We start from the raw sequence: 72,089 nt of genomic DNA, 5'->3' as shown, positions 1-72,089 counted from the left end.
TTTTTCTTACTTAATTTTGCATTTTTAGGTACCAAATAAAGTCTGGATGATTTGCGGAGCAGAAAAGTAGTGAAAAGCCGGGAAGAAATTACGCAAGGAAGCCGCAAAGAATGATGCGCACAAGTCCAAAAAGCTAGGAATGGGCTCAAGAAGGAAGAATTGTTCTTAAAGAAGATATGGGCTTGGCATACCCAAAGCCCAAAACCCTTACCCAAACCCATTTTCTATATCCATACCCGCCTCCATCTTCAGCCGTCGGATTGGATCCATCTCATCATCCAATGGTCGCTTCATCGTCGTTCATCGAAATCGGAAGCTCCTGTCTAACACTACAGCACCTAACTCCATCTGGCACCGTTAGTTTCGTTGTATATCTGCATCCAACGGTCGCTGCCAGCCTCTTCACTTTTAGCCGTTAGATCGATCCGTCATCTCCACATCCCACGGCTCATCCTCGCTGTTCATCCAATTTTCTACAACCGACCAACACCCGAGAACCCGATACCTATACCCATACCAAACATCCCCTTCCCCTTCTTCCATCGACATCTCCTCCTCCATACCCTGTGCAGAACCACCACCACCTTCTCCACCTGCTCTGACCTCGCCACCACCACTCCCTACGCCACCAAACCAACCCTAAACCTAAACCCATCATTACCATCACGTCCTATCTCTTTATCAACCACTAATTTCTCCAATTTCTCATCTTTCTTCTCACTGAAACCCTAGGTGAGAAATTGGGGATATAAGTGATGTTAAAGCAACAATTGGAGCATGAGATGAACGAGGAGAAGTAATTGGAGAGTGGGTCGACGAGATGGAGTGAGTATCTCAACACAGTAGGTAAATCAATTTTACCTAATCTTCTGTTTTTGGGGAAAAGGGGTTGGAACCCTAATCTGATATGGGGAGTATAAATTTGTAATGTTTTGTGTGAGGGGGGGTCTGAATAGATGATCTCTGGACTAGCCAGAAAAACATTTTGTTCTGTTTTATTTCACAATTTCAATTTCAGTTATTCATTACAGTTGACAGTTGAATGTGTATGTTGTTTGATTTATCTTGAATGTTGAGAATGTTGTTTCAATTAGCCTATGTGATGAATGTTGATGCTGTTAACATGTTTTTCATGAACTAAGTTACGGCAGCTAAGGCTCAGATGAAGCCTTAGTGCATTGTTGGATGATGAATTGCTAGGTTAGAGCCTTAATGCTTGTTTTTCTTGAGCAATGGGAGAGATTAGTGCTCATCTGTGTGCTTGTGATTGATTGTACTGTCAAAAGACAGTCAATGCTAGGAGCACATTAGTTGAGCAAGCTGATTTTCTTTCCATTCCAATTGTATGCTTAGGGTCTTAATTTCAACCTAGAACTACATTGTTTGGCTAGGACACCAAGGTGGATTCTAAGCCATTAGCTTAGCCACAATTCATTTCTTCAGTCACTTACAATTCCAGCTCTGCTTTTATTCACTGCTCAGTTACTTTCCTTTACTGTTTTGCTTAGTTCTTGCATTTTGAAGCCTATTGTGCACTGAAGTCAGTGCACAAACTCACTCCTGCCCTTGGCTTACAGCCTTGGTTCCCTGCCATTGTTATTTTATATCATCTGCCATCTAATCCTTGCTGTGCTGCCATCTTGTGTTAACTGTTTTAGTTCTTTGTATCTGCCTTCATCCATCACTGCTCACTGCCATATTGTTTGCTTCCTTCATTGACAGCTTAGGTTAAACTTTTAAGCACTCCTACTCCCTGTGGACTGATCCCTTTCTTATCCCTATATTATAAAACTTGACCTTGTATACTTGCAAGAGTTTTTGTGTGTTTTCCATTCCACACCAAGTTTTTGGCGCCGCTGCCGGGGAGTGGTGCTGTGTGTTGAATTTCTTCTCCTTGCTGTCTTTCATCTACCATTGCATCTCTGTCAAGACCATTGCAGAGTTGTCTAAGTTGCTGCAGAGCTGTGTTGCTAGGCCACCTGAGCTGCTGCTGCTGCTGAAACCTGAGCTGCTGCTGCTGCTGCTGCCAAGCCAAAGCCTGCTGGGCTGCTACCTGCTGCTGCTGGGCTCTGCCTTCTGTTGCTGCTGGGTTTCTGAACTTCAACTGAGCTGGGCTCTGTTGCTGCCGGGCTTGTGCACCTTCTGCTGCTGGGCTCTGTTCCAACTGCTGTTGCTGGGCTTGAGCGTGAGCTGCTTAGGACGATCCTAAAGCCCAACTGGGCTGTGCAACTAAAAGGGGACTAAAAGCCTATTTTTGGGCTTCCCTCCAAAAACCAAGTAAGCCTAACCCATGAGTTAACCCACTTGGGCCTCATTTAAATTCAAATTCGGGCTTGTAATAATTAATTTAATTATTTTTTTGGGATTGTAATAATTTTTATTTATTTATTTATTTATTTTTATTTTTTTTTATATTTGGGACTGTAATTATTTTTTTTGTTTTTTATTTTTCTTTTATTTTTCTTTTTCTTTTATGGGCTTGTCTTAATTATTATTATTGTTTTTATTTTCTTTTATGGGTTGTGCTAATTTATGCTAGGTTTAGTTCAAAAACTTTTCCAAAGCCCAATTTTAAACCAAAAACAAAATCCCTTATTAAAACCAAAAACCAAAATCCCTTGTTAGTCCAACACCCATTCAAAACCAAATCTTCGTAACCCTTGTGGGCCAAATTGTTTCCGATTGCTCTGTCTGACCAACATGTTAGTTAAGGTACCTACTAGGACATGATTGTGACCTACAGAGACCAAACAAACAGACTTGTTAGAATTAATCAAGAAGAACCTATCGAAATTCTGAGTTCTGAGGGAGACAGTCCAGATCAACCAGAAACAATGGGAGAACCCCGTACCCTCAAGGATTATATGTACCCAACTAGAGCCAGTCAACCTTCTTGTATTGTGCTACCCGAGGCTAATGGCCATTATGAGCTGAAATCAAGCACAATACAGATGCTTCCTATTTTTAGAGGTGTTGAGAATGAAAACCCGTACCATCACGTGAGAGAATTCGAGGAAATTTGTGGAACTCTGCGTTTCACTCAAATGTCCGACGAAACCCTAAAGTTAAGGCTCTTTCCTTTCTCCCTGAAAGATAAAGCAAAGGCCTGGCTTTATGCTTTACAGCCTCAATCCATCATGACATGGGATGACCTCATAAAGGAGTTTTTCAAAAAGTTTTTTCCGAATCACAAGACTGCGACAATTCGTCAAAGTCTGAATAGCTTTGTGCAATTAGAAGGTAAGACCTTAGCTAGATACCTGTAGAGATTCAATGAATTATTGCTCCAATGTCCCCATCATGGTTTTGAAAAATGGAGACTTGTGCAAATTTTGTATGAAGGTCTAGATGTGTCCACCCGAACAACGGTTGAGTCGATGTGTAATGGTCTATTCGTAGACAAAACTGCTGATGCGTCTTGGGACTTCTTGATTGAAGTAGCTGAAAAGACGCAACAGTGGGAATCCATCCGTGAACCCAGAAAGACTACATCCGAAGCGAAGGCTTTTAGGATTGAAGCGGATTTCGAGGGAAGAGCAAACATGGCATCAATAGTTAGGAGATTAGAAGAGTTAGAACTACATAAAAATTCAAAACCTTCCACCACTACTCTCCGAGAACATGTCGCTTCGGCTGTTTGTGCTGCTTGTAACGATCCCAACCATCAATTCCAAAATTGTCCCGATTTGCTTGCAGTCCAGGAATCTAGGCTTGAACAGGCACATGCCATGTTTCAAAAACAAGAACATAACCCTTATTCACAGACCTACAATCCAGGATGGAGAAACCACCCTAACTTTTCATGGTCCAAAGGACCCACTCAGGGAGGACCATCTCAACCCAATCAGAGCTATCAAAACAATCAGGGATATCAGAACAATCAAGGTTATCAACACCCGAGAAACCCTCAACAACAATCAAACTCTCAACAACAATCATATCCTCAACACAATACCGACAAGAGATTATCCACCCTAGAGGAAATGTTCCAGAGTTTGATGCAAAGTCAGAAAAATCTAGATCAAAAGATGGATCAAATGTGTGAGAGAGAAAAGGGTAAACTTCCGAGCCAACCCCAACAAAATCCAAAGAGGATATTTCAAACAGGCACAACATCCTGCACTGAAACCTCACCCGATCAAGTCCATGCCATTACCACCCTCCGAAGTGGTAAAGTCATCGAGAACAACGTGGGCGAACCTAATGAATCTGATACAAATTCCACGCTGTCTCCACAACCCCAGAAAACCAAAGAATCTGAGCAAGTTGGAAAGCCTGACAATTCTACTGCTGTGAATGTCCCTTTGCCAACTCATTCTCCTGTTGCCCCATTTCCTCAAATATTGATCTATCAACATAAAAGTACCCATTATAATGAGATGTTAGATCTGTTCAAGAGAGTCAACATCAACATTCCTTTTCTTGAAGCAATCAAGCAAATCCCTGCTTATGCCAAATTCCTCAAAGACTTGTGTACTCAAAAGCGCAAGCTCAATGTGCACAAACGTGCTTTCTTAGCTGAGCAGGTGAGTTCCATCATTCTGAACAAAACTCCACCCAAGTTTAGGGATCCAGGATGTCCAACAATTTCTTGCACTATAGGAGAACACACGGTCAATAAAGCGTTATTAGACCTAGGTGCAAGTGTTAACCTACTGCCATATTCTGTTTACGAGCAGTTAGGTCTTGGGGAGTTGAAACCAACATCTATCACTCTACAACTGGCAGACCGATCTGTCAAGATTCCTCGTGGAGTGGTCGAAGACGTTTTGATCAAGGTTGACAAATTCTATTTTCCCGTAGACTTCATTGTCTTAGACACTCAACCTGTACAAAACCCAGACTGTCACATTCCTGTCATCTTAGGACGTCCTTTCTTGGCTACGTCCAACGCGATCATTAATTGTCGTAATGGAGTGTTGAAACTGTCTTTTGGTAACATGACGGTAGAATTGAATGTGTTCGATATTAGTCAACAACCTGTGAATCTTGATGATGATGATGTGCATGAAGTTAATATGATTGAAGGATTAATGCAAGATTCGTTGACTAACATTCTATCCGTCGACCCCTTTCAAGCATGTATGGAGAACTTTAACCCAGATTCCTATGATGATGCATACTGTAGTGACGTCCTATCTCTGCTCGAATCTGTACCTCAAATGGACATCACTGAAAGGAAATATGAAGTGGAACCACCCTTACTCTCTGATTCCAAGCTTATTCCATCCATTGTTGAGCCACCCAAGCTTGAATTGAAAACATTGCCTAGTACGTTGAAGTACGCATTCCTAGGTTCTTCTGATACTTTACCGTCATTATTTCATCATGTTTAGACACGGAACAGGAAAGTAAGCTTTTAGAAGTACTTAAGGAACACAAAGAGGCCTTAGGATGGACCATCTCAGATCTCAAAGGAATTAGTCCCACCATTTGCATGCACCACATTAACCTTGAAGAGAATGCCAAACCATCTAGGGAAATGCAAAGGAGACTTAATCCTAACATGAGAGATGTAGTCAAAGGAGAGATCCTGAAACTACTTGATGCGGGTATCATATACCCAATTCCCGATAGCAAATGGGTTAGTCCCATTCAAGTTGTGCCTAAGAAGTCAGGCATTACTGTAGTTCAGAACGACAAGAATGAATTAGTCCCTACTCGTACAACCACAGGATGGCGAGTATGCATCGACTACAGGAAGTTGAACACAGTAACAAGGAAGGATCACTTCCCGCTCCCTTTCATTGACCAAATGCTAGAACGTGTGTCTGGACACAGTCACTACTGTTTTCTAGATGGCTTTTCCGGTTATAACCAAATTCACATTGCTCCGGAAGATCAGGAAAAAACTACATTCACGTGTCCATTTGGGACGTTTGCTTATAGACGTATGCCCTTCGGGTTGTGTAATGCACCTGCTACTTTTCAGCGTTGCATGATGAGCATTTTTTCTGACATGATAGATAGTTTTCTCGAGATCTTTATGGATGATTTCTCTGTTTTTGGTTCCTCGTTTGACGAATGTTTGAAGCATCTTGCCCTCGTGATATCCATGTAGAGTAAAAAGAACCTTGTTCTAAATTGGGAAAAATGCCATTTTATGGTGAATTCAGGAATAGTTCTAGGACACATCATCTCAGAAAAAGGAATTGAAGTGGATAAAGCTAAAGTTGACCTCATTCAACATCTACCACAACCTGCTCTGTGAAGGAGATCAGATCATTTCTAGGTCATGCTGGTTTTTACCGGCGATTCATCAAAGATTTCAGCAAAATCTCCAGACCTCTGTGCAGTCTTCTCTCCAAAGATGTTGCCTTCAATTTCGATGCTGCTTGTGTGAAGGCATGGGAGGAATTAAAAACCCTTCTCACCACCGCTCCTATAGTCCGACCACCCGATTGGAAGCTTCCGTTCGAACTTATGTGTGATGCCTCTGATTATGCTGTTGGTGCTGTTTTAGGACAGCGAGTTGATAGACTACCATATGTGATATACTATGCTAGCAAAACCCTTAATGATGCCCAACTCAATTATTCAACTACCGAGAAGGAATTGCTTGCCGTCGTTTTCGCATTAGACAAGTTTAGATCTTATCTGATAGGGTCTAAGATCATCATATACACAGACCATGCGGCTTTGAAGTATCTTCTTTCCAAGAAGGATGCTAAAGCTCGCCTTATTCGATGGATACTATTATTACAGGAATTCGATCTCGAAATCCGTGATAAGAAAGGTTGTGAGAATGTGGTTGCTGATCATTTGTCTAGATTAACTTTAGAGTCTATTGATGAATTTGAGCTGATTAGAGAATCATTCCCAGATGAACAGCTGATGTCTATCTCAGACCTTCCTTGGTTTGCTGATATTGTTAACTACCTCGCTACAGGTAGGATGCCCTCACGTTGGTCGAGACAAGACCGCTCTAAATTCCTGGCTGAAGTTAAACATTTCCTTTGGGATGACCCATATTTGTTTAAGTACTGCCCAGACCAAATCATTAGGAGATGTGTCCCCAACACTGAACAGAAAGATGTGATATCTTTCTGTCATGACCAAGCATGTGGAGGCCATTTCAGTGCCAAGAAAACCGCTGCAAAGATCTTGCAGTGTGGATTCTATTGGCCATCATTGTTCAAGGATTGCCATGATTATTGTGTTGCTTGTGAACGCTGTCAAAAGCTAGGAAGCATTTCGAGGAGAAACATGATGCCATTGAACCCCATTTTGATTGTGGAGATTTTTGATGTTTGGGGGATCGACTTCATGGGTCCATTCCCATGTCTGACAGAAGTTGTACATCCTAGTCGCAGTTGATTACGTTTCTAAGTGGGTAGAAGCCATAGCAACCAGAACAAATGACCACAAGGTGGTACTTTCATTTCTAAAGGAAAACATATTTCACGTTTTGGTACCCCTAGAGCTATCATCAGTGACGCGTGGTCACATTTTCGAAAGTACTTGAGTCTTTAGTACGCAAGTATGGCATAACTCACAAGGTTGCTACTCCGTACCACCCTCAGACTAGTGGACAAGTGGAAGTTTCTAATAGGGAAATTAAGCACATTCTGGAGAAGACGGTTAACCCGTCAGGAAAGATTGGTCATTGAGATTGAATGATGCTTTGTGGGCCTATAGAACAGCTTATAAGACACCAATTGGCATGTCCCCCTATCGTCTAGTGTATGGAAAGCCGTGCCATCTACCTGTGGAATTAGAACATCGTGCCTACTGGGCAATCAAGAGCTGAACTTTCTCTGGACGAAGCTGGAATTCAAAGGAAACTTCAACTCAACGAGTTGGAAGAATTGAGAAATGAGGCTTATGATAGTGCCAAGTTATATAAGCAGAAGATGAAGATGTTTCATGATAAGCGTATTCTGCGCAAATCCTTCACTCCTGGTCAGAAAGTCTTGCTGTATGACTCCCGATTACATCTTTTTCCAGGAAAACTGCGTTCCAGATGGAAGGGTCCGTACCTAGTACGCACAGTTTTTCCTCATGGAGCTGTAGAGCTGGAGGATGTTCCAACAAGAACGTTTTCAAAGTCAACGGGCAGAGATTAAAGCCATTCCTTGAGCCATTTCCACCCGACATTGAAACAACCAACCTGGAGGACCCAGTCTATGTGGACTAAACTGGTCCACTCTTTCCCTAAATAACCAAAAAGTTTTCCAAATCTTTCCCTAAAAACCAAAATTTTCGTTTTCCCATCAAAACCAAATGTCTCCCACAAAACCAAATTTTTCCCAAAAAGTCCAATCCCATTAAAAACCAAATTTTCTTGTAGATAATGTGTTAGTTAAATTTCCTTTTGTATATTTTGTGCTCATCCATTGTGACTCCTAATATGATGGATTTTTGCCTTGAATAACGGAGTTTTAATCGAGCTTTCGCCGTACAATCGGGTATTCTCTCTCCTTTTACTCTACTCAGCATGTTCCTCTTCATATATTGTTTTATAATTCTTTCCATATTTTGAAACATTGAGGACAATGTTTAGTTTAGGTTTGGGGGTATAGAGTAGATACCACGATAATATGCTATAATTGAAAACGAACTCCTTCTTCTTTTGAAAAAATTGAAAAAATTCAAAAAAATTAAAAAAAAAATTAAAAAAATCATAAAAATGGAGCTCATTTACCTTGAAATGTTGACTCTTGTGCAAATATGTAATTATTAGGAGTCTTAGTCTAGATATTTAGGCACCCTGATTCTAGCACAATTCACATAGTGATAAGAAATTTGCACGCGCACGATCTACCAATACATGTATGGCCTCGATCTTCAAGGTGTTTGATAGGAAGTTACGATTGCCAATCACTTTAGAATACTGAACGAAACTTGACTAGCTTGTTCTTTGGTTGGTTGGGATAGAAGGTGGAGGTTACATTAAGAAAGACAACCATCGAATTTAACTGGGTGCATCAAAAAGGGCTACCTCTTGCAAAGTGTCATGTAATCTTTTGTTTCTTTTGTATTTGTATCAAAAGTGTTTCTTATTCAAAAAAAAAAAAAAAAAAAAAAAAAAAAAAAAAAAAACGATGTATATATTCAGAAAAAAAAAAAAAAAATATCAGAAAAATACAAAAAAAATCAAGTATTTATCAATTCCATCTCTCTTGTTCCAAAAATAAAAGAGAGTAGTCAATGTAAATAAGAGTCATGTAAATAGTCATTTTGTTGTTTCATTGTAATAAGCAAGGAGGGTGTATGCCATTGATGTACAACGCGAGTAATTGTGAAATACCTCCAACTCATTCACAATTCTCGTAAAGTCCGGACAGCTAGCTAGATTTCGACCTTGGTTCTTAGCCTGAGAAACTATCTCTTGGTGATTAGTAGTCATAACTTCAGATCTTTCTTTACACATGTGTAGATACACTTTACACTCTTATCACATGTCTTTTTTTGTTATCAGTGCTAGGATTGTGCCTTGATAGCTAGATTGACATCTCCATTTTGCTGTGAGCTTAAACTGTCTTGCACATGTCACATTTGATGGAATCTGAGCTTATATTTTGACCTAGAACTTTGTAGGTACGTTCTAAGCAAACCTTCACGAGACTTCAACTCGTCCACTAGGGACACTTAGTGGTTTAAAAGGCTTAGTGCATACGCTAAATGCATTCGAGAGACCAGCGACAGTGGTATAGTTAGGATTTCCTTAGTTTTGTTTTACTTGAGGACAAGTAAAATTCAGGTTTGGGGGTATTTGATGAGTGCCAAATATTGTATATATTTATCCCTTTTTGTTGGCATTTAACTCATCTTTTGTGCATTAATTCTACATTTTATCCCATATTCTGTATTTTCATTGTTTTCAAGAATAAATATTTTTCTTACTTAATTTTGCATTTTTAGGTAAATAAAGTCTGGATGTTGCGGAGCAGAGAAAAGTAGTGAAAAGGGAAGGAAATTACGCAAGGAAGCCGCAAAGAATGAGCGCACAAGTCCAAAAGCTAGGAATGGGCTCAAGAAGGAAGAATTGTTCTTAAAGAAGATATGGGCTTGGCATACCCAAGGCCCAAAACCCTACCCAAACCCATTTCTATATCCATACCCGCCTCCATTTCAGCCGTCGGATTGGATCCATCTCATCATCCAATGGTCGCTTCATCGTCGTTCATCGAAATCGGAAGCTCCTGTCTAACACTACAGCACCTAACTCCATCTGGCACCGTTAGTTTCGTTGTATATCTGCATCCAACGGTCGCTGCCAGCCTCTTCACTTTTAGCCGTTAGATCGATCCATCATCTCCACATCCCACGGCTCATCCTCGCTGTTCATCCAATTTGCTACAACCGCCCAACACCCGAGCACCCGATACCTATACCCATACCAAACATCCCCTTCCCCTTCTTCCATCGACATCTCCTCCTCCATACCCTGTGCAGAACCACCACCACCTTCTCCACCTGCTCTGACCTCGCCACCACCACTCCCTACGCCACCAAACCAACCCTAAACCTAAACCCATCATTACCATCACGTCCTATCTCTTTATCAACCACTAATTTCTCCAATTTCTCATCTTTCTTCTCACTGAAACCCTAGGTGAGAAATTGGGGATATAAGTGATGTTAAAGCAACAATTGGAGCATGAGATGAACGAGGAGAAGTAATTGGAGAGTGGGTCGACGAGATGGAGTGAGTATCTCAACACATTAGGTAAATCAATTTTACCTAATTTTCTGTTTTTGGGGAAAAGGGGTTGGAACCCTAATTCTGATATGGGGAGTATAAATTTGTAATGTTTTGTGTGAGGGGGGGCATAGATATCTCTGGACTAGCCAGAAAAACATTTTGTTCTGTTTATTCACATTCAATTTCAGTTATTCATTACAGTTGACAGTGAATGTGTATGTTGTTGATTATCTTGAATGTTGAGAATGTTGTTTCCAATTAGCCTATGTGATGAATGTGATGCTGTTGTTGTAACATGTTTTTCATGAACTAAGTTACGGCAGCTAAGGCTCAGATGAAGCCTTAGTGCATTGTTGGATGATGAATTGCTAGGTTAGAGCCTTAATGCTTGTTTTTCTTGAGCAATGGAGAGATTAGTGCTCATCTGTGTGCTTGTTGATTGATTGTACTGTCAAAAGACAGTCAATGCTAGGAGCACATTAGTTGAGCAAGCTGATTTCTTTCCATTCCATTGTATGCTTAGGTGATTTAAACCTAGAACTACATTGTTTGGGCTAGGACACCAAGGTGGATTCTAAAGCCATTAGCTTAGCCCACAATTCATTTCTTCAGTCACTTACAATTCCAGCTTGCTTTTATTCACTGCTCAGTTACTTTCCTTTACTGTTTGCTTAGTTCTTGCATTTTGAAGCCTATTGTGCACTGAAGTCAGTGCACACAAACTCACTCCTGCCCTTGGCTTACAGCCTTGGTTCCCTGCCATTGTTATTTTATATCATCTGCCATCTAATCCTTGCCGTGCTGCCATCTTGTGTTAACTGTTTTAGTTCTTTGTATCTGCCTTCATCCATCACTGCTCACTGCCATATTGTTTGCTTCCTTCATTGACAGCTTAGGTTAAACTTTTAAGCACTCCTACTCCCTGTGGACTGATCCCTTTCTTATTCCTATATTATAAAACTTGACCTTGTATACTTGCAAGAGTTTTTGTGTGTTTTCCATTCCACACCAATATGTAGTCTCACAACTGGACAACGACATACCTCATGAATACTGAATACTTTCAGTGATTATTTCTATATAGCATCACGTGATGGACGGCTCCTAGACAGCTTGCTCTGCTAGTATAGAGTGATAACGTCTTCAGGAACAAACAACGAGTTTACCCTGACTATATAAAGGATATGACTTACCGACAAGCTCATATCGGGATAATTAATGCTCCTAGACAGCTTGCTCTGCTAGTATAGAGCCACAAAGTTAATTATTCCTAATTACATTTGCTCTTATTCCATGGTCGAATCCACGACTGTTCCCCTGGAATGGAAATAACAATTGTTCTGATTCTATGATCGAATCCACGACTTGATCTCATAGAATAACAATTACTATATTATCTCATTACTCCGATTTCATGATCGAATCCACAACTGGTCTCATAAATGGTAATAGAGAAATCTTAATTACTCCGATTCTATGGTCGAATCTACGATCCCATGGAATGGTAATGCTCACTTTATTATTCTGAATTCGTAGTTGAATCCTCAGCTGATCCTATGAATTAATAATAAACATTTTATTACTCAGTTTGTGAATTATTCTCCAATAGATTCCACAATTAGTAATAAATAATCAACAACCGGGGGTCTGAGCTACCTCTAAGTAAGCCCCGATTCAAATGGTGAAGGTGTATCCAACGACGATACACTAAAATTCACCGCACGAACGAGTATTTCAAAAATACAACGAAACGATGAACCTATGCAAAATAGAGAAGAAAATAATAAATAATTAAAAATATTGACCAGGGTGCTGGGAGCACGGACACACGACCAACCGACCGTGTCGTGGTCAATCCCACACCAGTTTTATATTTTTAATGCATTTTTATTATTTTTCATGATTTGATGAAAATTCTCTCATTTTATCAAATTTCCTTCGTCTCGAGGAAACTCCTCGGTTTCATGGTACTTCCATAAATCCATAAAAAATAATATAAAATTAAGGAAAGGAGTGTGGGGAGTGACCATTGGCCAACCAGCCATGCCTTGGTCCCAACCGGCCCCACACCCCACGGTTCCTTATTATTTTATTATTATTATTATTTCTCTAATTTCATGAAAAAACTCCTTGATTTCATGGTATTTTTGCACAAATCATCAAATAATAATAAAATAAAATAAATTATGAAAACTTGTGGGACCGGGCCTTGGCCGGCCGGCCATGCCCTAGCCAGTCCCACACGCCCCTTTGTTTTATTATTTTATTATTATTAGTTTTCCTTGAATCCATCAAATTCCTTGATTTCATGGTGTTTCTTTCAAATTAGGAAAAATTCCCTCAAATCATCAAAATACTTAAAAATATTAAAAAATAGGAAACTCGTGGGACCGGGCCCTAGCCGGCCGGCCATGCCTTCCACGGTCCCACACGCCCTTGTTTATAATATTTTAATATTTTTGCTTCCTTGAACTCATGAAAACTCCTTCAATTCATGGAAACTCCCTAAATTCATCAAATTTCTCAAAATTCATGAATTTTTCATAAAATCATCAAAATATTATAAAATTAAGGAAAAGGCACCACGGGACCGTGGTCACGACCGGCCGACCATGCCTTGATCACGACGGTCCCACACCTCCTCATTCCTTATTTTATAATTATTTTTCATCATCTCATAGTGTTTTCCTCAGTTTCGTCGAAACCCTAATTTTGGCATATTTTCTCGAATGGATGCTCAATTGCACGTCAGAAAATATCAAAATTCTCAGGACTGAGACGCGGACGCCTTGGGGACACGAGCACGCTATCTTGACCGACCAAGATTGGCTCTTTGGCTCACGGAAGCCGGTCCCATCAATTTTCACAGTTTTGACCTAATTTGCACAATTGCTCGTATTAGGTCCAAAACTCTCCCAAACACTTTGGATTTTCATGAAGTGATCGTCAGGCGGTCACGGGACAACCCAGGGCCGGTTTCATGACTCCATGGTCGGTCCCTCGCCTCGTCATAATTAATTAGGTTTTCTCACCTAAGGTTCAGACGAGCATTTTTGAATAAATGATTAAGCCAGCATTTAATCATTCTTCCACCAACAAATCGTCAACTCTTCAGGAGTTCTTCGTATTTGCTCACGTGAGCATATGGACACTACATGGTTGATCCACGGTCCCATGTAGTCGCTCCCTCCTTCGTCCCATGGTTGAAATTCTGACGAACCATGAATTGATCATCAATTGATCAAATTAGGGTTTCTGAATCCAAGGATCATCATTCCAGATTCTAACCTTAATAATTTTACGACGACCTCATGGTCATTAATTTTATTAATTATGCTCGGTTCAACGACCAGTATTCTAATTAATATTTTTGGTACGCTGCCAATAATCCATCAGACGAGCAACACATGCTCAGACGATCAAATATTCAACAATTCATCACATGAGCAACACTTGCTCAGATGATAAATATTTGTTCAAACCAAGGAATATTGGTTCAACAATCAATATTAAACGATCCACCGAATGAGCAATACTTGCTCACTTCATCGTAAGAACTATACCTATGTCTCATGACATGTTCAATTCATGAGTTTCAGAACATCATATTCGACACTCAGCAACTACATGGACTCATCGTCCCATCAAACCACGAAGTCATCAATTGACTAACAAACCACGAGACGTCAATCGTGTCACTTTGGGGGGATATCACTAAGGGTTTTGGTCTGGCGGTCTACGACACGTGTGTTCAAACACACGATGGAATGTGAGCAAGTCGTGAAATCAGTTGAAGGAATTCACGAGGTAGTGGGGGGAAAATCGACCAAGTCTCCACACGTTGAGCAACTGGTTTCCAACGCGATCTCCACTTCTCCACTCCTTGATTCCATCAACTGCCACACTTCATGGAATCATGATGTCTACAATTCCAGCAATATAAATAAGTCTTGGAATCATGATTGAATCATCATCAGTGTCATCAATCTCACGTCTCATTGACAACACGAGATCATCAACTCATCAATTGAGCAACTACTCTCAATTGAGCAATTTCAATCACTCAGAGCTTATCTATTCGGACTAGGATAGTAAGTGTAGTTGAGCTCTAGACTCCACAGCATTCATCATATGAAGACGAAGAACTACTCAAGGAACTTGTGGAACTTCATCGACAAAAGTTATGTGGAGACTTGAACTTATCTATCACTCAAAAGTCTATCTATTCTATCTCTTATCTTGAGACAAAAGTCGTATTGCTACATAGACTTCGATTATACACATTTGTTATTTTGAGCGGAGTTTATCTCGCTTATCTATTTCTCGAAATATGTGTTGGTAAGCTTTCGCTTTGGCCAAGTTCATCTTTACTCGTGACGAAAGTCATGTTGAATATTTCAATAACTTGCAAATCGCTTTGATGAAAAATAGTTTGTGAATAACAACTATATAACATCCTCTAAGAAAGTTTCAATGATTGAAATGAGAGTTTAGAACATGTAACCATCTTTGGATATAAACATAGTTTGTTCTCACATTTGTGTAAAAAGCCAAAACCGGGAACCCAAAGTATGCGTACCTGTACGCGTACTGGCGGAAAGTTCACGTCCGTGAATTTCTGCTGGAGTTTGAAAGGGAAAAACAAACTCAATCCGGTTATTTAAGTACGCGTACCCGTTCGCATACTTAGGTAGGTTACTTTCTAAAATCGGTTTGTTCATGAACTAAAACATTCATATATTAAGGAACGCAATCTTTGCAAACCGTGGCTATAGTATTCATGAATCGATTCGAGTGAATCAAACCCGATATTACTTTGATTGTGTCTTGTATAATTCACCAAAAACGGTTGATGTTAGTGCAGTAGTAGAACAATTCTGGGTTGAGTTTTTTCAATTGACGAAGAAAACCCGGAATCGGTTTTCGTCAATGTAGACATAAACCAATTGTAAGAAATGGAGTTCATAAATGTCCACATAAACCGATCATACCATATTTTTAGAAACAAAATATTCATTACATAGTTTAGGAAATTAACGCATTACATATATAGGGCAATTCAGTATGTGAATTCTTGAATCTCGCACATCAATACATCGAGAACGACGGTACAACACCACGTATTCCTTGTAGTCAATGAACTTTTTTCCCCCATTATGAATTATCCATAGGCCGTTGAATCGTTCCAGCTTCAATTAAATGAATTACACATTAATATGCAAACGTTAAACGATGACATGGGTATAAAAATATCGGATTACTCACTTTCTCACTTAGAGGAAATTGTGGATGATGTTCGTACACCATTCTTCTTACTTTAACATACTCTCGCATTGCAATTTTTATGTAAGTGAATCGAAAAGCTAAGTCTCTCCATTTACGATTTTTTGAATTCGTGGTGCGCTCATAATAGAACTCTTTCACCCTCTTCCAAAACATTGAATATAGTTCGTTGGGACGTTCGTAAAAGGCGAGGATGAACGATTTCACGAGCTGCATATCTTCTTCCGGATACCTTTTCATTTTTCAGGCTTAGTGTGTGATGTGGGAGTGACTCAAAGAGGTTGTCTCTATATAGATAAAGTATCAACGACTATTCTTTTCGAAATCAATCCATGCAATCTGTTTTTAGGAATATCTACATAGAACAATTTTGGCATAGAAAAATCATATAAAACTGCCTCGCCACAATCGGTTTTTAATAATGCATATATAATCTGATTCTTGTCAAAAAAAAATATACAAAAAAAGTGACACTTTTCCTTACTAGAATCGGATTAAATGGAATGCCCACATAGACCGATTCTGAAGGTTGTCAAAACTCTGGGTTTTTTGTTTTTTCAGGATTGGTCTTTAAAAATATCCATATAAACTGATTCTTAACACTTATAAAACCAATGAATGAACTTCCCATAATCAGTCTATGTGGTGCACCCCTAAAACCCAATTCTGATATTGTACCCCTGGAGAAATAGCAGAATCAGATTTTGTATAGGTAAACGTAAACCGATTCTAATTAAAAAAACTGTCAGAATCCTGTATTTTTTGCATACACATTGTAGTTGGTTCTTTTTTCGCATCTTAGGAAAACACAAACAATTTTCAAAACAAACCAGATTCAGTCACTCATAAACTAGAGAACATAACCAAACATAATTCGACAATAAGTTTAAGACAAGTTTTGACTCCATGATTATCCATAATTAAACACATAAGTTTGGAAAACAAAGAAACCGTTCATTCATCAACAATACCACCACGACCACGTCCACGTCCAGTACCACGACCACCTCGTCGTCGTTTAGCAGGTCTTTCTTCGCCGACATCATGTTGGGCGTTGCTCGATTCACCTTGAGAGTACATGTTCTGAATAACTTTTCTCTTTTTTTTTTCTTTATGTTCTCCACCACAGCTTCCCCAAAATTTGCACCCGCATCCACATCTTCGTGACTGTTCAATTCATCAATGAATTTTTCATTGGCCTTAAAATCTTCCCCTTCCCTAATACATAGCATTGCTTGGGTTATCAAGTGCCCGATTTGTCTTCTCTGTTTCCATTTTAAACAACAAACATTCAACAAATGATACTAAAACCATAATTGAGAAACAATACGCACCAGGTATTCGAGAATTGTATCTTTGTCCTGTATCCGGGGCCTTTCATTTACTCGTATCACTCGAATATGCGAAACGTTAAGGTACCATAACATGTAACCTGGAATTGCCTCATCATCTTTTTTCAAATGGCCATCCATATCATGTTTGTTGTACCTTCTCTCTTCCCAGTATTCAGATGCTGGTAAAGGACCATGAACAACCTCAATATCATTATCAACATACTCGAATTTGGCCTCATCGATTGTAAACTTCTTGTGTTCCTCTGGGATTTTTTGTAGTATTTGCATTGTCTTGCGACTATCGTCGATTTGTACATTACATATCCTCTTGGGCAAAATAAATGCCCAAAATAACGTTTTTGCTCGGTGCACCCAATCATCTTTCCTTTAGTCAAAACTTCCTTGTAAGGGTAAAAGACAACATCTTTCGTCGCCAAGTTGTCCAACTGGCGTCTCCACTTTAGATATTCCTCATCTTGGGACTTCGGCTTACCGTTGAAGTTGTACTTGTATCCAAAACACTTATCGTCCCATTGCTTGTTCACAAAATCCCTTTTAGCAAATGTTGGGAAGTGCAAATACATCAACGCCTGCACAAGAGCCATATTCCCTCTGGTTTGATTCCTTCGAACCCTAGAATCCTTTCTCAACTCGTTCAACGAGTGTGCAAGGATGGCAGAGCCCCAAGAGTATTCATGAATCTTTTCAAATGGTTGTAATAGCTGAATAAAGTTGGCACTTACACAGGCACCGGAAACATCGGGGAAGATAACAGATCACAGGATCTAGAAAACATATGCATTGGATATATACATTCCTTGGTCACCTCTTTTCCCTCAGCACACAAAGCTTCTTTGTTCCCATGAAGTGGTACCTTAAGCTCGCGAGAGGGAATATCCTCTGATTTTTTGTACCTACTAGCATCTCTAACTTGGTCATCTCCTCATCCCATTGGAACACATTCTTGGTGAACACATAAATCTTGTCCCGCTCAAGCTCTTGCACGTAGTCTTTGTGCTTCACAATTTTTACCTTTTATGATTAGTGAAAAACGGGGGTCTAACAACCTCACCCAATATTTCGCTTAGCAATCTGTATGGACTAACTCCATTGTAATTTCAAGAGAATCAACTAGACAGTCAGACTCAATCTTAAGAAAAATATATCAAAGAGTTATATCTCAATCTCTCAATTCAATCCACAATCAAACAAATAAATTTGCGAGCCCGATTGAATGTAAGAGAGATAACTTAAATGATACCAAAGACCAATGTTCAAGGATCCATAAATTTTCAATCAACAACCGAAGGTTGGATTTACCAATTGATCGATTCAACGCACAACCTGTGATATTTCAATTATATAACAAAATATTATGCGGAAAAGAAATAACATGGATACCAGAAGTTTTGTTAACGAGGAAACCGCAAATGCAGGAAAAATCCCGGGACCTAGTCCAGATTGAACACCACACTGTATTAAGCCACTACAGACACTAGCCTACTACAAGCTAACTTCGGTCTGGACTCTAGTTGAACCCCAATCAATTTCACACTGATTCAAGGTACGGTTGCGTTCCTTACGTCTCTGATCCCAGCAGGATACTACGCACTTGATTCCCTTAGATGATCTCACCCACAACTAAGAGTTGCTACGACCCAAAGTCGAAGATTTGATAAACAAATCTGTCTCACACAGAAAAGTCTATAGGAATAGATAAATATGTCTCCCACAGAAATACCTACGAGTTTTGTTCCGTCTTTTGATAAATCAAGGTGAACAAGAACTAATTGATAACCCGGACTTATATTCCCGAAGAACAGCTTAGTGTTATCAATCACCTCACAATAATCTTAATCAATTAACGAAACAAGATATTGTGGAATCACAAACGATGAGACGAAGGTGTTTGTGACTACTTTTCTATCTTGCCTATCCGTGATATAAATCTCAAGCCAATATTACGATTGTAATCAACATGATAGAAACAACAAGATCAGATCACGCAACTACGGAGAAAATAGTTGGGTCTGGCTTCACAATCCCAATGAAGTCTTCAAGTCGTTAACCTACAGGGTTTAGGAAAAACCCAAGGTTAAAGGAGAATCGACTCTAGCTTATACAACTAGTATCACACAGGAGGTGTGGGGATTAGGTTTTTTCCCAGTTGCTAGAGTTCTCCTTTATATAGTCTTCAAATCAGATTTTGGAATCTAAGTTACCTTGGTAACAAAGCATTCAATATTCACCGTTAGATGAAAACCTGATTAGATTCAATATAATATCTTTCAACCGTTAGATCGAACTTAAATTGTTATACACAAATGAAATGCACCTTCATTTAGGTTTGAGTAACCGTACCTAAATGTGTATAATTAGTCGGTTCAACAATAGTTAACCAATGTTAGCCATATGAGCACTTTCATATCAACCTTGTTCATCTTCACCATAACTAGTTCAAATGACTCAAATGAACTAGTTAGAGAGTTGCTCAATGCTTAGATCTTATAGAAGTATACAAGACACAATCAAAGTAATATCGGGTTTGATTCACTCGAATCGATTCATGAATACTATAGCCACGGTTTGCAAAGATTGCGTTCCTTAATATATGAATGTTTTAGTTCATGAACAAACCGATTTTAGAAAGTAACCTACCTAAGTATGCGAACGGGTACACGTACTTAAATAACCGGATTGAGTTTGTTTTTCCCTTTCAAACTCCAGCAGAAATTCACGGACGTGAACTTTCCGCCAGTACGCGTACAGGTACGCATACTTTGGGTTCCCGGTTTTGGCTTTTTACACAAATGTGAGAACAAACTATGTTTATATCCAAAGATGGTTACATGTTCTAAACTCTCATTTCAATCATTGAAACTTTCTTAGAGGATGTTATATAGTTGTTATTCACAAACTATTTTTCATCAAAGCGATTTGCAAGTTATTGAAATATTCAACATGACTTTCGTCACGAGTAAAGATGAACTTGGCCAAAGCGAAAGCTTACCAACACATATTTCGAGAAATAGATAAGCGAGATAAACTCCGCTCAAAATAACAAATGTGTATAATCGAAGTCTATGTAGCAATACGACTTTTGTCTCAAGATAAGAGATAGAATAGATAGACTTTTGAGTGATAGATAAGTTCAAGTCTCCACATAACTTTTGTCGATGAAGTTCCACAAGTTCCTTGAGTAGTTCTTCGTCTTCATATGATGAATGATGTGGAGTCTAGGTTTAGGTAGTTACTATGGTATGACAGAAGACATCGACCCAACTCTCTTCATACCCCCATACCAACTGTCCTTTGGGTAACCCGTAAACGGGATCAGTAGAGCCACGAGGAAACATCTTATGCGTGTCGGGCATGTGGTCCCCTTTCTTCTTTTTTGGAATATCATCTTTAACATCATTCTTAACTTGTTCCTGAACTTGTTCTTGTTGTTGGTCACTTTCTTCTTTATTAACTTCATTTTCACTTTATTCCTCACCAACTTCCTTATCACTTTCTTCTTCATCAACTTCCTTTCCATCACTTTATTCCTCATCAACTTCTTCGCCACCACTTTCTTCTTCAACACTTTCTTCTTCAGTAGGTGTAGCAGAATCAGATTCTTCTTGTGTTTGCTGCTCCGTTTGAGGTGGTGGGTCATTGATGTGGATCCCTTTGTGTTTACCCGTCGAGCCCCTTCGGTGGAAAGTATCCAAATTTTGACCTTCCTTTCAACGAGGTCCCAAACTCAAAGAAGAAGCAAGGTCAATTTTCTTCTTGTATTTCTTTTCGGCTTGCCTTTGTTGCTTGCCCTTGTTGTCCTAGGAGAATACGGAGATAAACGACAAACAACAATGGAATTCAATGTATATTTTTGAATCCATGGTATACAATCGGTTTAATCAATACACATATAAATACTGATTCCTAACATTACATATCAAAAATCGGTTTATAAAAGTGCTCATGTAATCCGATTCTAACAAAAAAAGATACAAAAAAATTGGGCATTTTTGCCACAAAAAATCGGTTCACACGATACAAATTATAAAGACTGATTCCTAACATTACACAACTATATTTGGTTTATATAAGTGCTTATGTACTCCGGTTATGGACTAAGCAGTTATGAAATTAAAGGCTTAATAATCGGTTTTGTGGACACACTAATAATTTTTTTTTACAGAAAAACTGTTATCCCTATCATAACTGAATCGGGCTATGTGAGCATTAACATTGACCGATTCTGGTTCAAAATTTTCGAACCAGAAAACACATGCAGGACAATCGTCCTTTGTGGGCATGAACATAAACCATTTCCTTATGCAACCGGTTCACAAGTACATTGACGTAAACCGATCTGGTAAAACAAGAAAATTTTGATTTTCAAATTTTCGATTGCATGTTATTCAAACCTAATTTAAGGATTGGGTTGATAGAAAAAAGTAACTGATTCAAGCCATTTCTTCCTCTTGTTGTGCTATCAAAGATGGTTCGTCTTCCTCAACCGTTTTCTTCTTCGGTTTATTTTGAATCGCTTGAAATTTTTTGAGATTAATCTCGTTAGGATAATTCATGTTAGTGGCATGCTTCACTCGTGTTTGTTTCAACATTTTATGGATGAAAAAAAAACGATTAATCGCTTTTGGATCGTCGATAATCGACGATGTTTTCATTTCAAAAAAAAAAAAAAAAGAAGAATTGGTTCAAATGGAGATGGAAATGAATTAGATTTAAGTTTTTTTGTTTTTATTATTAGAATTTAATGGGGGTAAATTGGTAGTAGTTATATTTAATAAAAGACAAATCGGTAGTTTCAGCAAATTTAGACACCCCTTATCTTTGTTTACTAGATAGATGAAATAACATATAGGTCCCAAATAATATGCCTAGGACCCAACCCAGAAAGGCAATAAAGGGCTAGGAAAAGAAAATTATATTTATCCAAATCTAATTTTCTGAATAATTAAGCCTAAGAGTAGAAAATCTTTTGATGCCGTCAATTTTGGCCAAGGGACGTCCTTGCACATTTTCCAGATTCACATACTCTTGGGGCCTCTCACGGTGTTAACGACGGATTTTTTTTTTTTGGTACTAAAAGAATTTCATTGATAGAGGAAAAATCACATAATATCATTTTTCACCAGATTTAGTAAGAAATCTGGAAAATTTTCTAAGTACTGAAAATTTGTATCTTCCAATCTAGCTTTTTTAGCTAACTCATGAGTAACTTTATTTCCTATCCTGTTAACAGACCTACAAAACCAAAATTTATTGTTTTTAAATTTATTCTTAATGACTTGGAGAATGTTCTGGTTAAACCAGTGAACTTGTAGTTCTTCATTAGTCATAGATTCCTTCAATGTTTCACAGTCCATCTCAAATATGACCTTTGTGAATCCCAGTTCCTCCATCCATTCCACTGCTAGTTCCATTGCTTTGCATTCAAAATACTCAGCCTCATATTCCTCTTCCACCTCCTCTGTGAAGCTTTTCCCTTTAGCTCCTATGCAGTCCCCTGCACAATTACGAATGATTAGTCCAATACTTCCTCTCTTATTAGTAAATGTATAGGAACTATCTATATTGACTTTCACAAAGCCATTTTCTAGTGGCATCCAAATCCTGTTCTGCAGAGGGTTATTAACAGAAGTACTATGAATTGCAATTGTTGTTTGCACATTAGGTTTTTTGTTCTGAAAAATGATTAGACATCTATCTTTCCAGATTTTCCAAACTGTACACATATACCTGCATACAAGAGATTCATCAGTTAAGCAAGTAGCATTCAAATTTGTATTTGAGGAATAGAACCAGCTAACAACCCATTGTTCAAAAGCACTATGGTTATAAATAATAGCATCAATATTAATGTTCATAACAAACCAGATAGATCTGGAGAAGCTACATTCCATGAATAAATGATTCATTTTTTCCTGAGACCCCTTACAGAAACAACAATGGGTGTCTATACCAGTTTTGTATCTTGCAATTCTAGTTGTAACTGGAATAATTTGCTTTAGACATTTCCACACAAAAATCTGGACTCTATGTGGAAGTTTTATTTTCCACAAATGCTTCCAAACACTAGAGGGGATAACACTGCTAGCAGTAACAGAGTTCACAACATCAGAACTTATAGTATTATAGACACTTTTAACAGAAAATTTGCCTTTTCTGTCAGGAGACCAAATCAAAGTATCTTCACCTGTAGGAGGAACAAACATACTTAAAATTAAGTTGGCACATTCTTGTGAAAAGAGAGCATTTATTATTTCTGCATTCCAATGCCTAGTACCTGGTATGAACAGGTCACAGACTAAAGTATAATTTTCATAGCTAGAAAGTCCAACAACTGGGACAGGTGGGCTATCAAGGCCTATAACCCAAACATCTAGCCAAATGTTAATCCTAGTACCACTCTTAACTAACCATCTAACATGTTTTTGCACAACTTCAAGGCCTTTATAAATGCTTCTCCATAACCAACAACTATCATCTTTAAGTTTATCAAGGTGAAGAATACTATCATTTTTATAATATTTAGCTTTAAGAATCTTAAAACAGAGGGTGTCCTTCATTACTATCTCTCCAAGCTACCTTAGACAGTAAAGCAATGTTAATATTTTCCAGATTTCTAAAACCTAAACCTCCAAGAGCTTTAGGAATTTGAAGTTTATCCCATCCTATAAAATAAATGCCTGTACTGCTACCATCCTTTCCCCACCAAAATTGTCTTTGAATAGAATCTATTTGAGTGATAGTATTTTTTGGTATTTTAAAAACACCCATCTGTTCTGATAATTAGTGCAAACAGAACCTGTTTTGAAACGTTTCTGGAGATGGATGCTTCAAAAAAATAATTTAAAAAAAAACATTCCTACGTGCATTTGGTCCCTAAAATCAAAATGGTTTCTTCTAATGTTTTAACTGGAAACCAAGTCGTTGCTCACACAAATGTAATGCGGTAAATTAATTGTAAAAGTGTAATGTGTGGTTAATTAACTGTAATGCGGTAGATTTATTAACTAAGCTTCAATCAAAGAAAAAAAAGAATTTTTTTTTGTTTTTGTAACTTATAAATGGGCATCGTCTAACGTTCCGTTCTAAGGTTAGATATAAAGTGTACCTTTGGATAGAGCTACCTCGTGGTAAAATCAATATTGGTCAGTACAATTACATGGCGGAAGTAATGCAGTTATTACTAATCAAGGTTGTTCTTTAATCCAATCTTCTTTGTCAATGAAAGTTATACTCGTCAGCTTGTATACCATCGCCTGGCTTAGTGTTTTTATCCAATCAAACCGTTGCGACTTGTCTGATCCTTGTCCAAAGCATTCATGCTCAGCGTACGTTATTTTACCCCTAAAACATGCACATTTTGTCAAATCATGACAATGAAACCATAAAGAGTAAGAAACACTCTAAACACATAATATGAAACCATAAAGAATAAGAAATACTCTAAACACATAATATGATATCTGTTTCATGCACTAACTGACTTACTCTTGACCAACATAGTTCCAAGAATCCCAACCTTTAGGAATAACAACGTCAGATAACTTAGATTTGTAAAACAACACAATAGAATGACTTATCCATGCTCTTCCAAGATAAACTTTGTCGGTACCGAACACTCTGCACTCTTTAAACACAAATGCACTTGGATCTTCTGGGATGTCTCTTCCCTGTGCAGTTATGAAACCTACCACCACAAATTCTTCAGCATCATCTTTCTTCATAACGCTTAGCCCCTCAGAGATCACTGATATGTCACAATCCTATATACATAAACATATATAATATCAACAAATAGTTACTGAAAACAAAAGTTCTTAACTATCGAATTAGTATGGGTTTGTACATAACCTCATATATAGATTGACCACCCCCAAATATGAAATCAACAGCTCCTTCAATGAAGCAAGATTTGAAGTAATGGAGGCCGCTTACATCCCATAATGTATCTTATAAACCATAGAAACCACATTCATAGAACGAATTCTTATTTCCTCGTATTTGTGCAGCAACCTGCTTCCGAGGATTCTCATTCATAGTGGAGTCCAATGGATGATTGTATGTGTTCTGGCATGCACAACAAACTCATAGATCATCCATGAGCAAATTCCAAATGTTTACATGCAAAACAACAACTAGATATGTGTGTGTAACTGTGTATTTGTTGTTTCTTACTCCCTCCGTCCCAAATTAATTGAGCTATTTGTAGTTTGCACAATTATTAAGGCAATGAGAAAAGGGAAGTGTGTTTAAGTATTTTTTACAATTATATCCTTATGAATAATAAGGAGTAAAACTTTGAAATGATTTATCTCTTAAAAACTATATCACGATTTTTCGTAAACTTTATACCATTGAAAAACATTTTAAAACACCTACTAACGAATATAAACATGGCTATCAAATTATACATATTTCTTATAGTAACAATAATCAATTAAAAGGGTAGTTTTAGAAATATCTCCTTGATTAGTAAGATAACTCATTAATTTGTGGGACAAAATTTAAATCCAATTAGCTCAATTAATTTGGGACGGAGGAAATAATAGTCTTACCAAAAAAAACAAATTTAATAGAGATTAAGAGTTATACTCACATAGAAGCTTACACGCCGAGCAACAAAATTATCAGCATAACAGCTAAAAGTAGGACTTCTATCTAATCGGTCGTGGTCTCCCCATGCAATAATTGTAGTATTCATACTTTCACCTTCCAAAACGATGAACGGTTTTTCTGAAGGAATTTCTATTTGCTCTTTGCACATCATAACTAATTAAGTTAAACAATGCATAATTAATTATCCATCAAGTTTTGAAACAAGAAAAGTAAAAAAATAATCAAGTACCGGTAAACGCCGCTTTTGACTTGAATACGTATCCACTGATTATTGTTTTCTGGTATCGAATCAATAGCGGATTGAATAGTTGAGAAATCAGACTTCCCTGATTTATCAACAATAATGATCTTTGATAATTTTTGTTGGTTAGAATCATTCAGTGTCGTTTCCGAATAAACCGTTGCAAATCCAAAAACCACAGTTAAAAGAACAAAAACATACAAATATTTGGTCGTTAATGATTCCTTGTAAACCCTCATCTTAATCTACTGAATGGATCAATCAATGTACTTAAGTTTAGGGGTGCACATCCCCTATCCATACCCGCCAATCCTACCCTACCCGCCAGTGTTGTAACCTTATCCTATCCTACCCATTATTTGGCGGGTAGGGTGACCGTTAGAGACTTTTTTACCCGCCGTTAAATGGGTAGGATGACGGGTAAAGCACGAAATTAACCTACCCTACCCGCCTACCCGTCTAATACTGAAAAGACAAAGTAACCCTTGTATTGTTTTCTCCTCCTGCCTATTTTTTTGTTATTTTAAAACATATTAGGGGTAAAAGACAAAGTAACCCTTGAATGGATTTTACTTTCTATCGAACCATTTCATCTATGTTTCATTCGAACCATTTCTCTCTTTTCATTCGAACCATTTCATCTCCTCGTCTCTGCAGTAGCGAAGTGAAGTCTGGGTTTCGATCTGAAGCTGAAGATGTAAGTGATTTGTGTGTTCGATTTGTGTATCGTTATTTGTTTGAATCTATTTTTTGCTCATCTCAATCCACTTTCTTATCTCTGCAGAAGAGAATTTAGGGTTTCAGGCTGCAAGTGCAGTTTGAGGTTTTGGGGGTTTCGATCTGAAGATGTAAGTGTTTAAAGCTTTCAATTTGTGTTTTGATTTGGGTTTCGATTTGTTCTTTTGGATTAGGATTTCATTAAGGTGTTGATGTGTTAATTAGATTTTCTATTTTATATTAGTAACTGATTTTGAAATTTTTATGAAAAACCCTATACTACTGAAATAGAACGTGGGAATTAGGATTTCTCTGTATTCTTTTGCTTGAGTTTGTTTGCTTTGTTATATAAAACCCTCTTTGATTCATCTATTTGATTATACTTGGTTTTCCATAATGTAAGTGTTTTGAATTAGATTGATATGTGGCTGCCCTGATTTATTGTGTATTAACTCTTTGCTTCATCTATTTGATTATGCATACAGATATTTCTTAAGAGAAACGATGCTGGTGACCATTTTCCCTCACTTGCAATCTGCTTAGGCTTTGAACTGTTAAGTACCGTTATCAGGTTTGGTTCCCTTCCTTATATACACATTTCTTGATCTGTATCTTTGATAATTTTAGATGAATTTTCGTGTCTTTGCTTCTAGTTGTCCGTTGTTTAACATGTATGATATATGGTCAACTGTTGTTCAAGTAAATCAACTGACTTAAGTGTAGCTTATGGAACCTTTTGTCTTATAAAACAATTCTTAACATAGCTCAATAAATGAATTTAGAGAACAAAAAGTAGGTTTGTTCTATTACAGATTGTTTCAGGGAGCAAAGCTTATACCTTGTTACAAAACCTATACATCCCACATATGATGAGCATGATTAGACCCTCATACCCCTTAAGAGTTCTTATTCTCATCCAGGGAGAGATGAGAGTCAACGAAAGAGATTACTGCTTGTGACATGTCCTTCCACATTGTGGAGAATCTGGTGGTTTTTTGAAAACATATATGTTTTTTAAAGAACCTTTTCCATGTATAGATTTTCTACTTTGTGAATCCAAATTTTTAGAGAAGCAATATGAAGTAGATACCTTTGTATTTCGCAATTAAAGCATTTCGAGCTGCCCATATAGACCAACAAATGGCAGCAGGAATAAGAGGCCACAACTTCTTTCCAATTGGATAACTAACTTGCATTTCCAACTATGCAATTCGGCTTCACAAGTATTAGTAGTTCTTAGAAAGAAATCCCACACTTGTGATGAAAAAGGAGATGAGAATTCTACTCCCCTTTCCGACGACAAAGAAGACAGCCATTCACCAAAAGTTTGCCTCGTTTGTGAACGTGACCAAACGCTAAGATTTAGGGAGATACCTTCATTATTTCGTTGGATAGCCGTATAACATGATTTCACCGAAAGGGAAGTAGGTATTTGGTTAATTAACTTAGCAGCGTACATCAGGAGGTGAAATTTGATCTTCATGTCTGGTAATATTACAGTATGTAAACAGATATTTTCGATCCATTTTTTACCTACTGTAATATTATTTAAATAATCCATGGAGCTGGATTGGGTCCATTGATGCTGTTCTCTATAAATGTGGCTATGGTCGTGGTTATGTTAGTCATTTTGTTGGTCTCATTTTTCTCCCCCAACACTTGATTTTCCACTCCTAGTTTGTTGATACTCATTGCAGCGATCTCATAAAATAATTTAGTTTCTTACAATATAGTATAACCATATGTATATTTCCATCAGTAAGTATACTGAGACCTCTTAATCAACATTTTTTGGTTCTCCTTCGGTGCAAGGATTTCTATTTTATCATGTTGTTGTAATCAAGTGCCATGTAGCTGGAAGTCAGAATTGCTTTACAGTTCGCAGTGCCTAAATCAGATCTTTTGATGACTGTAAAGGATGATTCAAGCATATAAATGCATTGTATTGTATTAGGTGTTGTAGAACTACCTGGCATGTATCTCATTAGGAAACCGTGAAGTTGCAGATATAGCTTTGGTGTCTTTTTATGGATGTAGTGGTGATATATGCAAAGAGATGTGAACTCAGAAAACAAAAAATATGCAAAGGATGAAGGGTACTTGAACATGATTAGAGTTAGGTCTCTGTCATTATTCCTGTGTATGCTTGCACATGGTTTTGTTTGGCCATAATATTTTAAGGTTATAAGATAATGTCCTGCTTATTCAGCACTTGTAGATTTAGGATAACATTATTTCATGTCTGGGTTTCTGCCTTTTCTGAAATATACTGCCTTTTCTGAATACAGTGCTCTGAGTTGCATGTTAGTTCTAAACCTATCAAAGGAGCAGTTTCTTCTTCTTATTTTTCTGTACTTTTTTTGAAGTATAGTTACTATCTCGAACTCATAGAATTTAGCAATTTCCTAGCCTCTTATTTTGTCTTTCAAACATTAACAGATACAGAACTTGTTGTGATATTACTTGATGTTGGTATTATGACTGAACTTTGCATCAAATCATTCACTATTATGACTGAATCTAACAAGAGATAACTTGTATGCAGATTTATTTGGTGATCTTAGTAATTATTCCATCATCGTAGATGATGATTGAAGAAGAAGGTCAATATGAAGAGCTTTTGGTGATGATACTGTTATATGAAGAACAAGGTCACGTGAAGAACATGGAATTGGGTTGGGATTCATCGTCTATTTCAAAAAGAATACAACTCTTTTCTTGAGAATACTTTTGTTTGTACATTTTTTATGGTTATGCTTTTGTTTCAAAATTCATCGTTGGTCTACTAGCACATCATGCACGGTCCCTTTTCTTGTTCAGAGTCTGAAATTCAGACTTCAGAAAGTCATGGAGAAGGGAGAAAAAACGGTTATACCCGCCACCCTACCCTACCCGACCCGCCAGAGAATGGGTTGGGTAGGAGCTTACCCGTTTAATGGCGCGTAAAAATTTTCTTAACCGCCAGTAAACGGGTAGGGTGGCGGGTATAGGCCATATCCTACCCACCCTACCCGTTGTGCAGCCCTACTTAAGTTATGAAAAGAATTCAAGAACTCTTCTGGTCTTAAATAGATAAGTGTAGTAAATTTCGAATAATAATTTCGGAAATATTTAAGTTAAATCGATCTGAAGATGTAAGTGTTTAAAGCTTTCAATTTGTGTTTTGATTTGGGTTTCGATTTGTTCTTTTGGATTAGGCTTTCATTAAGGTGTTGATGTTTTAATTAGATTTTCTATTTTATATTAGTAGCTGATTTTGAAATTTTTATGAAAAACCCTATACTACTGAAATAGAACGTGGGAATTAGGATTTCTCTGTATTCTTTTGCTTGGGTTTGTTTGCTTTGTTATATAAAACCCTCTTTACTTCATCTATTTGATTATACTTGGTTTTCCATAATGTAAGTGTTTTGAATTAGATTGATATGTGGCTTCCCTGATTTATTGTATATTAACTCTTTGCTTCATCTATTTGATTATGCATACAGATATTTCTTAAGAGAAACGATGCTGGTGACCATTTTCCCTCACTTGCAATCTGCTTAGGCTTTGAACTGTTAAGTACCGTTATCAGGTTTGGTTCCCTTCCTTATATACACATTTCTTGATCTGTATCTTTGATAATTTTAGATGAATTTTCGTGTCTTTGCTTCTAGTTGTCCGTTGTTTAACATGTATGATATATGGTCAACTGTTGTTCAAGTAAATCAACTGACTTAAGTGTAGCTTATGGAACCTTTTGTCTTATAAAACAATTCTTAACATAGCTCAATAAATGAATTTAGAGAACAAAAAGTAGGTTTGTTCTATTACAGATTGTTTCAGGGAGCAAAGCTTATACCTTGTTACAAAACCTATACATCCCACATATGATGAGCATGATTAGACCCTCATACCCCTTAAGAGTTCTTATTCTCATCCAGGGAGAGATGAGAGTCAACGAAAGAGATTACTGCTTGTGACATGTCCTTCCACATTGTGGAGAATCTGGTGGTTTTTTGAAAACATATATGTTTTTTAAAGAACCTTTTCCATGTATAGATTTTCTACTTTGTGAATCCAAATTTTTAGAGAAGCAATATGAAGTAGATACCTTTGTATTTCGCAATTAAAGCATTTCGAGCTGCCCATATAGACCAACAAATGGCAGCAGGAATAAGAGGCCACAACTTCTTTCCAATTGGATAACTAACTTGCATTTCCAACTATGCAATTCGGCTTCACAAGTATTAGTAGTTCTTAGAAAGAAATCCCACACTTGTGATGAAAAAGGAGATGAGAATTCTACTCCCCTTTCCGACGACAAAGAAGACAGCCATTCACCAAAAGTTTGCCTCGTTTGTGAACGTGACCAAACGCTAAGATTTAGGGAGATACCTTCATTATTTCGTTGGATAGCCGTATAACATGATTTCACCGAAAGGGAAGTAGGTATTTGGTTAATTAACTTAGCAGCGTACATCAGGAGGTGAAATTTGATCTTCATGTCTGGTAATATTACAGTATGTAAACAGATATTTTCGATCCATTTTTTACCTACTGTAATATTATTTAAATAATCCATGGAGCTGGATTGGGTCCATTGATGCTGTTCTCTATAAATGTGGCTATGGTCGTGGTTATGTTAGTCATTTTGTTGGTCTCATTTTTCTCCCCCAACACTTGATTTTCCACTCCTAGTTTGTTGATACTCATTGCAGCGATCTCATAAAATAATTTAGTTTCTTACAATATAGTATAACCATATGTATATTTCCATCAGTAAGTATACTGAGACCTCTTAATCAACATTTTTTGGTTCTCCTTCGGTGCAAGGATTTCTATTTTATCATGTTGTTGTAATCAAGTGCCATGTAGCTGGAAGTCAGAATTGCTTTACAGTTCGCAGTGCCTAAATCAGATCTTTTGATGACTGTAAAGGATGATTCAAGCATATAAATGCATTGTATTGTATTAGGTGTTGTAGAACTACCTGGCATGTATCTCATTAGGAAACCGTGAAGTTGCAGATATAGCTTTGGTGTCTTTTTATGGATGTAGTGGTGATATATGCAAAGAGATGTGAACTCAGAAAACAAAAAATATGCAAAGGATGACGGGTACTTGAACATGATTAGAGTTAGGTCTCTGTCATTATTCCTGTGTATGCTTGCACATGGTTTTGTTTGGCCATAATATGTTAAGGTTATAAGATAATGTCCTGCTTATTCAGCACTTGTAGATTTAGGATAACATTATTTCATGTCTGGGTTTCTGCCTTTTCTGAAATATACTGCCTTTTCTGAATACAGTGCTCTGAGTTGCATGTTAGTTCTAAACCTATCAAAGGAGCAGTTTCTTCTTCTTATTTTTCTGTACTTTTTTTGAAGTATAGTTACTATCTCGAACTCATAGAATTTAGCAATTTCCTAGCCTCTTATTTTGTCTTTCAAACATTAACAGATACAGAACTTGTTGTGATATTACTTGATGTTGGTATTATGACTGAACTTTGCATCAAATCATTCACTATTATGACTGAATCTAACAAGAGATAACTTGTATGCAGATTTATTTGGTGATCTTAGTAATTATTCCATCATCGTAGATGATGATTGAAGAAGAAGGTCAATATGAAGAGCTTTTGGTGATGATACTGTTATATGAAGAACAAGGTCACGTGAAGAACATGGAATTGGGTTGGGATTCATCGTCTATTTCAAAAAGAATACAACTCTTTTCTTGAGAATACTTTTGTTTGTACATTTTTTATGGTTATGCTTTTGTTTCAAAATTCATCGTTGGTCTACTAGCACATCATGCACGGTCCCTTTTCTTGTTCAGAGTCTGAAATTCAGACTTCAGAAAGTCATGGAGAAGGGAGAAAAAACGGTTATACCCGCCACCCTACCCTACCCGACCCGCCAGAGAATGGGTTGGGTAGGAGCTTACCCGTTTAATGGCGCGTAAAAATTTTCTTAACCGCCAGTAAACGGGTAGGGTGGCGGGTATAGGCCATATCCTACCCACCCTACCCGTTGTGCAGCCCTACTTAAGTTATGAAAAGAATTCAAGAACTCTTCTGGTCTTAAATAGATAAGTGTAGTAAATTTCGAATAATAATTTCGGAAATATTTAAGTTAAATCGATCTGAAGATGTAAGTGTTTAAAGCTTTCAATTTGTGTTTTGATTTGGGTTTCGATTTGTTCTTTTGGATTAGGCTTTCATTAAGGTGTTGATGTTTTAATTAGATTTTCTATTTTATATTAGTAGCTGATTTTGAAATTTTTATGAAAAACCCTATACTACTGAAATAGAACGTGGGAATTAGGATTTCTCTGTATTCTTTTGCTTGGGTTTGTTTGCTTTGTTATATAAAACCCTCTTTACTTCATCTATTTGATTATACTTGGTTTTCCATAATGTAAGTGTTTTGAATTAGATTGATATGTGGCTTCCCTGATTTATTGTATATTAACTCTTTGCTTCATCTATTTGATTATGCATACAGATATTTCTTAAGAGAAACGATGCTGGTGACCATTTTCCCTCACTTGCAATCTGCTTAGGCTTTGAACTGTTAAGTACCGTTATCAGGTTTGGTTCCCTTCCTTATATACACATTTCTTGATCTGTATCTTTGATAATTTTAGATGAATTTTCGTGTCTTTGCTTCTAGTTGTCCGTTGTTTAACATGTATGATATATGGTCAACTGTTGTTCAAGTAAATCAACTGACTTAAGTGTAGCTTATGGAACCTTTTGTCTTATAAAACAATTCTTAACATAGCTCAATAAATGAATTTAGAGAACAAAAAGTAGGTTTGTTCTATTACAGATTGTTTCAGGGAGCAAAGCTTATACCTTGTTACAAAACCTATACATCCCACATATGATGAGCATAATTAGACACTCATACCCCTTAAGAGTTCTTATTCTCATCCAGGGAGAGATGAGAGTCAACGAAAGAGATTACTGCTTGTGACATGTCCTTCCACATTGTGGAGAATCTGGTGGTTTTTTGAAAACATATATGTTTTTTAAAGAACCTTTTCCATGTATAGATTTTCTACTTTGTGAATCCAAATTTTTATAGAAGCAATATGAAGTAGATACCTTTGTATTTCGCAATTAAAGCATTTCGAGCTGCCCATATAGACCAACAAATGGCAGCAGGAATAAGAGGCCACAACTTCTTTCCAATTGGATAACTAACTTGCATTTCCAACTATGCAATTCGGCTTCACAAGTATTAGTAGTTCTTAGAAAGAAATCCCACACTTGTGATGAAAAAGGAGATGAGAATTCTACTCCCCTTTCCGACGACAAAGAAGACAGCCATTCACCAAAAGTTTGCCTCGTTTGTGAACGTGACCAAACGCTAAGATTTAGGGAGATACCTTCATTATTTCGTTGGATAGCCGTATAACATGATTTCACCGAAAGGGAAGTAGGTATTTGGTTAATTAACTTAGCAGCGTACATCAGGAGGTGAAATTTGATCTTCATGTCTGGTAATATTACAGTATGTAAACAGATATTTTCGATCCATTTTTTACCTACTGTAATATTATTTAAATAATCCATGGAGCTGGATTGGGTCCATTGATGCTGTTCTCTATAAATGTGGCTATGGTCGTGGTTATGTTAGTCATTTTGTTGGTCTCATTTTTCTCCCCCAACACTTGATTTTCCACTCCTAGTTTGTTGATACTCATTGCAGCGATCTCATAAAATAATTTAGTTTCTTACAATATAGTATAACCATATGTATATTTCCATCAGTAAGTATACTGAGACCTCTTAATCAACATTTTTTGGTTCTCCTTCGGTGCAAGGATTTCTATTTTATCATGTTGTTGTAATCAAGTGCCATGTAGCTGGAAGTCAGAATTGCTTTACAGTTCGCAGTGCCTAAATCAGATCTTTTGATGACTGTAAAGGATGATTCAAGCATATAAATGCATTGTATTGTATTAGGTGTTGTAGAACTACCTGGCATGTATCTCATTAGGAAACCGTGAAGTTGCAGATATAGCTTTGGTGTCTTTTTATGGATGTAGTGGTGATATATGCAAAGAGATGTGAACTCAGAAAACAAAAAATATGCAAAGGATGACGGGTACTTGAACATGATTAGAGTTAGGTCTCTGTCATTATTCCTGTGTATGCTTGCACATGGTTTTGTTTGGCCATAATATGTTAAGGTTATAAGATAATGTCCTGCTTATTCAGCACTTGTAGATTTAGGATAACATTATTTCATGTCTGGGTTTCTGCCTTTTCTGAAATATACTGCCTTTTCTGAATACAGTGCTCTGAGTTGCATGTTAGTTCTAAACCTATCAAAGGAGCAGTTTCTTCTTCTTATTTTTCTGTACTTTTTTTGAAGTATAGTTACTATCTCGAACTCATAGAATTTAGCAATTTCCTAACCTCTTATTTTGTCTTTCAAACATTAACAGATACAGAACTTGTTGTGATATTACTTGATGTTGGTATTATGACTGAACTTTGCATCAAATCATTCACTATTATGACTGAATCTAACAAGAGATAAATTGTATGCAGATTTATTTGATGATCTTAGTACTTATTCCATCATTGTAGATGATGATTGAAGAAGAAGGTCAATATGAAGAGCTTTTGGTGATGATACTGTTATATGAAGAACAAGGTCACGTGAAGAACATGGAATTGTGCAGGGATTCATCGTCTATTTCAAAAAGAATACAACTCTTTTCTTGAGAATACTTTTGTTTGTACATTTTTTATGGTTATGCTTTTGTTTCTAAATTCATCGTTGGTCTACTAGCACAACATGCACGGTCCCTTTTCTTGTTCAGAGTCTGAAATTCAGACTTCAGAAAGTCATGGAGAAGGGGGAAAAATGGTTATACCCGCCACCCTACCCTACCCGACCCGCCAGAGAATGGGTTGGGTAGGATCTTACCCGTTTAATGGCTGGTAAAAATTTTCTTAACCGCCAGTAAACGGGTAGGGTGGCGGGTATAGGCCATATCCTACCCACCCTACCCGTTGTGCAGCCCTACTTAAGTTATGAAAAGAATTCAAGAACACTTCTTGTCTTAAATAGATAAGTGTAGTAAATTTCGAATAATAATTTCGATCATATTTAAGTTAAATCGAGAAATCACTACATTAATTTTAGTATTTATAACTTTCTTTTTTTTTTATCAAAGTGTCAATGGATATTATACCTTGGGCTGTAGATAATTTCAAGAAAACATCTGTAGTTCGATCCTGCATTGAGCACGCTTAATGAGCATTTTATAATGCTTCAAAAAAAAAAAAAAGAGCATTTTATAGTATTTGTTAGCGGCTTAATGAATTGTTCAAACAAAAAACAACAGAAGTTACTTAATAGAATTGAATTAGTTATATAATTCTATCAAGGGGTTGAACATAACAGGTAACCACAATTATTACAACAAGCATAAAACATTGAGGTTCTTAAGAACCAAATTCATTTCTTTATTGTCTTCTTCCGTTTCTGATTGAGCTCGCTAATAATGAACCAGTCGAGTTTAAGATCTTTTAAATAGCATTAATCACGTTCCTCCTCCGTCAATGTCATCGTATTCATCATCCTGTCACCAATGACCATAGACAATAGTTTCTTCAAGTTGCATGCATAACATATGAAGTTCCTAATGTTATCTTAGACTAACATTAACCTGCACTTAAGATGCATATGGAATTTAGGATTAAGTTAACACCATGTATCAGTTTTCCTTTTATTACCTAATAGACAAGATTTGTGCTTTTCACATTTATGAGGAAGGCGCGAAATTAACATACCTTGGAACATCCTCAATTTTTAACAGTTGTGACCTGCCTCATAAGCATGGACACAACATCTTTAGAAACTTTTGAACTCATATCCTTCAAACTCTTGATCTTTTCAACAGTCTCCTCTTCAAGTCGTTTCACATTCATGCCCGAATTACCACTTGTCTAGGCGCATCAACAAAAAAGTGCATTCAGATGAGCTCACTAACAAAGATGATCAGTACGTAATGCAATCATTTTGGGTTTTGTGTTATTTATACAATACCTCAGACACCGATTTTTGGTACTCAGCCTCCAAATTTGCCCGGTATTGCGCAATTTCTCTGTCTGCTTCTTCTCTCGCTTGCTTTAATCGCGAGTTTTTTACTGCAAGAAGATCAAGGTTAATTCTATAAAAATCAAGAATTCAGACTAGTTACATTTGGAAAAAATATAAAACAAAATCTGAGAAAAATTATTGAATTATTATGAAATGCTTACAGTTTCTGGCACTCGCAACAATCTGTTGGGCCTCTTGTTCTGCACTCAGTAACATCTGTACGCCACCTTGTCCCTTAAAGCCATCCATTGAAATTTACTGGTATAATTTTCCTGAACAACAAAAAGTATATGAATCAGAGGGAACGCAATCGCATACATAAAAACTTCTGAATTAAACCATCAAAATTTCTTTTTTTAATGCATAGATCTGGTGTCTGTAAATCAAAAGGAAAACATACCCTCTATATTATGTGCTTTCAACGATAACAACAACCAAAGAGCTGACAGATGCAACGAAAGAAACAGACACAAAGATCTTCCTAGGTTTTATATATCCGTTTCTGTCAGAAAATTTAATGAATCCAGTTTTGACGTGTTGTTAACTTAGGTGTTTTTGTTGCCCCAGTATGAAATTGCCATGTGCAATCACGGAAGCATTGTACACCTTAAATGAAACAGCTTATGGAGCTCCCACTTTAGCACTCCCGGTTGAATCTCACAACTAAATCCTAAATACATGGTCAAAGTGTGACCAAGTTTTTTTTGAACTATTGATGTTTTTCCGTTCTTAAGAATGTTGTGTGGCGAACTGGGACTCTATGGGAGGGCTGTAATGTTGCACTTGCGCATTTTTGTGTGGTGAACTAGGACTCTATGAGAGGGCACTTGCGCAAATACCCCGACCGATTTGCCTGAGTTTGTTAGTTCCAATTGAAGCACAATGTCTGGTAGCCAGTTCCGATTGATTTGCCTGTGTTTGTTAGAGCACTAGGACTCTATGATAGGGCGTACACTGCAATTGAAGTGGGGGGATGCTTTCAGCTCTGCTCAGTTATCTGGTCCAATAAACTGTAACACAAGATCAAAAAGAAAAGAAGAAGATGATAATTTGGCAAGCATGTAGCTGGTCCTAGCCAGACAAACAGACCTGCAAAATTTGTGGGCTTTATGCCCAGAGGGGAATGCCCCACCCCGACTATGATGCATAACCAAGGAATTGATTGGCCTGTTAAGAATATTTTTCTTCTAGATAAATCGAACTTTGCTTAAATCAGACAGTTGAAGCTACTGTGAACCCTTATAACATAAAAGGAAAAATGAAGACAGACACAGAGAGAGATATGAATGAAGGTTCTAAGCACTATATTAAACAAAACAGACAATTGAATATACTGATTTCACAAAATATCAGGTGATTGAGCCAACAAATTACGTAATACGGTACGGGTTTGAATGAGAGAAAAGACTAAACGCGATATGAGTTCTTTCTTGATAGTTTTTGGTTAAAGCTTAACCTCTACCAGTTTCTTGTGGAGTTTTAGCCACGATTGAAATTGCGTGTAACCCTGATTGAAGTTCGTCGTTCAGCAATTCATAAACCATCCTATGACGCTTCATAAGGCTCTGCCCATCGAATTTGGATGAGACAATCTTCACATTAAAATGGGTTTCTTCTGCATTATCTTTAACAGCAGCATGACCTGCGTGTTGGTATGATACGTCTTCTACTTCTAGAATGCTTGCTTCTAGTGAAGATTGTAACTTCTGCTTGATCCTGTTTGCCCTTGAGAGCAAAACGCTAGCAGCTCCTCGTGAACTCATGGCTAATTTCTAATTTTCCTTTACTTTCAAATTTCCTGAATAACCAACCATTACAACGTTTATTAGAGGAAACAAAAAAGTACATTTAACACTACCTTATAGCACTTCTTAATACATTACATAATGAACTCATAAAGCAATTCAAGAGGTGAATGTGTGGCAAATAATGAGGGTTATGAATCAAAGCAGGAATAGGTCTAATAGCTCGTAATTTTGCAGGTACTCCCAATGGAGCTCGGAGTGAGCCAATTACAGCAGTAAACCCTGAACAAGCAGAAGCCTTAGCTGCGCTAGAAGCAATTTAATGGGGGTGGAGGCAAGGATCCAGAAAATGCACTTAGAGGGCGACAGTAAAAGAGTAGTAGATGCAAAATGGGACCAAATGGGCTGTGAAGTGGACGAATATGAACATTATCCAAGACCGTCTTTTCTTCTTTACAAATTTGAAACTTGCAAAGTTACTTTCGTGCATCGTGATGCAAATAATGTGGCCAACAACTTAGCAAAATATGCATTGTCATCTTCAAATGTTGAAGAGTGGAAAGATTATATTCCAAACTGTATAGGAGCAGCACTAACAGCTGACTCCTTGACAATATAGTTTCCCTTTTCCTTGATGAAAAAAAAAATGAGGGTTACAACAGATGAGAATCATACATAATTAAACGTGAGAATCTTACAAAAAGTTGTATAGCCTATCATAGTTTTGGGAATCAACTGAACCACTGGTAATGTAACTGTTAATTTTGCAGGCTGCAACCAATTGCTAAGCAACTAAGAAGTAAACATTCAGGGTTTTACAATTTATGAATCACTCTGATGTCTGATGAAATACAAGCAGCGTACCCAAATGAATCACTCTGATGATATACAGGCAGCGTACCCAATTGACATAACCAGAAAGTAGTAATGGGTATTTATCAATAAGTCAGATACCACGGAGTAATCAGATAAGATAAAATACAAAAGCTTAGGATTAACATAATGTAATTCCATGAGATAACGAAAAACCTATATAATCTTTATGTCATCAATTTCTGAATCATCATACACAGTGAGAACTTATATATTTGTAATTAGGTTTGTCTAATTGGCAAGTGTTATTAACAAAGATATTAAGAACCCTAAACTGTTGCTGCCTAGTTTCATAATGTTTATTATTAAAATCAAAAGTAAAATTACTCACTAGGGCTAATATAATTGAAGTCCATCTGATACACTGTAGTTTAAATAACTGAAGAAAAAACTATAGCTTAAATTTCAGTTTAAGAACAAACACAAAAGAGAAAGAAAGTGAAATTGAATAAGCACTGTTACCAATCAAATAGTAGAGATTTATTAAGTGAAAAATTGATGAGTGGGGATGAAAGAGTTACTTACCGAGATAGACAAGCTAGGGCTTTTAGTTGTGGGATTTGAAAAGAAGTTTTTAGGGATTTGAAAAGGAAAAAGTGGAACGAGGAATTTTAGCAGGCTTTCTCGAGATAAATGGGTGATGGACGAAGAAAAGAAAGGGTAAACGTGAACGCAAAAGGAAAATAGAAAAAAAAAATATGCGGTGAGCGTGGATCGAACACGCGACCTTCAGATCTTCAGTCTGACGCTCTCCCAACTGAGCTATCCCCGCAATTGACAGTATCACGGAAATATAAATAACTGTATTATCAGCGTACCCCTCCACTTCAAATTCTTATCTTTTCTTCTTTTTTGTTTTGATCAGAATCAAATTGTTATCAAGTTAAAATAACTTAAAATGTGGGTAGTCTGACTGACAATAAGTCGATTCCTCAGCAGTCAGCATTGAATTGACTTTTAGTTTTACGAGATTTTTGAGTAAGAACTCTATGGCAAAGCATACTGTAGATGATTGACTGATCGAAAATACTAGGTACTTTAATTGGAGCCATGTCCAGATCCCACCACCCTCGGAAACTCAAAATGAAGCATCAACTGATCAATTTAGTGAAAGATAAAAGGCAGTGGTGTGGCGACGCAAGCAGTGGCAGTCATTGTACAAACTCATTTTGAATGCTCGTCTAATTGCTTATCTAATACATCTCCATTCAGTCAGGTGAGTGGGCGGCAATATAAAAATTATTTACGCCTCAAACTGAAGACGGATCCAAGTTGATCAGGCAATTACGCTTTTAAGGTCGAGGGTGCTGGGGATTTAACATAGGACTGACATCTAAGGCGGCTGCACCACAACATATAAAATTTACAAACAATGAACCACCAAAATGGTGGGATGTGCACTCGACAACTTACTTCCGTGGTGAACTTAAGTGCAAATATGATTTATCATCCACTAATTGACCATTATACAAAACCATGAAATGCTCCAATACCTTCTCTTATAAAAGCCTTCATGAATCCTTTCAAATTCAACCTGCAGACTTGAATCCGAAAAGGAAAACCTTTACAAGTTTGGATTGAAAAATGGGTTTTTCTTACAAATTATTTCTGTTAACTCTAGCCATTTTAGCTGTATTTGGAGAAGCTGAAGACACGGTATTCAGTGGTGAGAAGTTATTGTCCGGTCAGTTTATCGAGAACCCACCCTATAAGTTTATCATGCAAAACGACTGTAACCTAGTCTTATATAAGTTAGATAAAGCTTTGTGGGCTAGTAACACTAGAGGTCATGGTGATGAATGCGCTGTTCTTCTACAAAAGAATGGAAATTTGGTCATGTCTTCTGGTTCTGATGTTATTTGGTCCAGTAGTTCATCTAGAGGTCCGAATTCTTATAGATTAGTTGTTCAAACTGATGGTAACGTTGTCATATACGGCGGTGCAATTTGGGCTACAAATACAATGCAATCTTCCAAGAAGCTTCACACGAAAGTTAACATCCTTGGTCCATAAGCTTAAGTTGTGCATGAGTGTGCCTGTTTTAATTGGATTGTCCCTGTTGATGTGTAATCGTTTGTAATGCTGCATATTACAATTATTAGCGATAACGTTATTATGTATGTGTATGTTCTGTTCTGATTGCACTGTAGTTGGTTGTACTGTATGAAATTGTCTGGTTGCTGCCATAAGAATGAAAATTAAGTGCTTCGAACTATAAAATTTGCTCCTCCAGTTTGCTAAATTAATCAATATAGATAGTTGGTGATTTTTTTTTTTTTTTTTTTTGCTTATAGTGTAGATCAATCTATATGTTATATATGGAACCTTGCATATTAATCTCATCATGTACGACTCCTTCTCTCTCTTCCCCTCCTAATCTCTCGTCTGTTCTTACTATCTCCGACACTTCCTAGCCGTTGCCTCTGTCGGTTAGCTTCCTAACGGCTAGTTTCCACCGTATTCCGACTCTCTCATGCCGGAATCTCATCACTATTAGTCTTTTTTCTCTTGAATCCTATTCTTCTTTAGTGTTCTTTTTGAATCCCTGTTATGTTTAATTCTTGTCTTCTCTTATTCCTCATGAATTACTCAAATCACACAATCGTCTCCGGCAATCCAAATATCACCAACATCACAAGCACCACCAGCATCACAAGCATCACAAGAAACACAAGAATTACAGGAAACACAGGATACAAAATCATTACCGAGTTCACGAATGCATCTTCAATCACTAATGTTATCATCACCTACAGAACTACGTGGAATGACAAAATCTCTAAAACCAGAGATAGAAACACCTTCAGAAACATAGCAGAGCTAATTATTACCTTCAACAAAAAATTCCACATGATGGAATCACTTGCTACTTTCTATCAACCTATACCTAATTCTTTTGATGATTCTACATTAAAACCCATAACTCCCCTGTCCTCAGTTCTCATATTCATTCTATACAGTCATTCTTCTGATGATTCTACATCAAAACCCATAACCTCCCCTGTCCTCAATTCTCATATTCATTCTATACAGTGCTTAACTGTAACTACTCATCATTCTCATACCAGATGTTATCAGAATTACCATCAACAAACTCAATTCAATAACAATCAAACTCACCCCAGGCACAACAATTCTAGATTAAACATCGTTGAAAGCCACAATCATCCATACATTAGAAATCGACAGAAAAAGAATATAATTGTTCATCACAAATCCAAATCCCCAATCATAACAGTTCAAACCTTAAAAAGAGAAATATCCAAACAAAAAAAAACCCTCAACCTAAACCAAATTTCAGAACCCAGAAAATTCATAAGATTGAAGACACAGGAGAAAGATTGTGCAAATCCTTACTGAGGAAAGAGCCGAGTCTTTCTCCGAGTTTCCTGGCTAACTTTCCGAGTCCGACTACGAGTCATATAAATTCTAGGCTCTGCAGATCGCCTCACTGGTTCTGGAGAATGATACCCATCATGGTAATCAATATCATCAGCATCATCCTCGTTCGGAATATCCATAGACTCATCCATCGAAGCAGCAGGCACATTCACCTCAGGAACAAACTCTGGATAAACTGGATCTGCAGCTGGATCGGTGGCTGGAACGGTACCTGGAGATTCAAATCCTGCAAAAATTAGACGACCAATTCTACCAGTAGCAGGAAACAGAGAATCCATTACTGGAAAGCACATAGGCTCATCATTGTGCCAAGGTTGACCAGCCATTTGGCGTCCCATGAATCTCTCTTTAGCATCAAGAATTATGGACTGAAACCCAACTTGGCTCAAACCAAATACCAGGAATCGATCAGCCACTACAGCAAAGCCCTCATGAACTTCAAATGGACCAAATTTGGGATGGAAAGCATACAACACCCAATGATCCCTAGTACCCATCTGTGGATGTTCCGACGACATGGGAGTACCAGTAACATAACATCTATCAGTTCCTTGACCAACATTCTCTGGTGCTTGCTGATTACCGCTTCCGTTACCACCACTGACCTCCAAATCAGCAAATGGATTACTAATATCCTGATTAATGGGACCAGGCCTTGGTTGATTGAAGTGCTGGCGAAGACGCTCTACTGGAGAATCCATCAACAACTCATGCACAACCCCTGGTGGTCCTGCTTCTTGCAAACACTCCTCGACGTTCACTTCAACATTATGTTGCAGATCCTCCAAATACCAAGATAAATCTTCTTCATATCCTGGAGACTCACATCCTTGTGGGAAGGCAATTCCATAGGGCAATCGAGTAACACAATGCTCACGAGATACCAATGAATTCTCGGCTCATCTTCAACTTCAACCATCTTCTGCTTGCCCTTTCGATCAATTTTCCTCTCACTATCAGACATGGTGATGGGATTGGATGGTTCCTCAACAATTTCGACAAAGAAGATGGAGGAGAATTAAAAAAGAAACCGAAACTATTCCTATCTCTTGCAGAGGCATTTATAAAGAAGCTCAATGCGTTCTATTGGGTCTTCTCACCATTAAGTGACGACGGTTCCCAAAGAGAAACCGCTTCCGTCTCCAACACTCTTATCCTTAACCCAGTCGTTTCAATTTTCCCACAACAAGGGCAACAGTACCTACAGCCTATGAACTTTGAATTCTCTAACTTAAGGCCAACTAACCCTGTTTGAAAATTGTTGACAGATGGAAACTGGAGAAAGGCTTGCACTACACTTGGAAATTTGATGAGTTCGGCGCAATTAACTACTCACTCTTTCGCACGTACCATCCACTCGAGCACGACTCAGCCCAATACCCATCTCATTCGATTGAATGTCTGAGCTGACTGGTACAATGAACCACTTCTCATGCCATCACACAATGTTTATAGAAAAACTATGCAGCACAGGCTCAGTATTGCTAACCCTTTTGAACATTTTTATATTGTCTTTGTCTTTGACACCATGCTTTACAAACACACTCAAGTAGGAAAATAACTGTACTTCTTTAAGCCTGATGCATGCTAGTATTAAACATCACTTTTAACACATAGGTGTTCTCTAGCCAATAATTTAGATTCCATTATCATAAATAGATTGCATGGTATACCTAAACTTTATCACAATCATAGTACGTTTTGTCCTAGAAATTGGTTTATTGGCAGGTCGCTTTCTCAAGGTTCGCCAGTAGTCAATAGCTCTAAAATGGTCAGAAAGACCATGCAACACGGGAAATGGAACCGCAAAGATAGCACATGGTACTTGTACTTCATCTCAGTTCATTATTGGACTATTAAGCAATTATCCTATCATCTGTTGATAAACAACAACATGTACCTTAGGCTCATAAATTACATACAACTCAGAATTCAAATTAAAGTTCTTAGTCTCAGTACTACACACAACATCACCCTCTATACCATCACCACCATTACCAAAACCACCACAACTACTTTCATGGCTTCTTCTTCAGGAACTAAACCCTCTGATCAAGTGGAAAATTTGGTTGAACAAATGAACTCATCCTTAAACATTCATGAAGACCTATTTCCCAAAGTCTTTAATTATCAATGCTGAAAATACTCTACCCAAAAGGAAAGAAGATTGGAAGTGGGTCTTCATTGGCAGATACTGCAGCGAAATTTCTCATGAAACTAGAGTTACTTCAAGATTCATCAACTCAAATTGGGATCTAAGAAGGAATATTGAAGTCTATCTTTGGAGGAAAAGAAGAAATTATTATTCAATCAAGCTTGGTAGCATAGAAGATTACAAAGTCTTTAGGAATGGAGGCACTAGAGGGATCTTTGACAAACTTATAGTCCTTACTGAAGTTCCACCTGATGGACCTGATTTCATTGATGAAGCAAACTTCTACAGAGTTATGATTTGGGCTCTAGTGAAAAGAGTCCCAAGACATATCATCCCTGATATGAGTAATATCATCAAACCAGCTGGAATCTTTCAAGATGCAAGGAAAGCCTATGGTAGAGATGAAGATGAAAAGAATCTGGAATTTTTCGTAACCATTGATGTAACTAGAGCTCTAAAATATGACATTGATGCTTATGAAACCCCTACCACTTCGCACTGGCTTGAAATGGCTTATGCTTTGAATGGCATTCTGTAAGGTATGCAGAATTCTTGATCACCCAGGCCCTCTATGTGAAGAAAAGGAAACACAGCCTCAACAGGTTACTCACACATCACACCCATCAAATCTCAATAACTCCTATCCCTCAATTTCAAATACCCCAAACAATTCCAATACCAGCAATCCTCAACACAATCTCAAAATAAGACACTACTCTGACAAGGATGCTGCTGAGGAACTGGATGGGCCAGAGGACTATATCATCTTTAAAGCTGGACTACATCAACCAATCAATGGAGAAATCCCAACTATAAACATTGAAGCCATTGCCTGTCAAAAGAAACATAAAAAGATCTTTGATAGCTGCAGGAATAAAGGAAAAATGATGAAAAAGAAAGACATCCACATCAAAGCTGCTGCTAGGAAACAACATTCAACCATTGAGACTGGAATGCAGAACACCATCATTTCTGAAAACATTTTTGCAAAAATCAATTCTGAAACTCAATACCCAAATGTTTTTGAAACCCTACCTTCTCTAACTGATATACAACATCAAATAAATGAAGATTCCAACAAACAGAAAAAACTGCTCTGGGAAAGAAGAAAGAAAGAACTTAAACTCAAGGCAGTGAACACTGATTCCCATCCACAGCTAATAGATCCAAAAAGAAAGCTCCTCAATTTCCCTACACCTAATGGTCAACCTCTTCATCACTGGGATCAAACTCAACCTGCTAAGAAGAACAACATTAAAACATTTCCAATGGATGTAGAGCATCTGACTAATATGACTATTGGCTTCCTTGAGGGAGCAAACCCTTTTCTAATTCCTCAGGTAACACCTTTCATTCATTTACATTTAATTCAAAGCTTAGATTATACAGTCATAGAGATTGCTCTAACCATGAAAATCTTTGGCATTTATAGTTCTAATAACCTCAACAACTCCATACTACATAGTCTTGATTATCTAGGATACCTAATCATCATTTTATCATACCCAACTGTATCTTACTTTTGGAAATTTTACTCTATAATGTCTTGGAATTGTCAAGGGCTAGGACAACCAAACACTAGTAGACACCTGAATAACATGTTAAACAAACATAATCCTGACATATTTTTTCTTTCTGAAACCAAAAAACAATCTAAGAACCTTAAAGCTATCCTCAACAACATAGGTGTCACTAATTTTTGGTTTGTTTAACCTAGAGGTAAATCCAATACTGCTCGAGGTCTTGCCTTAGCATGGAAAACCAACCTAAAGGTTACTATACAAGACTTTTCCAATTATCATATTAGTGCCACTATATATCCAAATACAGGGTAACCTTGGTTATTTACAGGTTATTATGGAAGTCATTATACTACTCTAGATAAAGTGCACTCCTGGAAAATGATAGAAAACACTAATAAAAATAAAACTCTACCTTGGTTGATAATGGGTGACCTGAACTTTGTGTTGCATGACCATGAAAAATTCAGTCAACATCCTATTGATTCTTATAAAGCTAACATTTTTTTTTGGAGAAATTGGAAGCAACTAATCTAACTGATTTGGGTTACAATGAATGTCCTTTCACATGGACTAATAGAAGAGTGGGTCATCACCTTACAGAACAAAGATTATATAGAGGTTTAGCTAATGAAAGCTGTCTTGAAATTCACACAAATTCCACCATCTCCAACCTGCTTTCCATTGGATCTGATCATAACCCCATTCTTATCAATACCAATCCTAACTGGAAGCAAGGACATATTCCTTTCAAATTCTTTGGTCCCTGGCTAGATCACAAAGATTGTAAAAAAATCACTGCAGAATGTTGAAAGATTCAGCACAAAGGTTCCCTTGCTATCAAGATTGCTAGGAAGTTAAAAGACATTAAAGTCAAACTAAAAAGTGGAACAAGGAAATATACGGTAACATAAAGACTAATGAAAAAGCGGGGGTCTAACAACACCACCCAATATTTCGATTAGCAATCTGTATGGAATAACTCGGAAACACTTACTAGAGAATCAACTAGACTGTTAGACTCAATCTAGATAAAAGTATCTCAAGGAGTTAATATCTCTCTTTTGTTTTGATTCACTCAAGCTAATAGAAATCAGCGAGTCTATAATCAAACACAAGGAATAACTTGGACGGTACCAAAGACCAATGTCCAAGGATCAATCAATATCAATCAACAACAAAAGGTCGGATTTCCAATTGATTGATTCAAACGCACAACCTGTATTATTTCAATTATATAAACAAAAATAATGCGGAAATAGAAATAACACAGACACCAAAATTTTGTTAATGAGGAAACCACAAATACAGAAAAACCCCGGGACCTAGTCCAGATTGAATACACACTGTATTAAGCCGCTACAGACACTAGCTTACTCCAAGCTAACTTCGGACTGGACTATAGTTGAACCCCAATAAGCCTCTCACTGATCCAAGGTACATTTGTACTCCCCACACCTCTGATCCCAGCAGGATACTGCGCACTTGATTCCCTTAGCTGATCTCACCCACAACTAAGAGTTGCTACGACCCAAAATTGCAGTCTTTAACAATAAACAAATCTGTCTCACACAAACAAGCCTATCAAAGGATCAATATGTCTCCCACAGAAAAACCCTAAAAGTTTTTGTTCCGTCTTTTGATAATAATCAAGGTGAACAGGAACCAATTGATAATCCGGTCTTATATTCCCGAAGAACAACCTAGATTAATCAATCACCTCACAACAATCTTAATCGTATGGTAGCGAAACAAGATGTCGTGGAATCACAAACGATGGGACGAAGGTGTTTGTGATTACTTTTTATATCTTGCCTATCGGAGAAATCTCACGATCTCAAGTCAATCAATATGATTATACTGTTACGAAAGAAGATGCAAGATCAGATCACACAACTACGATAAAATTAGTATCGGTCTGGCTTCACAATCCCAATGAAGTCTTTAAGTCGTTAACCTGGTTTTAGAAGAAGAAAACCAAAGGTTAAAGGAGAATCGACTCTAGCACGCAAACTAGTATCACGTGTAAGGTGTGGGGATTAGTTTTGCACAATACTAGATGTCTCCTTTATATAGCCTTTCAAATCAGGGTTTTGCCTTAGTTACAAAGCAATCAATATTCACTGTTAGATGAAAACTTGATTTAGATTCAAGCTAATATTTCTCAACCGTTAGATCGAAAACTTATCTTGTCATACACAAATGATTGTACGCTTCTAGGTTTGTTAACCGCACCCAAATGTGTACATTGTTGGTTCAACAATAGTCTACCCAAAGAGGTTAACCATATGAGCGTTTCATACCAACCATGTTCTTCTTCACCATAACTAGTTCAATTGACTCAAATGAACTAGTTAAGAGATTTGTTAAATTGCAAGGAAATCTTGTGTAACTACACAAGACACAATTGAAGCAAAGATGATTTGATTCACTCGAATCGGTTCATGAACTTTAATAGCAACGGTTTGCAAATGCATTCCTTATTCTTTTAAGATTAAGTTCAGAAATCATCTTTAGATTTATAACCTTCTCAAGTTCGCAGACTAGGTTCGCGGACTTAAGACACCAGATAGAGTTAACAAACTCCAGCAGAAATTCTCGGGTTCGATAACTACGCCGGTTCGCGGACTGGGTTCGCGGACTTGGATCACGCAAGTAGTTTGTCAACTCCAGCAGAAATTCTCGGGTTTGAGAACTTCGGCAGTTCGCGGACTGAGTTCGCGAACTTGGCACTTGCCATACTTCTGGTTCTCTTGATCAACAAAGTTCGAAAACTTCGGTTCAAGGAATCCATTGGTTATGTAATCTAAACTCTCATTCCAATCATTGAAACATTCTTAGAGGACGTTATATAGTTGTTACACTATTTCTCGTCAAAGCAATTTTCAAAGTGATTGAAACATTCATGACTTTCGTCACTAGGTAAAGATAAACTTGGTCAGAGCGAAAAGCTTACCAACACATATTTCGAGATATAGATAGGCGAGGTTTACTCGGCTCGAAATACCAAATGTGTATGATCTAGTCTATATATATAGCATACGACTCTTGTCTCAAAGAGTAGGAGATAGAATAGATAGACTTTTGAGTGACAGATAAGTTCAAGTCTCCACATAACTTTTTGTCGATAAGTTCCACTGGCTCCTTGAGTAGATCTTCTACTTGTATGATGAATCTCCATGAAGTCCTTGAGCTCAACTACACTTACTATCCAGTTCGAGACTTAGCTATAAGAGACTAGAAATCAAGACTTATAGTTTTGATCACTAACATTGACAAACATGCTTGAGATAACAACTCATGCGAGTTTGACCGAGCAGTGCTCTAACAATCTCCCCCTTTGTCAATTTTAATGACAAAACTATCAATACATATGGAATACAAAAAAGATCATGAAACTTTAGTAGCTCATATTCCACATGTCTAATCTTCAACATTCCTCAAAATCTTCGTCACTTCCAAGTACTCCAATGATCCCAAAGGTTGTAAGTTTAGCATCACCGTTGTTGAAGATCCGTAGATATAACAATGAGAAAGCATCGGTCTCTATCATTGTTATACAGTGTCATAGTATTATTACACAGTGTCAAAGTCCAATTGTATCACAACTTCAACAATAATACTATGGTGATATGTATCACTCCCCCTTAGTCAATACTCTATCTCACATGAAAACTACTCCCCCTTACACAATGATCCGAAAACCATATGTATTTGTAGTGTGAACTACATATTAATTCTCCCCCTTTTTGTCATTAAAATTGGCAAAGGTACAATAACGGGTTCATAATGAAATTTCCCTAAGAGACATTTCATGACTGAGAGAAAGAACCACACATCATCTTATTTAGATGCAATCATATGGCCGAAGCTAACAACATTCATCGAGGAGTTTAAAGATACAAGATAACCCCTCTAAAATTCCACAGCCGCACACCCCTCAAGATATGACCATTAAGTACAAGTTCAAAAGAACTCTCCCCCATTTGATGTCATTCCCAAGGGAACAACAACGAGTGACCTTAATTTCAAGAGAAAAGAAGGATTTTTATTGGACACCAAAACTATGAGAATGATTTTTACATCTAAGACTCAATCAAATTATTCATAAGTAAACCCATGAATAATTCAATCGGAATACATAATCAAATTAACCACAAAATTGATGAATTTAATTCATTGTGCTCAACATAAGTAAACTTACGGAGCAACGACTAAGTTAACCATGCAAGAGAGTGATTGGCTTAATCGTTCATGTACTCAACACAAGAGAACTTGTGGAGTAATAACTAAATAACCAAGAAGATGATTAATTTAGTTCTAAATGCTCAACATAACATACCTTACGGAACAACCAACAAAGCTAATCAAGAATAATCAAGTTAGTTGTATCGTGCTCAACATAAGACACATCACGGAGCCTTACGGTAATACAAAAAGATGGATCAATGAAGATCAATACCGTGGAATACACAAGGATTCATTCTTTTTCACAAGCATATACAATAGCAATAATCCTTGGATACAAAAGATTTTAACCTATCTTCCATCAAAGATTGACAATATAGGCTTAAATTTTGTATATGTCAAAAGTCTATTCATTCTTAAATCAATACATGAATACCGATCGTAAACGACTTTACTTTTGACAACAATATGGGACAACAAAGTTCACGGATGTAAACACAAATATCCCATAACAAGTTGCAATATAAGAAAATCAAAAATATTGCAAAACATCATCCTCCAAATAGTTTTAGAATTTTAAGCCAAAATACCTAAAAACAAGAAGATGAAAATAATAGCTATGTGTAGTCACAATCATCGCTATTCAAAGCACTAGTTATTCTTCCAACTAAACCAAAAAGAAGACTTACTAGGCATTATAGATTTTCCTCAAGGCATCTACAGAAAACTCCTTCTCATTATTGAAAAATCCATTGATAATGAGATCGTTCAATTCTTTCAACTCTTTGGGAATAACCGTCAACATACTGAGTTCTCTTTTCAGTTTACGTACGGTGTTCGTTGTTAAAGACAACATCTGTTCATAGTGAATGAGCTCTTCCAAAGATGAATCGATTCAAGATTTTAAGTCGTTTCTTTTGTTGATGAACTCTTTTACCAGGTTCCTGAAACTATCATCACACTGATAAAAGGATACAAACCAGTTTGAGGAAGGATTTTTACCATTAATTACAGTCTTCACTTTCTTCACCCTTGTGGATGAGATTCCTGTACACCGCCGTACGTTAGCTGCTTCAACTGCATTCCTGCTTGCGCTACCTCTAGTCACAGGAGCCATGAAACAGTATTCCTTTGGAAAATCACAACGTTTACGAACTGCTACAAACCCTAGACAAAGGTTCCTTTAATTTTAAAGAATCTTTATTTATATTTAATCAAGACTTACAAAAAAAAAAACTGCTTGAGTCAAAAGGACGCAACAAACCCCATCTTCTCAAGTTAAGAATGAGGATGCGAACGTATAAGGTTAGTAGGAGACGTTGTGAGCAAAAATCTCCCCTTGTTTATCACGTTGTGAAATTTCAAGGTTTGTTACGTGAGTAGAGATCCTCCCCTTTTTGATTCTGGAAAAACCTGTTTCCAAGGGCTTATGATTCAACAGCACAGGACATTCTACTGGAACTAACGGTTCGTCACACACAAAAGCTTTAGTTCGTGAGGATCCTTGATCAACAATGTTGGCATTATCAGAACCAATATCATTGATATTGAACTGACATGGTACAAGATCCCACACGGTTTGTCTGTGAAATTGATCCAACTCTTCATGCATTGCTTTTTCCCAAAAAGAAATATTCAGAGTTTTATCAGGATTTCCTGGTTCAATTTGTGGAGAATAACCACCAATCTGAAGACGTCCTTTTGTTCTGGATATATGATCTCTTGTACTTTTAAAGTTGATAGATGATACACACAATGGAGATTCGCCTATCACATGTAGAAAAAGGCTACAACTACTATCACGACATCATTGGACGGAAGATGTAGGACTAGAAACAAGATTACCCATACCATCAGTACTTTTCTGTTTAGAATTTTCTGATAGTTTTGTACGTCTTTTTAGAGTAGCAAAAGATCGTTTAATTTTCTTACAAGGATTACTCGCAATCTTCAGACTCTTCAAAATTGACGTACAAACTTGTTGAGGTTGATTTGACGAACAACAATATGGGATAGAACCTTGATGTTTGTCTGAGTAGTTCCTAGTCATATCAGTTTTCTTATCAACCGATCGTTGATTATTATCTGAATAGTGACTATTCTTTGGAGAGGAACAACTGGATTTTCTCAGATTCACTGAGAGACTCTTACTGGATAGCAAATCCTTAAGAATTGCAATTTCTGCAACAAGACCAGAGTAGATCTGGATTTTTTCATCCAACTCTTTTTGAAGAGTGACCAGTTTATCAGACCTTTTTCTACGGTTGTTTTTTAATCCTGGTGAAGCGTCAATTGAGACTTTATGGTCCATATAGTCAGATCGCTACAAACACAGATTTTTGAGGTCTTAAGCGTGTTTGCCTGCTCTTATACCAATTGAAAAGGCGGGGGTCTAACAACACCACCCAATATTTCGATTAGCAATCTGTATGGACTAACTCCGAAACACTTGCTAGAGAATCAACTAGACAGTCAGACTAAATCTAGATAAAAGTATCTCAAGGAGTTAATATCTCTCTTTTGTTTTGATTCACTCAAGCTAATAGAAATCAGCGAGTCTATAATCAAACACAAGGAATAACTTGGACGGTACCAAAGACCAATGTCCAAGGATCAATCAATATCAATCAACAACAAAAGGTCGGATTTCCAATTGATTGATTCTAACGCACAACCTGTATTATTTCAATTATATAAACAAATATAATGCGGAAATAGAAATAACACAGACACCAAAATTTTGTTAACGAGGAAACCGCAAATGCAAAAAAAACCCGGTACCTAGTCCAGATTGAATACACACTGTATTAAGCCTCTACAGACACTAGCCTACTCCAAGCTAACTTCGGACTTGACTATAATTGAACCCCAATAAGTCTCCACTGATCCAAGGTACAGTTGTACTCCCTACGCCTCTGATCCCAGCAGGATACTGCGCACTTGATTCCCTTAGCTGATCTCACCCACAACTAAGAGTTGCTACGGCCCAAAATCGCAGGCTTTAACAATAAACAAATTTGTCTCACACAGACAAATCTATCAAAGGATCAATCTGTCTCCCACAGAAAAACCCTAAAAGTTTTTGTTATGTCTTTTGATAATAATAAAGGTGGACAGGAACCAATTGATAATCCGGTCTTATATTCCCGAAGAACAACCTAGATTAATCAATCACCTCACAACAATCTTAATCGTATGGTAGCGAAACAAGATGTCGTGGAATCACAAACGGTGAGACGAAGGTGTTTGTGATTACTTTTTATATCTTGCCTATCGGAGAACTCTCACGATCTCAAGACAATAAATATGATTGTACTGTTTCGATAGAAGATGCAAGATCAGATCACACAACTACGATAAAAGTAGTATCGGTCTGGCTTCACAATCCCAATGAAGTCTTTAAGTCGTTAACCTGGTTTTAGAAGAAGAAAACCAAAGGTTAAAGGAGAATCGACTCTAGCACGCAAACTAGTATCACACATAAGGTGTGGGGATTAGTTTTGCACAATACTAGATGTCTCCTTTATATATCCTTTCAAATCAGGGTTTTGCCTTAGTTCCAAAGCAATCAATATTCACCATTAGATGAAAACCTGATTTATATTCAAGCTAATATTTCTCAACCGTTAGATCGAAAACTTATCTTGTCATACACAAATGACTGTACGCTTCTAGGTTTGTTAACCGCACCCAAACGTGTACATTGTTGGTTCAACAATAGTCTACCCAAAGAGGTTAACTATATGAGCGTTTCATACCAACCATGTTCTTCTTCACCATAACTAGTTCAATTAACTCAAATGAACTAGTTAAGAGAGTTGTTCAATTGAAAGGAAATCTTATGCAACTACACAAGACACAATTGAAGCAAAGATGATTTGATTCACTCGAATCGGTTCATGAACTTTAATAGCCACGGTTTGCAAATGCATTCCTTAGTCTTTTAAGATTAAGTTCAGAAATCATCTTTAGATTTATAACCTTCTCAAGTTCGTAGACTAGGTTCGCGGACTTAAGACACCGGATAGAGTTTACAAACTCTAGCAGAAATTCTCGGGTTCGAGAACTACGCCGGTTCGCGGACTGGGTTCGCGGACTTAGCTCACGCAAGTAGTTTGTCAACTCCAGCAGAAATTCTCGGGTTTGAGAACTTCGGCAGTTCGCGGACTTGGCACTTGCCATACTTCCGGTTCTCTTGATCAACAAAATTCGAAAACTTCGGTTCAAAGAATCCATTGGTTATGTAATCTAAACTCTCATTCTAGTCATTGAAACATTCTTATAGGACATTATATAGTTGTTACACTATTTCTCGTCAAAGCAATTTTCAAAGTGATTGAAACATTCATGACTTTCGTCACTAGGTGAAGATAAACTTAGTCGAAGCGAAAAGCTTACCAACACATATTTCGAGATATAGATAGGCGAAGTATACTCGGCTCGAAATACCAAATGTGTATGATCTAGTCTATATATATAGCATACGAATTTTGTCTCAAAGGGTAGGAGATAGAATAAATAGACTTTTGAGTGACAGATAAGTTCAAGTCTCCACATACCTTTTTGTCGAGAAGTTCCACCAGTTCCTTGAGTAGATCTTCTACTTGTATGATGAATCTACATGAAGTCCTTGAGCTCAACTACACTTATTATCCTAGTCCAAGACTTAGCTATAAGAGACTAGAAATCAAGACTTATAGTTTCGATCGCTAACATTGACAAACATGCTTGAGATAGCAACGCATGCGAGTTTGACCGAGCAGTGCTCTAACAACTAATCTAGAAGCCAGTATTCAACACTTAGATTGGATAACCAAAAACCAATTCAACAACAATAGAGGACAGGCTGTCAGAGATGCTAAGAAGAAAGTTGAATATTGGCAGAATACTCAAGAAAGTTTCTGGAAGACTAAGAGCAGGGATCAACTAATCAAACTTGGAGGTAAGAATACCAGTTACTTCCATCTTTCTGCGAAGAAAAGATACAGAAGGAATAAAATTACCTCAATCCAACAAGAAGATGGTACTTGGCTACATAACAGTAATGAGATAGCTCTTTGCTTTACCAACCATTTTGCTAACATGGCAACAGCTGAACCTATAACCATCAATCAATCCATCATAAACCTCATCCCCACCACCATAACAAGCAATGAGAACAATCATCTCCTAAGTACTCCTGATGCAGTGGAAATCAAGGATGTTCTATTTAGCATGGCAGGGGATAAGGCTCAAGGACCTAATGGCTTCCCACCAAATTTTTTCCAAGCTATCTGGGAAGTTGTTTGAAGACATTATCAATATGGTTCAAAACTTCTTCAATTCTGGGTACCTCGTCAAAGAGATGAACTCTACTTTCATCTCTCTCATACCCAAAACAGAAAATCCTAACACACCATCTCAATTCAGACCCATATCCTTATGTAATACCACATACAAAATCATATCCAAGCTTCTAGATCAAAGACTCAAACCCCTTCTACCCAAACTCATATCCCCGTTCCAATCAGCTTTTATTCATGGCAGACAAATCTCAGACAACATAGCCATAGCCCATGAAATCATACACCATATGAATACCAGAAAAGGGAAAAAAAAGGAGCTAATGGCACAATGTGCATTAATATTTATATGGAAAAAGATTTTGATAGGCTAAACTGGGAATTTCTTGTCAAAGTTATGACTCAAATGAGTTTCAACACATAATGGTGCAACTTGATCCACCAATGCATCTCCACTACCAACCTTGTTGTTTTAGTCAATGGTTCCCCTGGAGACTTCTTCAAACCAACAAGAGGTCTCATACAAGGAGATAACCTCTCTCCTTATTTATTATTATTCTGCATGGAGGCTCTCCCTAGATATATAACTTATGCAGAATCCCAGAACCTTATACATGGAACAAAAATCTGCAATGGTGCTCCTGCCATTAACCACCTCCTCTTTGCTGATGACTGCATGATATTCTGCAAATCCAATATAGAAGAATGTCACAATCTCATCAAGATTTTTCAAGACTTTGGTCAATCCTCTGGACAACTGATCAACTTTGCTGAATCAGGAATCTTCTTCAACAAAAACACTGCACCAGACATTGCAGACAACATTAGTGAAATCATGCATGTTCAAAGAAGAGGCAACTCAGATAAATACTTGGGATCTCCATTGTTCACTAATAGAAGCAAAATACAAGCTTTCAAGCCCTGTGTGGATAAATTAAAACACAGATTGGCTGGTTGGAAAACTAACCTATCAACAGCAGGCAAAGTTACTATGATACAAACTGTCACCTCAACATCCAGCATATATCAAATGAACTGCTTTAAGATACCAAAAGGTACTTGTAAAGAGATAAATGCTATACAAAGGGATTTCTTCTGGAACAAGGAGCAAGATAAATCTAAAGGATTATTCTACATAGCTTGGGATGCTGTCAATAAACCAAAGAATCTAGGGGGACTGGGATTCAAAAATATGGAATACTTCAATCTAACTATGATATCAAAAATTGCTTGGAGATTAATTGAGGAACCAGATTCTCTATGGAGCAACACTATGAAGGCAACTCACTATCCAAATCAAGAAATTATCAGAATAGATACCAAGCCAAAAACAACAGATTCTTGGATATGGAAAAGAATTCTGGAAGGCATTTCTTGCATACAGAAGTACTACATTTGGAAGATAGGGGATGGCACACACATTCACATTTGGGTGGACAGATGGATTGATAATCTACCTGACATAATTCAAAAACCTACCCACTTCCCTTCAAACCTCAAAACATTGAACCAACTTTTCAATACCCATGGAGAGTGGGACACTGAGATCCTAGCTCTCTGGTTTACTCAAGATATCCAAAACCTCATTATCCAAACCCAACATAACCCCAATACTAAAGATTCTATAAGATGGAGCCTAACTCATACAAGGAAATTTTCTGTCAAATCATTATATGATAAGAAAATTAATGATAAATATGCTAATGGCACTCTCACATCACCTTGGAAGAAAATCTGTAAACTTAACTCTACTCCGGCTATCCATCTCTTCACTTGGAAATGTGCTCATGACATTCTTCCAACTAATGCTAAATCAGCTAGCATCTTGAATTAGATTGATCCTATCTACACCTTTTGCAAGAATGCTCCTGAGGATATTACTCATGTTCTATTGACTTGTCCAGCTACCTCTGATGTTTGGACAAAACTCTTTGGGGAAAATCATCAGCTTTTCTCTGCTCACAATTCTTTCCATGACTGGTTCAACAGTTTGTTCCACCCTGACAATCCTTCTGCTAGCTGGAATGGTACATTTGCCACAATCTGTTGGTTCATATGGAAAGCTAGATGTGACTGGGTCTTCAGAAACATAATCCCTTCTGCTACTGCCACTGCTCTAAAGATTACTCAACATTTATGTACCTTCAACAGAGTGAACCATAACCCATGGCATATTCTCAATAATCTCTACTACCAGGAAAATCACAATGATCAAAATCTAAGACTTAGAAATATGATCAGCAACAATAGAGGAAATTTTGGCATCACCATTAGTATTCACATCTTGGAAATGACAAATAACAAGGCTAATAGTGATCTACCATTTTATACTAACTATACTTTTATGGCTATGTCTTTCACAGGTCAATGTGTGGGAGCAAGGAATATCAAACAACAGAGCAGACAGAGCAAGCAGGGGAGCTCATCTAGCACTGAGCTGGGCCAAGGAAATGCATCACACAAACATAGATTTTGCAGTAGAGGAGGAAGAAATACTACAAGCACTTCATACAGGTTACCAAACTCAAGTTAAGGAAAGATTTCAAGGAAGCTACACTCAAAGTGAAGACGGGGAATTTGAAGCAATCGGTTTTGTTTTAGGCAAGATTATCAAGCTGACTCCACAACTAAACACTACTGCTTCCAACTTAGCTAGGCTCTCTAGCCACTCCCCTTTACTTCAGAACTTTAATTGGAAAGGTCCAAATCTCCATTTATTATGGACATCTTTACAGTTTACTCTGAATCATGCACTCATGGATAACTATAATAACTCTAATTTACTTTTGAGGAGACATCTTGGTGCTAGGCTTATCCCATATGATAACCATGTTGTTACTATTGAGTAGGTAGATCAGTTGAGCTTCCCTTCTCTTTTATTATATAAAAAAAATCTATATGTTATATAAGTACTACATGTTTGTCCACTGAACCACCACCTATATCAGCAGAATCCTCCTTTGCAACACAAAGGGAATAGAGCTAATTAGTATTTGGGTCATTGGTAACATTTAGCGTTTGGGTCCCAAGTTTATCCGTTATCGTGTTTTGGTCGCTTGACTGTTAGTTGAACAACCAACTGTTTAAATGCTTGACCACTTAATTTCTAAAATGCCACTCCGTCTATATAAAACTAACACTGTAAATTGCTTCCACCGGAGATTAACCCCTCCGAAAATGACGTCCCAAATCTATCATCTCTGATAAGAATAAGACCGCAGAAGACAAGGTATGGTGTATAATGTATTGCTATGTATCCAAACCTTGGACCCGAACATATGATCGGGTAATCTTGTTCTAATTTCTCCATCTCCTAATGCATTACACTAGTAACCAATATATCCTGTACAATATCCCGTATAAAATTGTGTTCAGTTTTTAATAATAATAATCAACCAGAAGAATTACATAACTACTAGACGAACCAGAAATATAAATCCATACTTAGACTTAAAAGGAACAAAAGAAATACCGTCATCATCATTAAACTGATGAAGTTATATCATTGGTCTAAAGGATTTGAATAAAACTAATACTTCATAACCGCGTTGATTTTGTGTTCTGATCCTAATTCTAAAACAATGGTTTTTGATTTCTCATTTTTGATAAAAATTTTCCATATTCGCGATGCTTGATCGTAATGACAATATTCTACTGATGGAATTCAAAAAATTTGGATGGAATGGTAAAGACTAAATAAAGATGCAAACAGATAATTAACAAGTTATAAGTCAAATGGTTAACAAACAGTCAACCGAATAAAATAATGGTCAAGCGACCCAAACACTACAACGAACAAATTTGGGACCCAAACACTAACTGGTATCAAACCTAGGACCCAAACACTAATTATCTCAAGGGGATAAACCTAAAAGAAAATTTAGGCGCATCCAATCAAAATTCACAATTTTTTGTTTCTAGGTTTGTCGAGAAATTGAATTTCCAATATATTTGTAGGATGGATTTTGTATATCCCCTTAAAAAAGATACATATTTTGCAGTACTCCTTTTGAATCTCCAATTGAGTTTCCAATATATATGTAGGTTTGTCTAGACATTGACTTCAGACCATACAAACTTTTCTTCAAGTGACAAACATAAGACGGATACTCAGGATCTACAAATCCCGGGGGTTGGGTCATGCAGACATCATCGTTGAGATCACCATGAAAAAAGGCATTGGACACATCAAGTTGTTTGATGTTCTAATTGTAAGTGATAACTAGACTAAGAACAATTCTAATAGTCTGAGATTTGACCACAAGATTGAAAGTCTCTGTATAGTCAATACCATCAGGTTGATCATAACCTTTGGATACAAGCCTAAACTTGTACCTATCAACAGTACCATCGGACTTCAATTTCACCCTAAAACCCGCTTAGGCCTATTCCTATGCACAAGGTTAAAAAAAACCTATTTGACATACCAGGTGGCATGACAAATGAATTGCGCCACTATGGGAAGCCGCGGAGTGACATAGATTCTATCCACCGATATTGTTAATAGTGTTGGCGATAGAATGAATATCGTTGGCGACATAAAACCCATCGCTCAATTTAAATAATAACGCCAGTGATATTATGATTATCGTCCAGTAGTTATTTTGTAATGGCTATATCCCCCCTGCTGGTTCCTATATATACGCCCTTATACTTCTTCAAATTACTTACACCTACATCTACATATATTTCTCAAATTTCTCTTTCTGTATTCTCAATTTTAAATTTCATAATCATCAACGGCGAGATCCAATGAAGAGAGGAATGTTATTATGAATCGGTTTAAATTACAGCAAGAAATGCATCAAAGGAGGTTGCAAGAACTTGACGATGAGGAAGCTGAAGATAATAAATTAATCGACATTTTGATGCTTGTACATACGAAGATAATAAATTAATCAACAAATACCTCGAGTTCCAAAGCCACAAGAAGTATTCTCAAGAAGATAAACGTATTGAGGGAGGGAATTTTACCACCAGAAGCTGATGCACAATTATTTTCTTTCCAATTGTGTGTACTCTGATCAAAATTTTCAAGGTCGATTCTGCATGCCTCGACATCTGGTGAAAAAAATTATTAAAGAGATTTGTCGAGTAGAACCTCAATTTAATTATCAGTTTGATGCACTGAATATTAGAGGTCATAGTCGTGAACAAAAATTTACTTCGGATCTAAGGATTCTAGGTTATGGCACTCCAACGGATGCGAACGATGAGTACCTTCGTATGGGCAAAACAACTTCAGTCACTTACCTTCCATTGTTTTTTGAAGTAAAGATTAATCATTTTGGTCCAACATATTTATGAAACCAACCGAGGAAGATGTTAGACAAATATTGAGGGAGAATGAGGAAAGGAAATTCCCAGGAATACTAGGTAGTCTTGATTTTATGTATTGGGTATGTCAAGGATGCCCTATTTATTGGGTCGGTCAATATAAGGGCTCTTATCCAAAACCAACCGTTATCCTTGAAGCTGTCGCTTCTTATTGAAAACGCCGGGGGTACCAAAATACACCACCAAATTTTTCTTAAGAAATCTGTATGGACAAACTCAACATAACTCTGAGAGTAAAAACTCAACCAAGTAAAGTGCCTAGAGTTATCTCTCTCTCTCTTTCTCTCTCTCTCTCTCTCTCTCTCTCGTTGTTAGAACGTTTACAGAATTACATCCGTGAACCTAACTACAAAGAGAGTTCTTGGACGGTACCAAAGACCAATGTCCAAGGATCAATCAAGTCTTATCCAACTAACAAGGTTGGACCTAGCTACTATGATTGATCAACATACAACCTATGATATTTTAATTATATAAACAATATAATGCGGAAAAAGAAATAACACAGACACCAGAAATTTTGTTAATGAGGAAATCACAAATGCAGAAAAATCCTGGAACCTAGTCCAGATTGAACACCAAACTGTATTAAGCCTCTACAGACACTAGCCTACTACCAATTAACTTCAATCTGGAATGTAGTTGAGCCCGAACGTAGTCTCCTGTTGATTCAGGTACAGTCGTGCTCCTTACGTGTTTTGAAACCCAGCTGGACTCTACGCAATTGATTACCTTAGACAATCTCACCCATGACTAAGAGTTGCTTCAATTCAATTGAAGAATTTAAACCAAATATGTCGCCCGCAGATTAAGCCTATCATTGATTTCCTGATTTACAATCTAAACGGATGATCAGATCAAACGATAGATCCAGGTGATGGAAATCGATAGCAACTTAGACAAAAGTCTGGTTGTCCTAAAAATCCTAACTTATGCAACCCGAAGTGCAGCCTAGATTATTATTCACCTCACAAGTATAAAACTTACGGAATCAAGAAAGTATGAGACGAAGAGACTTTTTTGATTACTATCTATCTTGATTGATGGAGCAAGGCTCTACAAACAATCAAGATCAGGATATTCAAGTTATCAAGATAAAAGATAATCGGACCTGGCTTCACGAATCCCAATGAAGTCTTCATAGTCGCTAAACTCTAAAATGGTTTGTGGAGAGGACGCCTCTAGCTACAACTAGGACACACCAAAAAGTAGTATCAGGATTCAAAGATCCCAGTTTCCAAGAGTTCCCCTTATATAGACTTCAAAGCCTAAGTTGCTTTAGGTTAAACCTAAGATAGCTTTGGAACCAAACAATCAATATTCACCATTGGATGAAAGCTTTGAATATTATTCACATATACAAGATATACACTATGGTTAGGTAAACCATAACCGAACCATGTATAAAGACTATGTTCAACATGGTTAGCCGAAACTAGCCGATTTGAACTTAAAAGATTAACACTCATTTTCATGTTCACAAGACATTAATATTGAGTCACAATTATGTGATCAAATGAGTCTAGTGTTAATTAGAGAATTAATCAAATGTAAATTACTTCAAGAAAATAATTTAGTCGCAATTAAATCATAATCGACATAGTTTGTAAATGTACAAAGTACAAGTACTTGAACTGTTCGTGAATCGGCTGAGTCAAAGTACATGGACCGGTTTGCAAACTTACATGCAATAACTGAGTTCCGGAGTCAACAGGACTTCCCAGTTCATAAATCGGTTTGCAAACTTATGCAATTACCGAGTTCCAGACTCTTACGGAACTTTTCAGTTCACGTACCGGTTTGCAAACTTTGAACTAAATCAAAGTTCCTGAGTCTACAGAACTTTTTAGTTCACCTAGCGGTTTGCAAACTTTGGACCTTTGCCGGTTCCAAAGTTCACAAAACATTCAGTTTGCGTACCGTTTAGGTACTAAACTGGTTCTAGAACATAGAACTGTTTTGGCTCGCATACCGGTTTGATTATTTTAATCTGGTTCCCTTACCACACAGTTCCACAATGGTTTGTATACGAATATACATACTGTTAGAAAATTGTTCGGTCGAACTCGCAAGCGTTGCTATCTCAAGCTTGTTGTCAAGTTTAGTTGTCAAAACTATAAGTCTTGATTTCTAGTCTACTTATAGCTAAGTCTCGGATTAGGATAGAAAGTGCAGTTGAGCATTAGACTTCATGGCATTCATTGATCAAAGACAAAGAACTACTAAGGGGAGCTTGCGGAATTTCATCAACAAAAGGTATGTGGAGAGTTGAACTTATCTATCACTCAAAAGTCTATCTATTCTATCTTCTATTTGAGACAAAAGTCGTATAGCTATATAGACTTCGATTATACACATTTGATATTTCGATCTGAGTTTAACTCGCTTACATATTTCTCAAAATATGTGTTGGTAAGCTTTTGATTTAACCAAGTTCATCTTATATTCTTGACGAAAGTCAAAAGATGATCATGTGAAAATCGCCTTGTAACATCTTACGTGATTTGTGTGAGACAGTCATTTGATGTAGACTCGAAATATTTCGTATTGATCATTCGATCACTTGAAAATTTCTTCGAAGCTAATAGTTTGCGTGAGACAGATATTTTCGTATTCTAAGAATATTTCAATGATTGAAATGGGAGTTTAGAACACTTAACCATAATTGGATTATAAACACAGTATGCGTACTTACATATGTGTTGATCCAAGACCGGAATGTAGTACGCATACCCATATGCGTACTGGCGAGGTCAGGTAAAGTCCGGGAGATAGAGTATGCGTACATGTACGCGTACTGGCGAAGTCAGTTGAAATCCGGGTACTATAGTATGCGTACCTGTACGCGTACTGAATTCAACCGAAGTTTGGAAGTGTACGACAGTATGCGTACCTGTTTGCATATTTACGAACACAGTCCAAGTACGGCTACTAAGGTATGTGTACCCGTTTGCATACTTGAGTAGGTTATGTTCTAAAATCGGTTTGTTCATGAACTAATACATTTATATAATAAGGAATGCAATCTTTTACAAACCGTGGATATAATGTTCATGAATTGATTCGAGTGAACCAAAATATATTTTGCTTCCATTGTGTCTTGTATACTTCTATGAGAATATAAATAATTGAACAACTCTAGAACTAGTTTCATTTGAGTCATTTGAACTACTTATGGTTAAGATGAATAAAGTTGATATGAAACTGTTCATATGGATAACTTCGGTTAACTATTGTTGAGCCAACAAAGGTGTTCATGTTTAGGTACGGTTACTCATATCTAAATAAAGTCACTTTCCATTTGTGTGTAACAAGCTAAGTTCAATCTAACGGTTGAAAGATATTAGCTTGAGTCTAATCAGGTTTTCATCTAACAGTGAATATCGAATGCTTTGTTACCAAGGTAACATTAATTGCAAACCCTGATTTAAAGACTATATAAGGGAGAACTTTAGAAACTGGGAAACCTAACCCAACACCTTTTGTGTGATACTAGTTGCGACTAGAGTCGATTCTCCTTTAACCTTAGGTTTTTCCAAAACCCCGTAGGTTAACGACTTGAAGACTTCATTGGGATTGTGAAGCCATACCCAACTATTTTCTCTATAGTTGCGTGTTCTGATCTTGCTATTTTCTATCGTGATTGAGTAATATCTTCTCTAAGATTTACTCGAGATTTAATCTCTGATAGGAAAGATAAAAAGTAGTCACAAACATCTTCGTCTCATCGTTTGTGATTCCACAATATCTTTTTTCGCTACCATACGATTAAGATTATTGTGAGGTGATTGATATTTCTAGGCTGTTCTTCGGAAATATAAGTCTGGTACATCAATTGGTTCCTGTTCACCTTGATTTATCAAAAGACGGAACAAAACTCATAGGTATATCTGTGGGATACAGATTATCTATTCAATAGACTTTTCTGTGTGAGACAGATTAGTTTATCAATTCTTCGACTTTGGGTCAAAGCAATTCTTAGTTGTGGGTGAGATCAGCTAAGGGAATTAATTGCGCAGAATTCAGCGTGGTTCTAGAGGCGTAAGGAACGCGACTGTACCTTAAACAGTGTGAGATTGGTTAGGGCTCAACTACATTCCAGTCCGAAGTTAACTTGGAGTAGGCTAGTGTCTGTAGCGGCTTAGTACAATATGGTGTTCAAATTTGGACTAGGTCCTGGGCTTTTTCTGCACTTGCGGTTTCCTCGTTAACAAAACTTCTGGTGTCTGTGTTAATTCTTTTCCGCATTATATTTTCTGTATAATTGAAATATCACAAGTTGTGCGTAAGTCCAATCAATTGTGAATCCAACCTTTGGTTGTTGATTATATTGATCGACACATGGATATTGGTTTTTCATACCTTCCAAGTTATTTTTTATATTCAATCGGGCTCGCAAATTCCTATTTGTTTGATTGTAGATTGAATTGAGAAATAGAGATATAACTCTTTGATATACTTTTCTTAAGATTAAGTCTGACTGTCTAGTTGTTTCTCTTGAAAGTATATTGGAGTTAGTCCATACAGATTGCTAAGTGAAATATTGGGTGTGGTCGTTAGAGCCTCGCTTTTTCAATTGGTATCAGAGCAGGAAAACACGTTTAAGACCTCATAAGTCTGTGTTTGTAGCGATCTGACTCTATGGACAGAAGTGTTATCCTATCAATGTACCGTCAGTCTTCGATGGCTCGAATTACTTATGGTGGAAAATTGCTATGCGTGCATTTCCTCAAGCGCGTGATTTTTAATAATGGGTTTATATTGTTAATGCCTATTTTCCTCCGGTTGTTACAGTAGGCGATGTAACTGGTCTAAAGGATATCGGTGATTATGATGTTGTCGAGATTCTTGCTGCAAAGCAAAATTCTGACGGATTGAATGCAATCATCCTATTACCCCAGATCTTCAGCACCATGTGACTACGTGCACTCGGTCTAAAGATGCGTGGGATATCTTAGAAATCGTATTTGAAGGGGATACCTGTGAAAAAGAAGCTAGGTTTCAAAACCTAAATTCTGATTGGGAAAACCTTCGTATGGCAGATGAAGATTCATGTGATGAGTTTAATCACAAAGTGTCTGAAATTGTTAATGCATCTTTTGTGTTGGGTAAGACTATTCTGAAAAGTATATTATGATGAAAATTCTCAGATCGTTGCCATCTAGATACAAAATAGCAAATGTGTATGTATGAAAACTATCATACTTATAAGACTTTGTCTCAAGAGTAGGAGATAGATATATAGACTTTTGAGTGATAGATAAGTTCAAGTCTCCACATACCTTTTAGTCGGATGAAGTTCCACTAGTTCCTCGAGTAGTTCTTCGTCTTCGTAAGATAATCGCTATGGAGTCTGGATCTCAACTACAATAATCTGTCCTAAACCGATACTTAGCTATAAGTAGTCTAGAAATCAAGACATATAGTTTTGACATCTAAACTTGAAAAACATGCTTGAGATAGCAACGCATGCGAGTTCGACCAAGCAGTGCTCTAACAATCTCCCCCTTTGTCAATTTTAGTGACAAAACTATCAATACATATGGATTACAAAATAAATAGAACTTTGTACCTTCTCATCCACATGCTTGATCTCCTTGGTGCTTCAACATTACTCGAAAACTTCGTCTTTTCCAAGTACTCCCATGATTCCATAGATGTTCAATTCAGCATTATAGTTGTTGAAAATCTGTAGCCATAACAATGAGAAAACAAAAGCTCTCGATCATTGTTATACAGTGTCATAGTATTATTACACAGTATCAAAGTTCTTATATCACAACTTCGACAACAATGCTATGGTGATATGTATCACTCCCCCTTAGTCAATACTTCGTGTCAACACGAAAACCACTCCCCCTTACATAATGATCCTAAAACCATATGTATTTGTAGTGTGAACTACATATTAATTCTCCCCCTTTTTGTCAATAAAATTGGCAAAGGTACGAAAACGGGATCCTAATGAAATTTTCATGGAGACGCTTCAAGACCAAAGAAAAGCACATATCAACTTGTTTTGATGCAATCATATAGCCGAAGCTAGATGCATTCATCATGGAGTTTATAAAGATACAAGATAACTCCTCAAAATTTCACATCCGCACTCCCCACAAAGATATGGAAATTAAGCGCAAGCTCAAAAGAACTCTCCCCCATTTGATGTCATTCCCGAAAGAACAACAAGAGCGACCTTACTTTTACAAGAAAAGAAGGATTTATTTGGACATCAAAAACCACAAAATGATTTTGTATCCAAACAATTCTCAATTAAACTAACCACCAGCGAACCCATGATTAATTTAATCGGAATACACAACCAAAATAATCACAAACGAACCTATGATTAGTTTAGTTGGGAATGCTCACACAAGAAGACTTATGGATCCGCACAGTATACACATAAAAATATGGATCAGGGAAAGATCAATACTGCGGAATATACAAGAATTCATTCTATCTTCATCACTATTTGCATAACGACATACAATAGACATAATCCTCGTAAACAAAAGATTTTAACCTATCTTCCATCAATGATTTGACATAATAGGCTTAACTTTTGTTTGTCAAAAGGTTATCAATACATGCATATCGACATATAAACGAGATAACTTTGACATTGTATGGGAAAATAATAGTTCACGGACGCAAACACATATATCCCATACCATATTGCAATATATAAAACCATAAAGATTAATACTGCAAAAATCATCTTCCAAACCAACTTTTATAATTTAAACAAATAAATCTAAAAACATGAATTGAAAACGTTGGAGATAGCTATGTGTACTCACAATAATGGCTATTCCATACCCCAGTTATCCTTCTTAACTAAAAACAAAAATAAAATTCTCTTAAGAAGTTGTACTAGACATTAAGATCTTTGAAAAATTCCTTGTCATCCCCGAACTCCTTGTCGTCAAAAACCATTGGAACATATAGTTCATGGAGGAAGGAGTCAATACCAATAAACCTTCTTGGTTGATGATGTCGAACCAGGGCCTTCTGAATTTCCAATGATCTTAAAACATAAGCCTTTATTTGCTGAATCTCTTTTCTTGCCAGCTTCAACTCTTCAAGAACATCGGAAAACTTCTGAGAGTTTGAAGGAACAACTCTTGGCTTCCTCACATTCCTTCTTTTTCTTTTTAAAGTTGAAGGCAATCTAGATTTCTCTTTTTCCTTAGTGATTGATGGCTTAACAATCATATTGATATCTTTCCCATCAGAAGACATGGTGCTTGGAGTATCCATGAAGGCACGGTTTTGTGAGAGGAGTTCACAATCAAACCTCAACAAGCAGTCTTAAGATATAAAGAGTATAAGAGAAGGAAAAATGAACGTAGGATTTTGAAACCTTTAAACAGGTTCGTACACGTTCAACTCACAACCCTATAAAGAGTAGAATTGTCGATAATAACCCTCTTCTTTTGACAAAATAGTCTCTTCCAATATCAACAGTGATATGGAGGAATTCTAAAAACCAATCAACACAAATCTAAAAACAAAAACTAAAACAGATTTTATTTTTAAAGCCTGAGGTGTGCAAGATCTTGTCTCTTTTGAACAGGCACATGAGACAAAATACACATGACAACACAATCAAGTTTTGCTGTGGTGAACAACAATTTGTCCACCATGACCTTTTTGGTTGGAATTCATGGAATCCTTCCTTTCCGTATGTTTAGACCATGTTTTCTTCTCTAATGGCCTATATCTATCTTTGGAAACTAATCTCTTTGATGAAGATAAGATCTTACATACCTCAGCTGTTTTCTCCGCGAGTTTAAGCTTGGTGGTTAGACGATCTGCTCTTCGTTGAAGCTTGTTGATATATCTCATCTTGTGTTTGTATTTGAAACACTTTGAAAACTCATGTCCCTTGAGAGAACAATAGGAGCATTTCAACGCAAAAGATGGTTCAAGCACCTTTGAAACGCAAGCTGTTAGGCACACGGTAGATCCTGAAACATTAAACAAGGGGTTTCCAAAAGAAAGGTCAATTGATTCTTCCATCTTGATTGGGTTTTCTTCTACAAAGCCATCAAGATTGATATATATATTGTTACACTTATCAAAATCAATGTTTTCACATAGAAGACCAACACTTGATTTCTTGTCTTCATCAGAATCATAATTGTCAGACATCTCATCAAGTATTACAGCAAGACCTTTGTTCCCAATGTATTTTCTACGATTTGGACACTCGTTTGAAAAATGACCAAACCCTTTACACTTAAAGAACTGAGGCATATCCTCGTCATTAGTTTCATATGTGTCCCTGTTTTTAAGAGGAATACGATTATGAGGTTTGACTGATACTTTTGGCTTATCTCTGGAGAACTGTTTACTTCTCTTCAACAGAATATCTCTAAACTGTCTTGTGATCCTCGAGACTGATTTGTCAAGATCTTCATCTGATGAATCCGTCTCAGAGTGATCATCTTCAGAGATATACACATTTTTACTTTTATCAAGTAATTTTGTGTCTTTTAGTGCTTTGAACGCAACATCCTTAGATTTGGATGAATACTCGTGATTAAAGATCTTAAGCTTCCCAACCATCGTATTTCTAGAGAGATTATCAAGGATATTTCCCTCAACGATGGCATGCTTCTTAGAGTCGTATCTAGATGTTAGCGATTTGAGAATTTTCATCACAATGTCCTTTTCAGGAATAGTCTTACCAAATGCAAAAGATGCATTGACAATTTCAGACACTTTGTGATTAAACTCATCAAATGAATCTTCATCTGCCATATGAAGGTTTTCCCAATCGGAATTAAGGTTTTGAAGCCTAGCTTCCTTTTCACTGGTATTACCTTAGAATACGGTTTCTAAGATATCCCACGCATCTTTAGACCTAGTGCAGTTTGACACATGGTGCTGAAAATTTGGGGTAATGGCATGTATGATGGCTTTCAAACCGTCGGAGTTTTGCTTTGCAGTAAGTATCTTAGCAACATCGTATTCGCCAATATTTTTTGGAACATTAACGTTACCTACTGAAACAACGGGAGCATCATAGCCATTAACAACATATACCCATGATTGAAAATCACGCGCTTGAAGAAAAGCTCGCATAGCAATTTTCCACCATAAGTAATTAGAGCCATCGAAGACTGGTGGTACGTTAATAGAGATAACACCTCTGTCCATAGAGTCAGATCGCTACAAACACAAACTTTTGATGTCTTAAACGTGTTTGCCTGCTATGTTACCAATTGAAAAAGTGGAGGTATAACAACCACACCCAATATTTTGATTAGCAATTTGTATGGACTAACTCCAATATACTTTTTAGAGAATCAACTAGACAGTCAGACTCAATCTAGAGAAAAGTATATTGAGGAGTTAATATCTCTCTCACTTGATTTGATCTTTACTCAAGCAAATAGAAATATACGAGTCTTTATCAAATACAAGGACAATAACTTGGATGGTACCAAAGACCAATATCTAAGTGTCAATCAACTTAAATCAATAACCAAAGGTTGGATATTCTAATTGATTGATCTTAACGCACAACCTGTGATATTTCAATTATATAACAAAATATAATGCGGAATAGAAATAACACAGAAACCAAAAATTTTGTTAACGAGGAAACCGCAAATGCAGAAAAACCCCGGGACCTAGTCCAGATTGAACACCACACTTTATTAAGCCGCTACAGACACTAGCCTACTACAAACTAACTTCGGTATGGACTGTAGTTGAACCCTAATCAATCTCACACTGATTCAAGGTATAGTTGGGATCCTTACGTCTCTGATCCCAGCAGGATACTACGCACTTGATTCCCTTAGCTGATCTCACCCACAACCAAGAGTTGCTACGACCCAAAGTCGAAGACTTTAATTAACAAATATGTATCACACATAAAAGTCTATGATAGGTAAATTTATCTCCCACATATAGACCTAAGAGTTTTTGTTCCGTCTTTTGATAAATCAAGGTGAACAGGAACTAATTGATAATCCAGACTTATATTCCCGAAGAACAGCCTAGTATTATCAATCACCTCACAACAATATTAATCGTATGGTAGCGAAACAAGATGTTGCGGAATCACAAACGATGAGACGAAGATGTTTGTGATTTCTTTTTATCTTTCCCTATCGGAGATATAATCTCAAGTCAATTATTCAATTGAACTCGGACGATAGAAATGGCAAGATCAGATCGCTCAACTACAAAAGAAGTAGTTTCGTCTGGCTTCACAATCCCAATGAAGTCTTTCAGTCGCTAACCTACAGGGTCTCGGGAAGAAACCTAAGGTTAAAGGAGAATCAACTCTAGCAAACCAACTAGTATCACATAAGAGGTGTGGGGATTAGTTTTTCCAATTGCTAGATGTCTCCTTTATATAGTTTTCAAATCAGGGTTTGCAATCCAAGTTACATTGGTAACAAAGCATTCAATATTCAACGTTAGATGAAAAACCTGATTTCTCCAAGCTAATATATTTCAACCGTTAGATCGAAACTTAGCTTGTCATACACAAATGAAATGTGTTTTATTTAGGTTTGAGTAACCGTACCTAAACCTGTACACTTGGTTGGTTCATGAATAGTTAACCGAGGTTATCCATATGAGTACTTTCATATCA

At 37.1% G+C, this 72,089-nt stretch overlaps 3 protein-coding genes, 2 long non-coding RNA genes and 1 other non-coding gene across 6 annotated transcripts; 2 read left to right on the top strand and 4 right to left on the bottom strand.

The window, feature by feature from the left end:
• Window positions 1-24,470: 24,470 nt before the first annotated feature.
• LOC113295959 (probable pectinesterase 29) lies at window positions 24,471-26,379 on the bottom strand. The gene is made up of 4 exons (XM_026544285.1): window positions 26,157-26,379; window positions 25,135-25,232; window positions 24,772-25,046; window positions 24,471-24,627 (listed from the first exon to the last, which is right to left on the bottom strand). Exons 1-4 carry the CDS (start codon window positions 26,377-26,379, stop codon window positions 24,471-24,473), a joined length of 753 nt encoding a protein of 250 aa, XP_026400070.1.
• A 405-nt stretch (window positions 26,380-26,784) lies between these two features.
• On the top strand, window positions 26,785-27,414 carry LOC113299728. The gene is made up of 3 exons (XR_003335164.1): window positions 26,785-26,837; window positions 26,925-26,988; window positions 27,343-27,414. It is a non-coding gene; the product is annotated as an uncharacterized LOC113299728 (long non-coding RNA).
• An 8,800-nt stretch (window positions 27,415-36,214) lies between these two features.
• Window positions 36,215-37,587, bottom strand: LOC113293368 (V-type proton ATPase subunit G 1-like). The gene is made up of 5 exons (XM_026542024.1): window positions 37,370-37,587; window positions 37,131-37,241; window positions 36,916-37,016; window positions 36,660-36,815; window positions 36,215-36,448 (listed from the first exon to the last, which is right to left on the bottom strand). The coding sequence occupies exons 2-4, from the start codon at window positions 37,216-37,218 to the stop codon at window positions 36,672-36,674; spliced, it is 333 nt and encodes a 110-aa protein (XP_026397809.1). The 5' UTR covers window positions 37,219-37,241; window positions 37,370-37,587; the 3' UTR covers window positions 36,215-36,448; window positions 36,660-36,671.
• A 602-nt stretch (window positions 37,588-38,189) lies between these two features.
• LOC113293367 lies at window positions 38,190-40,279 on the bottom strand. Its single transcript, XR_003332257.1, has 2 exons — window positions 40,113-40,279; window positions 38,190-38,767 (listed from the first exon to the last, which is right to left on the bottom strand). It is a non-coding gene; the product is annotated as an uncharacterized LOC113293367 (long non-coding RNA).
• Window positions 40,280-40,286: 7 nt separating this feature from the next.
• TRNAF-GAA lies at window positions 40,287-40,359 on the bottom strand. The gene has a single exon. It is a non-coding gene; the product is annotated as a tRNA-Phe (tRNA).
• A 739-nt stretch (window positions 40,360-41,098) lies between these two features.
• Window positions 41,099-41,833, top strand: LOC113293366 (mannose-specific lectin-like). The gene has a single exon (XM_026542023.1). It carries the CDS (start codon window positions 41,172-41,174, stop codon window positions 41,598-41,600), a length of 429 nt encoding a protein of 142 aa, XP_026397808.1. The 5' UTR covers window positions 41,099-41,171; the 3' UTR covers window positions 41,601-41,833.
• The last annotated feature ends 30,256 nt before the right edge of the window (window positions 41,834-72,089 follow it).

Source organism: Papaver somniferum, chromosome 7, assembly GCF_003573695.1.
Source record: "Papaver somniferum cultivar HN1 chromosome 7, ASM357369v1, whole genome shotgun sequence".
Classification (NCBI taxonomy): Eukaryota; Viridiplantae; Streptophyta; class Magnoliopsida; order Ranunculales; family Papaveraceae; genus Papaver; species Papaver somniferum.
Note: the sequence above shows the minus strand (reverse complement) of the source record. Positions and strands in the feature narration are given on the sequence as shown.

What these genes read in the sequence shown, in the direction of transcription:
- LOC113295959 (XM_026544285.1), bottom strand. Translation starts at nt 26,379, where the DNA reads ATGAGGGTTTACAAGGAATCATTAACGACCAAATATTTGTATGTTTTT. An exon ending in AAACAATAATCAGTGGATAC is followed by an intron (nt 25,233 to 26,156) that starts GTATTCAAGTCA and finishes ATGGTTTATAAG; the next exon opens with ATACATTATGGGATGTAAGC. An exon ending in TGGAACTATGTTGGTCAAGA is followed by an intron (nt 24,628 to 24,771) that starts GTAAGTCAGTTA and finishes TGCATGTTTTAG; the next exon opens with GGGTAAAATAACGTACGCTG.
- LOC113293368 (XM_026542024.1), bottom strand. Translation starts at nt 37,218, where the DNA reads ATGGATGGCTTTAAGGGACAAGGTGGCGTACAGATGTTACTGAGTGCA. An exon ending in TGTTGCGAGTGCCAGAAACT is followed by an intron (nt 37,017 to 37,130) that starts GTAAGCATTTCA and finishes ATCTTCTTGCAG; the next exon opens with TAAAAAACTCGCGATTAAAG. An exon ending in ACCAAAAATCGGTGTCTGAG is followed by an intron (nt 36,816 to 36,915) that starts GTATTGTATAAA and finishes TGATGCGCCTAG; the next exon opens with ACAAGTGGTAATTCGGGCAT.
- LOC113293366 (XM_026542023.1), top strand. Translation starts at nt 41,172, where the DNA reads ATGGGTTTTTCTTACAAATTATTTCTGTTAACTCTAGCCATTTTAGCT.